General features: G+C 50.3%; 1 protein-coding gene across 1 annotated transcript; it reads left to right on the top strand.

Moving 5' to 3' along the window:
* Window positions 1-17,238: 17,238 nt before the first annotated feature.
* Window positions 17,239-43,790, top strand: midn (midnolin). The gene is made up of 8 exons (XM_076039581.1): window positions 17,239-17,596; window positions 19,512-19,743; window positions 21,463-21,550; window positions 21,665-21,727; window positions 31,457-32,074; window positions 33,207-33,390; window positions 33,637-33,960; window positions 41,689-43,790. Exons 1-8 carry the CDS (start codon window positions 17,521-17,523, stop codon window positions 41,949-41,951), a joined length of 1,848 nt encoding a protein of 615 aa, XP_075895696.1. The 5' UTR covers window positions 17,239-17,520; the 3' UTR covers window positions 41,952-43,790.
* The last annotated feature ends 22,444 nt before the right edge of the window (window positions 43,791-66,234 follow it).

Below are 66,234 nucleotides of genomic sequence, written 5' to 3'. Positions count from 1 at the left end.
AATGATGCTTGGTGTGATTCTGATGAGTTTATGCCATTTCCTTACGGTTGCCTGCTCAGCTCTTCCTGGTCTTCCCTTAAAGCTCTGCCAAAAGTTCCTCTGATTGTTCCACCTCATCACACCGCGATGTTTGTGCGTCTGTGTTGTAGTTATGTACGGACGGACGTTAACGTTTGGAAAACATGCAGCGGTGATAAATCACCGAATGCTGGCGGGCAGCGAGTCCTTCAACACCTGCGTAACACATCATGTCAGAGTCCTGATGCGGACGAGGCGGTCAGCTGAAATCCCTGAAGCAGAGCTGAACTAGAGCAGCTGAGTGCCAGCAGTCCTGGCACCTGGTGCTGAGTCCTGACTTTTCCCCAACTACGGGCCAAGAAAGGCCGGCTTTATGGCAAGTGATGTACGACCGCTCCAGTTTCCAGCCCAGCCATGTGTGTGTGGGAGGGGGCGAGGGGTGTCGTCTCCTTCTTCCTTCTTTTTCCTCGATGCCATTTGAATCTTTCCTGTCTGCCCTTGTCCTTAGATCACTCACTCCACTGTGTGTGTGTGTGTGTGTGTGTGTGTGTGTGTGGTGTGTGTGTATGCTGTGCCTTCCTGAGACTCTCAGGCTATCTTCAGGCTTCTAAACATTGCCTGCTGGACATGTCCTGGCACGCGAGTACGCATTCAGTCAAGAGGACACATGCATATGCACACACACACACACACACACACACACACACACACACACACACACACACACACACAAGCACACATATTTGCTGTATCATGAAAGTGCAGTCAGTTGTGTGTTACTCTTTTAAGTCCATGGTTAACTCAGGTGACTGTCTGGTGTGTGTGTGTGTGTGTGTGTGTGTGTGTGTGTGTGTATGCGTGTGTGTGTGCGCACTTGCATGCTCAGCCACATCATACCAAAAGAGGAATTGAGACGAGTGTAAATAACATCAGACGCGCTGCTCTGAGTTGCCCTTCCTTCCCTTCCGTTCCTTCCTCCTCAGCTGTTGTAATATTCGTGTCATCCTATCACTTCTGCCAGTGGTGCTCTTCTTAAACTTTCCGGCTGATGCCAGCAGACTTTCTTGAAATCTCAGTCGTGACGGTGTCACTTTTGGTCGAAGGATGGACGGGGGGGGGGGGGTCCTGTTGGGACATACGCCGACACTGCTGCACCGTCGGTCATCAGCGAAAGGTCGCCTTAGGATACAGTTCATGATGCTGAAGGAAGTTCCAGGGAAATATCCTCTCTCTATAATCTCTGCTGATAAACATTAAAGGTCACCTATTATACTAATTTTCGGGCTTTTGTTTTTGATATCTGGCCCCTCCAGAGCAGCAACGCACGATTTTCCGCGCTGAAAGCTTTTTAGATTTGCGTATCTCGCGGCTCGTTTCCTCGTATTTACTGCGTCCCGCGAAAACGCTCTGTTTCACTTCACTCCACCCCAGCCTTGCCGGTGCACGCCCCCGCCCGGGGTCACACTCTTCGTCGCTGCTGAGCCTCACTTCCTCAGTTTGCCGATGCGGGAGTTAAGAGTAAACGGCAAACTTTACGAAACAGGCACAATTTAAACACTTACCGTCGTGAAGGCTTCACCCTTTAGCAGCTGTTTAGCGGCTAATCCAGCTTCGTACGGACCCAGCGCGGGCTGAGTTACGGCCGCAAGGCGGACCGAAGGTCCCTGGACGTTTTTTGTGCCTTCCGTGTCCCCGTAAATATATTTTACTTTGTGTACCGACCGTGTTTTTGTTTTGTATTTTTGCGAGACATTTTAATAGGGCTTAGAATGATTTGGTTCCGAGCAGAGAAAATATGTACGCTGAAACGATCACTTCAGTCATAGAGTCGTTTATTATTAGACAACAATATCTGCACAACTTGCGTCCACACCGAGCACAAAGCAGGAAGAGCTCTACACAACCCATGTTGCCATGCTGGCAGCGTGAACATCGCTATAAGGAGTGAAACTTGCGAGTCAAAATCGCTGCCTCTTCAGTTTCACTGCCAGCGAACACAACACACATAACAAGCAGAGCACGGAGTTAGCGGTGGTGGCTAACAGTTCATCGACACGATTCAGCGGTTGTACGTTGCAAGTACTCTTAAAACTAATGTTGCTTGAGGTCACAATACACTCACAGTCCTCATACATGTTTTCAAATATTGCCGTGGCTGACTATTCTCTCGTCGTCCACCGGCCGAGTCGAGCCCGTCTCACTCCCGTTGCCGACCGGACGAGAGGGGTCTGGCTGCAGACTGGCGTTCCATCGCATCCGCATTAGGCTGAACAAACCTCCAACATTTTCTCTGTTCGTTCCACTCCGACGGTTGTGGTCCTTGGTGCTTCGGTAGTCGCTCGGTATTTTTTATTTTATATTTTTTAATTTCCCTGACACCGAAAAAAACATTTTCTTGGAGCAGCGCATTGCGGAATCACTTCCGGGGCAGAGCGGGGGAGGGCGGAACCAGTCCGAGAGGGTGCCGGAGCTTGGCCATGAAAGGAGATCCGGCACACAATTACGTAATTCCGTGCCCAGTGTTGAAAAAATCTCCGTGAACAGAGCGTTTAGAACCATGCCCAACAATTTGCAGGGCTCACGTCCAAACGCATGAACGTCGTTATTTGACGATATCGAGATCGTTTGACGATAGAGTTCAACATTGTAACAGTTTTTAAAGCTCAGAAAAGTGGAAAAGCATCATAGGTGCCCTTTAAGCTCAGCCACTTGTGTGCTTTTCTTTCCATCTTTCTATAGAAAAACAGCACGAAATCACCGGCGGGTCACCCAGTTCACTGCTGCCAGTGAATCAGAGGCCGAACTCAGCAGTCGTGAGTCGCTTCGCGTTCACTCCGGTTCTAAGAAATCAAAACTGCGCATGTTTGGCAAAAGGGGAATTGAAAGAAAAAAAACAAAAAAACGATTAAACGGATTTAAGACTGTCACACGCCTGTCAGTCTTGCCTGCTGGGTTCAGTGTGCCCTTGGCTGGCGCGCAGCTGAGGCACGTTGCCAACTGATTCACACACCTGTTTTCTCTCTGCCATCACTGCTGCATATAAGCCCTGGTCCCACACACACTCGTTACCAGATTGTCCGCTAACCCTGTTATGACCTTCCAGCGGTTCCTGGTCTGCCTGCCTGATCGCAGCCTGTTTCTGCCCCTGACCTGCGTCCTGCGGTCCTGTCCTGGTAACCCGACCTCGCTACTGTTTCCGACCACGAGCCTGTTTCTCCTGCCCTGCTCCTGCCGACCTGGAAAGCCCTGGAAACAAACCCTCGATCTCTGGCCCGGACATCCGACCCGCCTTTCTTCCCCCGACCAGCCTGCTCCGCTGCCGTCCCGGAGAACCGACCCGCCTTTAGTCCCCGACCAGCCTGCTCCGCCGCCGTCCCGGAGGATCGACCCACCTTTCGTCCCTGACCACGAGCCTATGGTTGCTAACTGTCAAATAAATCCTCTTTCCTTCCTCATCTGCTGGTGCATTTGGATCCTTACCTGACATGTTACAAAGACAATAAAACGCAGCGTAACTGCTGCTGACTCTCCGTCTGTGGAGCTGCTCCGTCTCTCTGCAGCTTATTTTGGCTCCAGCGTCACGAGGCCTTTGGACGGCCTGCCGCACAAAAGGAAAACATGACAAACACTCCGGACACCTTCGAGAGGCCCAAATAACTCACCCACCCCCATCGCGTGTGCGTCGACCAGCTGTGGTGGTCCCCATGGACCGCCGCCAGTGCTCGCACACACAACTGTTTCGAAGCACCTATAGCCCTAAAAAAAAAAAAAAGTCCAGGAACATCGAGTGACGATCGCGTTACATACAGTGACATTTGCATTCAGGAGGTAAATGTAACTAAACACGGACGTTGAACTCTTCGATCTTCCAACGGTGGACTTAGCCTCTTGCTACTACTTGGGGTAACTTTATTCTCGTACTTAAATACATTTGAAGACCTATATGGATCTCGCAGCTCTGCCGCTGTAGGGGCGGCGGGGGGGGGTTCTGCTAGATGTGGGCCATGTGTCATCGGCGGAATATGATTTGCTACCAGCGTCAGAATAATAAGGCCGGAAAAACCCAATAGAGGTCAGGAGTCATGTGAGATCAAAGACAACGTCTGATTGTGTTTGCTGTCAGTCGACTCTTCCTTGTCTATAAAGCCGGGTGCACACGTAAGGATTTTATAAAATTTCACTCCTTTTTTTTGATGTTGGTTAGAAACCCAACATAAGAAGATAAAAAGAAAAAAATCAGCCAATGAAAAGTTTGGATTGTGGATCCGAGCTGGAGGACTAGATAGACAATGGTGGGCTTGTGACTATTGCTCAGAAAAAAGAAAAAAAAAAATCCCTGCAACAGCGTGAACGTAGAGTTTTAGTCTAGATAAATCTTAGATAAGCTAACGGCTGGTGTGATTAACCCGGTAACACTGAGGCCTCAATAATTATCCTCACTCCTCAGTCAGCTCACTTCTTGATTGTCTGCATTCCACTCCTGGCCACAATTCATGGCGAGTCGTGACTCGGGAGTTGTTGATCGTAAATAATGAAACGATTGTCGGTTGCGACCCTTTTTCAGAGGGGATTATCAAGACAAATTGGCTCTTGACACACCTCAGACCTCAGGATAATCTGTAGGATCATTTTATAAAACATAAAATAATCTGGCGTTTGCTGTTCTTGGTCAGGAAGAGGGAAAATCAGGAAAAAGAACTCCTTTCCTCACACACCACCTAATTTAAACAGCAACTGCCGTTGGCCTCCCAGGGCAGCTGTGTCGCAACATGTCGTCAGTTCCCATCGTGTGAGTGCGTGTTTCACCAGAGTTCACGTCAGGATGCACCCGGGCTGGATGTAACTAAGTAACCATGTGGCTAAATGTACTGAGCACACGTTGTCACCGCAGAGGCGGCGATGCTGCTCTTTGCGTCTTGAAATAGACGAGCCAACCTGGATTCTGAGCGGCCCTGGAGAGAGAGAGAGTAAGAGAAGGCGAAAAAGGAAAAGGTCAAAGGCGCAGATCCAGGCTTTGGAGGGCCGAGACGTGTCTTTGTGGTTGTGACGCTCAAATAAGCCCATCGGGATTCAATACACAGAGAAAGAACTTCTATCGCTTAGTTTTGCCATTTTTTGAGTAAACCCCATCAAACAAAAATTCTGTGTGAAATTACTCTTTTAGGAAAGTTTCTTCAAATAAAACAATATTTCCACTTGTAATTTTAACTGTGCTGCATAACATGACCTCTGGCGAAGACTGAACCACTTGGGGATCTACAGTGACCTGCAACTAAACCAATTTCAAGCAGATGGATCCCAGGAATTTGGGTTTCAAGACAAGCAGATTCCCAGAAAAAAAGGGCGACTTGAAATAACTGGGGAACACATCAGATAAATGAATGATTCACGCTCATTACTTTTTATCTCATATGAACCTAATTACACAACAGAGTAAATTCCTCGGTCGACGCTGAGAAACCCCACAGCTGCACCCAAAACTGAACAACATGGAAGGTATTTCCTGTTGAAAAAGATCAAAGACTGCGACTTAAGAGTTCACTGTCTGATGCACAGCAGAAAATATGACTGATGATAAATCATTTAGCAGTAAATTAGACTATAAACTTTTTTTTAAGCCTAAACTCTTTGGATGTCTGCAGAGGAAATGGTATTAGGATAGTAAATAGGATTATATAGAAATTTTCACAGTAAACAGAAAAAAGTGGTCTCCACAGCTGGCAGGAGGAAATAATAAACCGTGGCTGATGGTTCAGTTGATTGTCTGTGTCAAGTCAACAGGAGAGAACAGATTGGGTGACTCAGCGGGGAGGAGGTGGAGTCCTGATGAGCCTGTGGATGAAGGTCAGCGACAGACACGAGACACTGGGAGGACTGGGAGCAGCACACATGCCGATCACCGGTCTGAGCCAGGTGACTCGTCTGTCTAGACTGATTTGGAAGCGGGCAGTTATTTTTAAAAGCGCCGTCCACCTCCTGACATGGTGCCGCTGCAGACAGACAGGTGACAAAGACAACCTTGGGACATCAGTGTGGTTTGATGCAATGACGCAATATCAAGGAAGCAGCAGGTAAAAAATAAAGAGGCGACAACAACATTTGTTTTCTTGTGTTTTGTGCTTTTCGTGCTGATGGAATTTGGAATCATCTATCTATCTATCTATCTATCTATCTATAAATCTATCTATCTATCTATGTATCCATTGTATCTGGCTGCAGACCGACCAAAAACACCTCCAGGTTATTTGTTTTGCCGTGACATGGCGTTGAAGCTAGTCACAGCTATTTATTCCTCCCCGATTGGCTGCGCGGCTGCGCTGATGGTTCCTGAAGTTACGCAACGATGACAATGATGACGACGGCAACAACAACACAATAACAGTTTAGGGCGCTCAGGGCGAAAGAACAAACAGTGTCTGGGCTTAGCACAGGCGGAGCGACGCCTCACCTTTGATCAATGCCGACGTAGCTGATAAGACAGGAGGGTCACTCTGCCACGGAGTCCCTGCGTGACTCACTCGTAATTCCCCGTCCGCCGCCCACTTCTGGTAAACACGACCTGGCGGCCGCTAAACGCCGTGGGTCGGTCTCTCTCCGGCGGAGAGCGTTGTTATAAAAGATTGTGAACAAACGGACGAGAGGACGTCTGTCTTTGGTTTAACCTTTCCTTCTAAAATGGGGTTGCAGGCGTGCCAAGGGACGCAACATCTTTGCATACTTAGCATAGCATTATGCTATGTGTCGGTAAGTCAAAAGCATGCTGATTACAAGAGACAGGTAATGTTAAATTATATTATGATGACGAATTGTGATTTAAAATCCTTGTATTTGACGCTCTGTTTAGCTGTCAAAGGGTTGGGACAAGGTGCTCAACAGCTATCTAGAGTTTAAAATGGGATATTATATAAGAAGAATATTTTAATGCATACAAAACAATTGAATATTTATCTATTTATGTTTTGACATAAATTACACAACATTTGAAGGGTGGGGTGCAAAATGACCATGTTTGCAGCTTGGAGTAAGTAGCTTCCTCTTCCTGGTCTTCTTCAACTTGGTGGCAGCTCGCTTCTGTATATGCAGGAAGCTGATTGGCTGACCCCGGATCGAAAATACCATCTACTGAAGGTCGGCAAGCTGGAAGAAGAAATCTCAGCCGAGGCGCCGCCGTGCGAGGCCAACGTCACCATTCCGAAGAAAAACTGCCGTCTGAAAACGCTATCGTGCATTTTTTCCCTCAAGCCCAAGACTTCACAAGTTGAGTGTGAATGTGACGAGGACACAACGACAAGGTCAGGTGATGTTGCCGAGCGAGTGGAGAGGGAGAGAGAGAAAGAAAGAGCGAGAGAACATGAACCATGCATGCTGTAGCATGACCTCTCTTCTACTGCAAAGCTGCTGAGGGGAGAAGAAAAGGGGTGAGGGGGAAAGGAATGGAAAGTCAGAGCAGGAGGGGAAGGAGGAGAGGGGAAGGGGGGTGGGGGGTGAGGGGGGGTTAGCAGGGGGCAGCCAGGGCTGGAGGGAGACGACGGCGCATGACGTCGTCAGCGGGGACGGAAGGCTATTTTGAGAATGTGATAACAGCAGGGAAAAGGGAGGCCTGAGCGCGCTTCTCTGGCCAAGACGTCACAGCTGAGGTTCACACAGCTCCCCGTGCGATCTGCAGTAACCTTTCGCTGCCGCATGATTAGATTAGCGCGGCGAAAGGCAAGCCACAGCGACCAAGACCGGAAGAGAAGCGAAAGGAAAGTTTGAAAGCAAGAAAGTGGCAGAAGAAGTAGTAGTAGTAGTAGTAGTAGTAGAAGTGAGGAGAGGAGCTTTTGTTGGACAAGTAAAGGTGGTGGATTCGGGGGGAGGAGGGGGGGGCGGTAGGCGAATAACAAAAATAAAAACACAAAGCAATAAAATAATAATTATGCAACAGTGTGAACGCGGCGCATAAGTGCAAGGGTGGAGAACAATAATAAAAAAATAAGAGGAGCTTCAGCCAAAAAAAGGAGAAAAAAGAGCTCGCCTGCAGCTCCTGCCCCCCCAAAAAAAACCTCCTGCACGGGGGAGGATAAGTGGGCAGGGATTCTGAAGTGTGTGTGTGTGTGTGTGTGTGCCTGTGTGTGTGTGTGTGGGTGAGTGGGTGGGTGGGTGTATGGAAGTATCAAACCGTGTGGGAGGAGTGCATGGTGATTTGGCAAGTTGTGAACTTGCTTGCACCAACAAAGGAAATGCCTGCATCTGGTATTCATCACTATGTACTGTACACACACGCACGCACGCACACACACACACACACACACACACACACACACACACACGCACACACACACACACACACACACACACACACACACACACACACACACACACACACACACACACAGGGCTATTATCCACTATCTCCTCTCTGCGTCTCCGTGCAGAAATGTTCATCTTCAACTTATTCGGTGCCCCACATCCTCCCTCTTGACCTGTGAGAGTAAGATCTTCCACAACTGATACTTGCTGAATGGGCCGAGCCATCGCAGGGAGGAGAGATAAATAAATAAATAAATAAATAAATAGATGGATAAATAGCTAAAGAAAAAAAACTCTCCACACTATCTTTGTTGCACCAGAAGTAATACGCAAGAAGTCCGTTCAGCTTTGCCAAAAAACCACCTACCCAGCCACCCACACTTCCTGCCCCGAGTCTCTCTCTCTCTCTCTCTCTCTCTCTCTCTCCTCACACACACTCCAAGCTCGCCCTCTCTCTCTCTCTCTCTCTCTCTCTCACTCTCTCTCACTCATTCCACTGCCTTCTATTTTATACACTCTGCGCTAACCTCTGTCGGTCCAGCCAGTCCCTCTGGCGCTGCGCCGCGGGCTGTCAAACAGACAAATAAACAAACTGACAGAGCAGGCACGCACACACACACACGCACATTCGCAGCTTGGCTGAGTTTCGCAGCTATAAAGGTTCTTATCGTGCCCGCCTTGTGTCCTGTGGGCGGATTTCATTAGCTTATTTAGCACGTTCAGCCCAGTTCCAGGCTCCAGTCCTATTGTGGGCCTCTAAAGTGCGAGCAGACCCGTCTCCGTAAAAGAAAGAAAAAAAAAAAAAAAGCCGGAAATTATCAGGTTCATTTTGTGGGGGCGTTGAATTCACACCCTCTTGATGAGTGGCTGGCAGCGGCCTCGTATTCTGGGCCGGTCCCACATAGCATCCCGGGAGCGGTGGCGGTGCCGCCTGCGTCGCGACACCGGAGGCTGTGAAGCGCCGCGGAGAAACATCCCGCGGACAGCGGGGGGGAGGGTTGTGGGGACAGAACACGGTGTGAAGAATCCCGTTACAAACGTGATACAGGCCACAATGGATGACGCGGAGCCTCGAAGTGGGCTAGCATAACAGCGAGCAGACGGGTGTGTAACACCCCACGCTGCCATTGAGCCTTCGGTCCAAAACAAGCGCCGTTACGCAACTGTTACACACTTCAGTATCAATGGAGACATGAGGACAATAGAACCATCCGTCCATCTGTCCGTCCATCCGCCCATCTGTCCGTCCGTCCATCCGTCTTCTGTCACAGCTTCTTCTCATCTCAGTGTTTAGCTAGAGTCAATTCCAGCTGTCTTAGGTGACGCAGTAAGACAGATAAGCATTCACACAATGGCAATCACGGAGAATTTGAGATTAGAACCTGCGACTGAGACTCTAGCTGAGATGCAACGGAGAGCCAGCAGCCCGTGTCGCCCAGAAACAAAACCAGCATACGTATTTAAAAAGTGTATATCTGCCATCTTGAGTTGGGCTGGAGGGCTACAGCAATCTATCTTATTATGATTACAACAATATTAGTCAAAATGGGGGCAAAAGACAGGTATTCACTGGCTGGATCAGGGGCTTTGCCTTCCTGCAACCGATCGTCATGCAAAAGGCCCCAGTTTAAACCAATTTCAAGATCTTGGCAGAAAAAAACAGAAAATGTTTAGCCCCCTGTTTACAGCCTCCTGCAAAAACACTGGATTTTTGTCACTTTGCTGGACCTCGCGCACAAGACATAAACTGGTGAAGTGCCCTTTTCCTAATTTAAAGACAAACCAAAAGAAGTGAAACCAAACTGTGTCATTACCCAACAACCTTCCTTCTGCATTTGTAACAATTGCTACCCGATGTGCCGTTAAACCTCAGCGTGTCGGATCCACGTTGCAAGTGCTCCTCTGTTTGCCGCCCTCGGCACAGAAGAAAAAGTACAGTACATCTCCTCCACGCCCGCGTTTTGAGATGTCAGCTGAGGATAAAGTGACTAAGATGTTTCTTAGAAGAACTCAAGAGACCCAAGAGTGGCACAACGTATCACTCCTCCTCTCTGTGCACTGTACACGCACGCACGCACGCACGCACGCACGCACGCACGCACGCACGCACGCAAACTCAAAACAATAGGAGCGTGTCATCTGAGGCGAGTCAACGCCAGCAGTTTGATTGTGAAACGTGCAGAATGTTTCCAGCGTGCCTCCGAGCGCTTAGTCATCGCGCGCTCTTGCGACCGCAGAGTGTAAACTTTACGACGTATATCCAATTCCACCTTATGATGGATTTATTGGCCGACGCGGACGGTTGATTTTTGTTGGGATGACGTGCATGCAAAAAGTTTGGGTGTTTTTCTTTTCTTGGTGGGGGGGTGGGGGGGGGCCGCATTACTCACCAGGGGTCTGCTGGTGCAGCCCGCTGGGGTGTTACGGAGGCTCTTGTCAGCTGCCACTGTGACTAAATCAAAGTCTGCTCTGACACTTTCTTTTTTCGGACGCTGATCGTTGCAAGTTTGCTTGTTTTTTCTTTTTTCTTTTTTGCACATTTTCTTCCTCTCTCTCTCTCTCCGGCCGACGGCTCCGACACTCTCGCCGGCGCTTTGTCTGCCTCGACGTGTGTCATCGGTCGTCTGTGCTGCGAGCTGCACTTCAGACGGGGCTCCGGCTGCAGGTGTGGGCTCACAGGCCTCTTCCCACTCCCCGTTTCTTTCTTCCCTTCCAGTCTCTGGTAGCTCTTTGTCTCGCGGTACGCTCCCCTGCTCGGATCCTGTTTTTTGTGTCGTCGCAAAATTTGATGCAAACACTGACAGATCCCTTGGAGCTGCGAGGGAGGTAAAATCCCGACCTTTCTGATGAGAATGTGTGCAAAAGAACCTGTTTTAACTGCTCCAAGTTATGCAACGTTCGCTTGATGAGGGGTTTTGCAAAGTGGGTCTCCATCGCGTCAGTGAACTCCCAAGAAATTACAAGTTTAGTTTCAGTTAATTTTTTTTTCCCTTTTGCTCTCTCCACTTTTCAGAAAGTGTGCACTCAAACATATGTCTCATACTCAGCCCCTTGTGACCAAACTCATCTACCAGCTTAGTGACAACACTCCGATCAGGTGACAATGGCCTAATAGTCACCTTGTTTGTTTTTTTTTACCCCATTCCAAAAAACCTTAAAGATCCAACAAAAGGCTCTGCTTTTATTCTGGAAAGACCATTTAAAGTTTGAGATCCTTTGTGACATCACAAAGAGCAGCGCTGAACTAGCGACTTAGCCAGCCAGGTGTTTGTTCTGTCTTCAGGGAGCAGTTTGTTTTTTTTCCCCTCTGCAGAAAAGTGATGGAGGGTCCAACAAAGCTTTGGTTTCAGCAGAAATCTAACAACTGAGTCTTGTTAGTGAATATAGTTGCTGATGGCTGCTTTCAGAGGGCGACTAACCAGTTGCTGTATGGAGATTTCATGATTTCTTTGTATAAATAATCATGAAATACTCTTCCTGTGAGTTTGTAACGAACAGATGAGTCAGCGCAAAACTGCCTGCTTTGAAATCCTATTGCTGCAACAAAAACAGTTAGGCCTTTCAGACGTACGCCTGAATTCAAGAGCGCGTAGTTTGTGATTTTTATCTGTGCGTGTGTATAAACACGTCACATTGCTCACATTCACCGGCCGGCTTGTCGCCTTGTCGCCGACCTCAACCCCCTCCTCTCCCTTTTTCTTTTTTGCCCGAATAGCTGAAATAGCTTCTGGAAGCAGATCTGCCACGTCCCTGAGTCTCACTCTGAAGAATCCCTGGCTGTTCCTCATTCTTCTGATTAGTCAGCCCCGGGCGCAGGTTTGTGCGGATGCACTTGCGACCGTGTCACATGTCACTGGAGGGTTACATATTGTAACGCCGCCCTGTGTGAGGCGAGTCTTAGTCAATCAGCTGTGAGTCACGCAGCCACCGCCGCCTTTGAGGGCCTTCTGCTCCTTCGAGTCACTGCTGATTGATGACCAAGATTTGCCTTACGCAAGGCGGACTTATGACATCCAGACCGGCATGAGGACACACAAACTGGCAATGGAAATGATCAGAGCCACAATCAGCAGTCAAACTTTCGGAGAGGGGATGTTTCCTCTTGAAAATACAAACAAAACATTTCAGTGTTTCCCACAATTGGTTTTAAATTTTTAAACCTTCTTTGCTCTTATTGTGAGTCGCTGGCAGAAAAATGTATTTTCTTAATTCATTTTCCCTCAGTTTTATTCGGCTTGACCGAGGTCAAAATTGCTCGTGAACCTCATGCGGTTCAAACTGAGGCCGACACCTGGGACAGCGTCACTAATCTGCACCATCGGACCTTGACGTTCCCGTCGGAATCTTGACGTGACGGTCACGCGCTGTGGCAACAGATGTGAACCTCCTCTGTCTGTTCAACACGTCAGGCCACCTGTCGACATGACTGAAGATTAAACGCGGGGTTTCCGCCAGCCGTCCTCGTCCGGACAGCAGCTTGACCAAACATGTCGTTTCCGCATACTTTCGTGGAAGTCGGCTTTCTGATGCACACATGCCACATCATCTCAGAGCCACCCTCGCAACTCTGAACAAAAGCGAAACCACACTTTAGCAGAACCCTCTGGCTTCCTCCGGCTGTATCAACAGGCCAGGTATGCAGCCGCCCTTTTTTTAATTTTTTTTTTTTATTCAGCGGAGGTGAGCGCCGCCGCTCGCGGTGAATCAGGAGGAAATGGTGGCAGGAGAACAACGGCGTCGGGGCCGAACGCATCGGGCACGGCTCATTTTTCTCTCAAGGCAAAGGGCGGCCCTGCTTGTGACTTTGATGGATTGGAATGTTGCTCACCCGCGCACTCACTCACACACATACGCACACACACACACACACGCCCACACATGTCCCACACACTCTTCTTGTCTCTCACACAACAACTTGTGCTTTATTGCTTTCGCATGGTCACACGCACGGCAGAAAAACAAAACACTGCGAGACGAGTGACAGGCACAGTCGCACACACAGGCTGCTCTGTCTGTCCCACCAGGTCTGGTATCCAGCGTGAAAATGGTTTACGACCCGCCCACGCCGTTCCTTCCTCCCTCGTCAATAAACTCTTCCCAGAAGTACGTGTGATGCATTATCATCTCGCCCGCTCGCCCGCCCGCTCGCCCGCTTGCTCGCTCGCGCACGAGAGGGCTGCTCTCGCGTCCTCCATCACGGGCCTGCCCATGTGCATCCTGCTGTGCAGTGCCACAGGGCACCCGAGCCCGGGGAAGGAACAATGGGACTCAAGGCCGCATGAAGATAAATCTGTGCATTAGCATTCATGCCTGGGCCCTAATCGCTCTGTGATTCGTCGCATTAGCGGAGACAGAGGGCGGGAACATCATGTGCCGGCTACTTTTGAATGAAAACAGATGAAGTGCCTTAATGAGAGCCCCTTGGCCTATTTTCTTTTTTTTTTTGCAAAAGCATAAACAAGGTTGAGATCAATATTCCTTTTCATAAGAGTTTGTCCCAGAACAACGAATATGAAATTCCGACTGGGCTCTGGAAAGTCAGCACGTCCTGATTGACCCTGAGCTGTGTTGACGAGCACGACGAAGAAGAAAACTCTGGAACGGGAGCCTTCGCAGGGGAACGCCAGAGCCGTGTCAATGTGTTAAGGCTCCTACACACTGAACGCGTCAAGCGCAGGTGGGCGTCAGCGCAGCCATTCATTGTGTATGTGCGACGTCGGCACAAGAGCGCAACGCCGCGCAGAGAGCAGAGCGTCGCGCAAGGGTGGCGTTTGACGCCTTGACGCTCGATTTAAAACATTTTTAAATCGAGCGTCAACGCGCTGTGACGACATCTAGGCGCGGCCAATAGGAGAGCAACTGGCTCCGGGGGAGAAAGTGCCCAGATGCACAGCACGGCACCAGTTGTTAAATGTGTGTTAAAACTTCTCTCCATCGAAATGTGCCTGACAATATATGAACATCCAGTTGTTGTTTTTTCATATATATTCGGGTCGGGACATTATCGCGTTGCTTCGCATTTTATTTTACACTCTAGAGTCTAGACAACACGGAACGTACTTTGCACGGGTTTTCGGCAAAATTGATAGCGAAGCACTGAGTAGCAAGCGGGACGATGTTGTGTGCAAACGGTGGGACAACGAAGATTTCGTTCCACCGCAGTTATTCAAGCCTCCGGTGCCACCTGAATGCAAAACACGTAGCACCTAGTACGAGCACCGGAGGTAACGAGAATGTCAGAGCGCCGAAACCAAGCAGAGTCGCCAACCAGATACATATTTCAAAGCTAGTCTTGAGTCCCAGAACTCGGTGTCATATCAAATGTTACACTCGGGACACTGCGAGACAAGTTTTTTCTTTGTTTTTCCTCACTACTGCTCTATCGCGAACTGGCGCCCTGCTCTGCATCGGGCCACTTTTTTAAGAACCGGCTGCTCTCCTATTGGATGCGCCAAGGTGTCGTCACAGGGCGCTGACGCGAGGTCTGCGCCTGCTTGCGCCTACTTGCGCCATACCGCGTCAAAAACGCGTTCAGTGTGTAAGCACCTTTACCGTCAGCGGGTCGGAGCATCGAAACAAGCTGGCGGTGCAAGCTCATCCACAATGCACACGCAGCATATGACGCCGAGAACGGATTTTCGTTTCAAGACGGCCAGGGAGAGATTCAGTTTTTTTTTTTGTTTGCTTTGTTCCACTAAGTCAGCGTCGAACTGAGAGATTGGAGACGTTTAAAGGAAGCGAGAGGGAGCAGCCGAGCGCAGACGGGCACCTTTTGTCTGTCTGAAGAGTGAGATGTTTCTTTTGAACGTGCACTCTCTCTATCGCAGATGGAGACACACACACACACACACACACACACACACACACACACACACACATACACACACACACACACACACACACTGATGATTCAGTTCTCAGACAGTGTGAAAACGTGCTGGTGGGGCCCAGCGTCCCTTGCACGGTGGGGCAGAGTGTGTTTCTGTGAGAAGACAGTTACTCGTTGGTCCCGAGGCATTGAGGAGGCACAGTTCTGTGTGTGCGTGTGTGTGTGTGTGTGTGTGTGTGTGTGTGTGTGTGTGTGTGTGTGTGTGTGTGTAAGGTGAGGTGAGGTAAGGAGAGGTGAGGTGAGGTAGAACCTATCCTTAAGCAGCAATTTGTGGGACAGTCAGCAATTAAAGCAAATAAAGTTTGAGCAAATATACACACAATGAGGGGAGACGTGTGTTTATAAAGTGTTGCAATAGTGCCAGGGACAAATGAGCATATGTGAGAGTGCATGCGCGTAACCATGTTTGTGCATGAATGTACTTTGAAGCGGATTCATCATTTTCTTTTCTCTGACAAACTGTGCAACACTCACATTGGGCTGAACCTGGCTGTGATGACGATCTCAAATCTGAGCTACGTTGATGTCATAACTGCACCGGCAAATTTTCAATAGCTGGCCCACAGTCAATGGGCGAGTGTATTAAAAATACTAAAGTAGTGCACTTAAGCACCAGTGGTGGGTGGATTTTACAAGAGCACATTGGTTTTATGACATGCAACTCCATTTGTATAGTCTGCAACTTTACACTGGAAAGCAACGCTCATTAAAGCTCCCCCTCCCCAGGGTTATGAAAAGGTCACTTTGCTAATGTTCCATAATGATAATGCACCTTGAGCAAAGCTCCCTGGAAGCATGAAATATCATCCTTCTGCTTCTTTCCGTTCAATCTTTCAGAACGCATGGGCTCAACCAGCCAATGTGACGTCACAAAGAGCATTGATGCCTCTCCTGGTTCAGTTTAGTGTCAACACCTCCAAGCCAAGATCAAGCATGGGCACAACTCCAGTGCATACTAAGGATTACAGAGTGAATTCGCTCGATTATGCTTCAACCTTTACTTCAGTGAACTGAACTGTGCCATTTCTGCAAAGACAAATAGCAAGACAAAAAAGTGATTGCCCCCCCCCACACACACACACACACACACGCATGCTGCTGTATCAGATGTTATTCTGAAGTTGCCAGTGTTCACACTTCATAAATCCAAATCATGCAGTAACACTGAAGTCATAGTATTAAATGTGGATGCACACGTAGGAAATAGAACCACTATAGGATCTGCAAAAGAACACCATGCTGCAAATACTTCAGCTTCAACAACTTTCATATTGATGAAGTGGCAGAAGTGGGCTAACGGTCGTAAGTGGGCTACTTAGCTAGCTAGCTAGCAAACATACAGTACCCCATACATATATAGAAGCACATGTCAACACCAGGCACACTGTGGTGCCTGTTATGTCGTAGCAGTGCATGATAAAATACCACGCAGGCTCTGGTTACCGTCTCTTTAAATTGTTGGTGTTCAAGAAGTTTAAAAAAAATAAAATACCAACATGTCTACCGGGAAGTATTAAAACGAGGACACAGCATTGGTTGGCTTCAACAATATTCCTTATTTGTTTTGGACAAGTCCCTAAAAAAAAGTTCCCAGGAGGAACTCCAGGAAGAACCCTGCCGGTAAGAGTGTTGTTTACCGGTGCGCCTGGCGTGGTTTCCAAGGAGCCTGTTTACCTGCCCTGTTGCCCGGCGACAAGTTTCTCTATGTCGTCAAAAAAAAAGAAAAAGAAAAAAAAGGGCAACACCCCTAATATCGGGAAAGCGTTGCAAGCGACGTTTTGTTAAGGTGGTAAAAATATTAACGCGAAAAAAAAACCTACACATACACACACAACACGCCACTCCGCTTATTAGTTCCTATTTCGGTGTTGTTGTCCCCTCGGCTGAAGTTGGCAGCCGCGGCGTTTGTCACACTCGCGTAACTTTACCCGCCGCCACTTTATTATTATTACGCACACACACGCACATTCCTTCCCTCCGGAGCCACCTTAAATCTGACATAACGAGGCGCGCGCACTCCACCCATAACCCTCAGAGGTGTCCGATAAGAGGTGTCTCACCTTCTCTGCCACGCTTCCATTGCCGAGAGACAGAAAGAGAACAAGCCGGCGAGGGAACAAAGGCCCACCGAACCTTCGTGCGTAAAGTTCGGCTCCTTGTTGTCAGTGCTGAGCTTTTGTCATCGGTGCGTAACGTTGGACGCGGCGGCTGCGGCGGGACACAACACGCACCGCCCCCCCCTCTCACCACCCATCCGACCCTTCTAATCTGAGAACACTGTGGATATTGAACGTGTTTTGGAGCTTTTGTCCTCGGAATATTACATGCCAAAGCTGGGGGAACGCACAGCGACACAGCACAACTCGGAGCGGCGCTTCACGGTTCTCGCCACGGTCATCGGTGAGTAAAGCACGGTCTGTTTCCACACGGTGCGTCACTCGGCGCTGCAGTTTGGACTCGCGTGTTTCTGTTTGACGCCTCGGACTTAATAGTTTGACTTCTTTGACGCCTTTGTTGCGCTGCGTCGGCGTGTCACGCATCGATTCGGGGAGACGAGCGCACCGTCGGCGGCGGATCGATGGCAGCGTGTTGTTGCCAGTAAAGTGGCTGAGACACTTCACTTGAACAGGAACAGTGCAGGGAGCGTGTCACGGTTACCGCATTTGAGAGATGAAGTTGGTGACATGTAGGTATCTACTGATAGTGCGCTGTTGTTGAATCATGATGCGATGACGTGACGACGGAAATAAAGAAAACCCAACCCAAACTGTGACTGCAGACCTTCTCTATATGCTCATTTATTTATTGTTCAATTTATTTGACGAGAATATTGCGCAATGCAAACTCGAGGATATCTTCTCCCATTGTTGAATCCAGCCGATCTGACTCGTGTAAAGTTGTCATCGTTCTCGTCGGTGGCCGCTGGGTGGCGACCGTGCCTCTCCTTTTTTGCCCGTCCAAGCCTGAGCTCGTCGGTGAGGATTTCAGTACACAGGTGAGCAGGTACCTGTGCCGGATTGCCTCATTTATAAAAATCCACTGCCTGTTTTTCTTTTTTTTTTTTAATTAAGTAATTCATCAACATTAGATACCATCATGTGACCTTACACTGCTTACTTAGTAAGCAGTGTACCAAGCCAGTCCTTGGAAGCGTGACGCAGCAGCAGCGGCCTGTCGAATTTAAAATGCATTAAATTGTGTTTGCATTGATAAACATTTTAATCTACTTCTACTCATTGCATAAATAAATGGACGAATTTGGATCGGAGAAAACCCGAGACCGTGGCTGAAAATTAATAAAAACCTGAACAAAACAAAAAAAACAGCTATGATACTAGTAAATTTAACGCTTTATTTTCTTAACAGAAACGCCTCAGCTCGGCTGGAGTTCTTTAGAAAAACCGACACACACACACACACACACACACACACACACACACACCGCTGTATCGCTGTAATTTATTATGAATGGCCTTAACTCGGCTGCCCTCCACGTGGGTGTGAATCTCGGCCCGCCATTGGCCGAGCCGCTGAGCCCTTGCCGTAGGAGCGCTGCCGTGATTGGCCCACGCTCGCCCCGGAGTCTGTGGGCGTATTTTATCGATGGTGGAAGTGGGGATACTTTGTGACTCGGTTTCTCGTCGATATTTCACCGGAGCTGCCGCGACTGCGAGGAGGGCTGCGCCGCGAAGAGCCTATTTCTGCTCCCCCACCTTTACTTCGCCGCGCAACGAGGCTTCGCAGCTCAACCGGACCGTGTTGTTTTATTTTTTTTTTCTATCCCCCTCCCCACACACACACACACGCGAGAAGGAATGTATTTGCGTTTACATTGAATCGCCCGGTTATATACGTTTTTTTGTGTTGTATTTTTTAAGCTAGCCGTTGCGTCAGTGTGCGTCCATGGCGTTTTTCCGCTGACATTCTTGCGTCCCTGCCTTTTTTTCTTTCTTTCTGTGGTCCATGTAGCATTTTAAAAAGAGGAGAGAGAGAGAGAGAAAAGACTCCGAGTGCGGGTGAGACGATAAAAAAAAAAGAGCAAACAAAGAGCGTCGCGAACCGTGCGTTGTTGACTTTCCTGCTGGGGAATATTCTCATGGTATCGACCCAGAGAGGAGACCGACTGGCTTCGATTGTGACTCCCGGAGAGCTCGCTCATTGAAGGCGGAGAGACGAGCCGCTCTCTGAATGCTGCCGTCCGCTCGGCTGCAGAACACGGGACGGTCGCCGTAGCGCACCTTCCTCCTGCTCGCCCTCGTCTCCTCCTCACCACCACATCCTCCTCCTCCTCCTCCTCGCCGCTCTGCGACCACAGGTTATCGGATGGACCAGCATCCCAGCGCCCGGAGCTGCACCAGTCGCGGGGCCGCTTCGTCCTGCGAGGCCGTCCCGACGGAGCCCTCCATGAACCTGTACATCCACTCCACCACCGGCACCCGCTTCGAGCTCTCGCTGCCCCAGGAGGAGACCGTGGAGGGTCTGAAACGGAGGCTGTCGCAGAAACTCCGAGTGCCCAAGGAGAGACTCGCTCTGCTGCACAAAGAAACGTGAGTAGATACGGCAAAGTGCTGCGCAGCAACCCCCCCCCCCCACACACACACACACACTCTCACAACACCACCATCTCTTTCTCCTGCATGTCTGTGCTTTTTGTCCCAATACTATCCCCTCTGGAGCTCTGCTGTGCACCCACACAATTGAACCCAAAGGCTGAAAATTCCAACGCGATTGAATCACATTGACCGGCTGCCCCCCCCAAGCCCTCCAAGTGTTCAAATCCATACTTTGGTTTTTGATGCGTGACTGAGTTCTCGAGAGGAGATGCACATTCAACCTTGGCTGCCTTGTCAATACGGCCAAGGAAGCCACTGACGGTCAGTACGCACGCTATTGGAATTGCGTATTGGGGACGCGCCGGTCACTGGAACAGTATTGATGCGCGGGCTCGCATCGATTTGCGCCTCCTTCATTAGAACAAAAAATAAATAAATAAATTGCGAAGCCTGGGCTGATTTTTACTTGTGCTGCAAGAGTCTAAGCCCGTTGCACATTGATGGGACAAGTCAAAGGGATCCTGCTGTTGCTCTGCGGCCGCCTACTGCCTGTGCATACGTTGCTCACATCTATCATTCAGCTTCATACTTCCTGAAGGCGAGTGTATGTTGCACTACAAAGTGTGTTTTGCAGTTTGACTGTAATAGCTCAGGAGCAGCAGAACAGCCCTTTAAACTGGGAGGCATCTGGCTGCTTTTTTTTTTTCTCGCTCTCTCTCCTCCCCCCTCTTCCTTAGGGCTACATTAGCATTAGATGCATCCGTTGCAGTGCTGCATGGGCGAGGTTGTAATTAGAGAAACCTTTTACTTGGTTAAACACGCAAAAAAAAAAAAAAGAGCCGACAGCGGTCTCCGACTCACGCCCAGGTTGAACGAGCAAACAATGGTGCAGGTAGTGTTGTTATGCAGAGACGAGGGAGGGCGAGAGAAAGAGGGAAGAAAAATAAAAATCAGTAGGGAGTCTTCGTTCAAACAGCATTGTTTTCCAGCCCTGCCCCACCAGCCCACCCCACTCATTGTTAATCGCCCAATAAATCACATTACTCTTTAGAACCCAAAACCCGCCCACCCCACCGCCACCCTTTTCAACCCCTCCCTCCCCTCCTCCTCAAACTGTAGACCCACACAATCTCTGGTTTCCACAGTGAGTGCTCTGGTCAGCTGGACTGGGGTTACACCCGGGTTATTCCACCGCAGCAGGAGTCAAACACTTGCATGCATTATTTTGCTGTTAAATGCAACGGCCATTTCTGCAGCGGCGCGGCGCAGGCACTCCCTCTTTGCACCAAACATCACAGTCAAACCCCAGTCACAAAGTGCCACGGCTCCTCAGAAACTCTTCACTGTTTATCTCTCCTTTTTAATTGTTGCGGTCTCGGGTTTTCGGCGAAGCGCGTCCCATTTCAATTTGTCAAGAACCTGGAATGCTAAAAGAAAATAGTTACCTTCACTTAGGCAAGTGGCAGCCGTGTGCGATATCCACTGCGAGCACTTGTCAGGCTCCACTATACTTGAAATTGAAATTTGACAGCCCAATCAATACTTCTCTTTCATAGCGCTCTTTCACCCACGGCTCTTTTCCAAACTAGTTTTGAAGTCTGTCTGCCTCCTGGCTGAGTTCTGTGTGCGTGTGTTCGTGCACGCGTGCGTGTGTATGAAAGAAGATATTGTCAGCGCGGTCTAATTATCTCGTTCTGCTCTCCGACCCTGCAGGCGACTCAGTTCAGGCAAACTCCAGGATCTAGGAATCTCTGACGGGAGCAAGTTAACGCTTGTACCAACAGTCGAAGCAGGATTAATGGTGAGACTCCGCCGGCTGTGTTGTGGTTTGAGTTTTGAGAATGCAGAAACGGTTGCGGTAACAGTACCTGCTAATCCCCACTCCCTCTCTCTTTTTTTCCCCCTTCATTTGCAGTCTCAAGCATCCAGGCCAGAACAGTCAGTAATGCAAGCTTTGGAGAGTTTAACAGAAACTCAGGTAAGAGGCTTCATCAACTCCTCCTCCTGTCCTCTCCCGACTCTTGGCAGACTTACTCTCCTTCCTGTGACGTGAGCTGAGCTCTGTGCCATTTGTGTGTATGTGCTCGCCTTTTTTTTCTTTTGTTTTGTTTTTTTCACCCCCATCTGCCCATCGGGGGGGGGGGGCCACAAGGTTTTTGAGGAGGCACAGCAGCGGTGAGATGGGGGCCGATACAGGCAGAAAAGGAGATGAGATGAGCAGGCTGCACGAGCGAAAGCCTCTTTACTTGTCTAATCTCAGCCTCTTAAACAAGCCGAGCCGAGCCAGACATCTAGCGTGAGCTGTGGGGATATAATAAGCAGCAACACCCTCCTGTATCCTAGTAACATCTGTGATAGCGTGCATGTGTGTGTGTGTGTGTGTGTGTGTGTGTGTGTGTGTCGCTGTGGGAAGCACAGGGTGAAGAAAGGCTTATTTGCGAGCCTGTGTGAGAAACGGTCCACACACACTCGCACTCTCTCTCACACACACACACACACACACACACACACACACACACACACACACACACACACACACACATATGCAGCACTCTTTGCCGTGCTTCTGTTTCTGCCTCTATCTGCAATCTCTCGCTCTTCTCTGCTCCCCCTGCATTAAATGCGCCAACGCGCACACGCGCCTGCACGAACACGCATGCACGCACAGGCAAGTTTCCAGGAAGTGTGCTGTGTCTGCGTGGAGAGTCACTCTAAGGCTCACTCAGTCATAAATAGAGCGCTGGATCATCAGTAGATGGCCTTCGCACACACACACACACACACACGCGCACTATTAGCATAGAGTTCCTGGAAGTGTCGCTCGGCTCTCTCGCGCACGCACCCAGAATGAGGCCTGACACCCCGTCCGCTTTACAGTGCGAAGAAGGCTCCGCAGGCCTGCAGAAGTACGCTATGCATTTGAGTCACAGAGTCGCATGAGTCACTCCCCAACCAGCTTCCCCCCCGGTCTCCCCACCAAAAAAAAAAAAAGATCAGCAGTGAGAGTAAAGCGAGAAAGAAGAGAGAGAGAGAGAAAAAAAACAAAGCGTGGCAGCGAGCTCCCTCTTGCTCTGTGCCGCTGAGAAGCGAGCGGGCTGGACGCACGCAGACACAGGGCGTGACGTAGGAAGCGGCGCGCAGCTGACTGACTGACTCAGATCCGCTTCCTCCCGTGGCGTTGGGTAACGCCGGCATGTACGCAAGTGCAGCAGCCGTCGCTGCCGCCGAGTGCTGACTGATGTCAAAACAGCGGCGGGGATGGTGAAACCGAACGCTGATGTAAGGAAATGAGCGCGTCAGTCAGTCAGTCAGCTGCTGCTGCTGCTGCTGCGTTCACACAGTAGGATTGCGTTCAAAGGGTCGATGCTGCGTTGTCAGATTTTTTTTAAACCTTAATTCAAATGAAATGACGCGGGGCTGATCGGAGGAGATATTGCGTCCGCGGTTCACCTCGTATTCGCTTCGGTGCTGGAAATCCTGATCGCCGCGTGAACCTTGACAACAGATGACTGCACACGTGTAGGGGTGGGTGGGTGTGTGTGTGTGTGTGCGTGCACGTTAACCTGCGCACGCAGTCTGTTGCTGGATGCACATCATGCCGTTCTGCTCTGGCCGGGCAGCTGCACGCCTGCACGCTGGCCCGTTTCCATCCAGAGGCAGCAGTTGATGATGATGATGATGATGATGCGCTGGCCACGCCAGAGGAGCGCTGCTGCGCCTGGTTTCTTTCCACTCGGATGGTTCTGTTTTTCACCCCGCCCCCCCCCCCCACCCCTCCAAAAAAAAAGTGCTTACACCACAGCACGGCTGCTGCGATGCTCTTATTGTGACGGCATAACAAAGATCTCCCAGAGAGAGCGAGAGAGAGGGGATTAAATTAAAAATGAAAAAAGGCACCGCAGTAGGAACAATCGCTGGGTAAAAAGGTTGAGAAGGAGGCATGAAGCTGTTTTAGTGTGTGTGTTTTTTATATAATAGGGGGGTGGATTGATTCTTCTTTATAATTCATGAAGCGGAAAAGGAACGATATAGATTGCGAAGAGATTAAGCATCCGAGTGAGATTAGAAAATAGAAGCACAAAAGCTTCCCCCTCCTGGTTTCCTCGCGGCCTCCCTGCCTCACTCGGGGGGGCTATCAAAAATCAATCAATGCACTTAGCTCTTAAAAGTGTCTGACATGATAACTGATATGCCTAAGCGCCCCCAAAATAGCCCCGGGGTTTGTGTTGGCGGCGATTGTTGCCCCGGATCCTGCTGCTGCTGCTGCTGCTGCTGTTGCTGCTGCTGCAGAAGCGACTTCCTTCAACGCGCCCCCCCCCCCCCCCCCCCCCCCCCCCCCGAGGTTCCCAGGTGGAGTTTTTCTTTCTTTTTTTTTTTTTTTTTAGCCCCCCCTCCCTGCAGGAAGTGAGTGTGTTCACAGCATTGAAGGGCTTTATGTCAGCCTCTCCTCCTATCTGGCTGACAGACCGGCTGGCCGAGCGGAACGTGACGTCTCCCAGGCCTGGTTCAGGCGTCTCTGCTGCAGAGGATGTTCTACGGTTCTACAGAAACGGAACCTCTGCAATTATCAAAATGAATATTTTTCTTTTGCGTATTTGCGCTTAACAGGCCTGTAATTCCAACGTGCTGCGGTTTGCAAGGCCAGCTCCAGTTCTGACCGATGATGATGATGATGATGATGATGATGATGGCTGGCATTTTTTTGGATGGAGAGGACAATCCTGGCTGCCCTAAATCCTTCTTGCTAGACTTTTTTTTTTTTAAACCCCCCCCCCCCCCCCCCCTTCCGCCTCTCTTTTTTATGCATGACATCTAAGCTGTATTAAGCCACTGCCTCCCTGACAGCCCATCAGAACACAGTTGCCTGCTCTACCCTCTTCTCCATTCTGCCTACTGCATGGAGCCTCTGTTGTACAGCTTACATATGCAGCTGGACGCACACGCACACACACACACACACACACACACACACACACACACACACACACACAGAAAGAACTGAGAGGATATATTTAAGAGGATTTCTGATCCCGCTCGCAGAATGAGAAAATGTCTGATCCCAATAGTAAAAATGAATGAATACTTATGCGGGGAGCAGTTGAAAGGGGGGGAAAACAGCGTTTAGTCTTTCTGGGCCGTGTTGAAGCGGTGACATCAGCTCGTCCCGTATTGATTTTGGTATTTGACAACAACACACAAAAAAATATGGGGGAGGATTATGTGTGGCTCTCAGCACATGGGGGCTATTTGCTCATTGATGCACATTGATGTTGGAAGAGAAGCCGTGCGGCAGGCAGGCAGGCAGGCAGGCAGGCATCAACCCGCCCGACCCCCCCCCCCCCCCATCACCGCCACCCCTCCCCCCACCCCAGCCCCCTCTTTGTTCCTGTCTTCAGCAGCCGACCTGCCCAGCTGACAGTCCCTCAAACACTCAGCGGTGATTGAGGGGTCACCCTTTAAGTCGGCCTCCACCCACCGAACACTCCCCCTCCTTTTGCCCCCCCCCCCCACCCACCCACCGCCTATTCCATCCACTCACTTGTAACCCAAATCGAAGGCGGCGGCAGCGAGCGTACAGGTTTCAGAATCGATGTGCGGCCCAGCTGGAGCGACGCTCGGCAGGCGGCCCGATTGACAAATTCTTTTGCCTTGAACAACTTCACACGCCTAGCACCGGGAAGGAGGAGGAGGCCTTGGCTCGTCGTATTCCTCACACCCCCAGCGGAATATACGCCGCCATGCCTCTGCTCCACTTATTCCACCCCCCCCCCTTTCCTTCTTCCTCCTGATGATGGATGCCTCCTCTTCCTCCACAGGAAAAGGGGGTTGGCACAGTTGTCAGTGCAACTAGAAACAGACACACTGCATGCTAGTGAGTCGACAGAGGGGACATGTAGGGAGTATAGATACATTGATGGATGTTTTTGTGTGCTGAACATGCCAAATCCACCTATGTGAGATAATGTAGCAGCCATGTGTGGCAACCTATGATCCAGGAACACAGCGTTTGGAAAAACGTGAAGCAGAGCTCCTGACTCCACAGAGGTTTTTGTCAAACGGCTCAATGCGCAGGGACGTCGGTTTTTCCATGTACTTTTTTTTTTTTTTTTTTTTTTTTACTGCCACTGTATCTGGCTGCCGCGCAATCGCAAGGATTGGCGCCACTGGAAATCATTGCAGGGTAATAGTATTGAGGATTTGGGAGTGCATGGAATTGCAAAGCGTGTCAGTTTTTTGGGTCAATAAGTGCGGAACCTCTGCTATCCATTTTTTTTCTTCTACGGCTCGTTGTGCCTTCTGTCCTTCCTGCCCGCGGGTCGAAAAACGAAGGCTTTTCAGACGTGCGCGCATTACGAAAGAGGCAATCTTTGCTCTTTAGAATGCTAATTTGCCTTTTTTTTATGTTGTTGTTACCTAAATCAAAGCGGCAGAAATGAATTTGTTTGCCGGACGTGAATGGAGTCGTGCGCCCGATGAGAAACAATGGCCATCTCAAAGGCTCTTTTCTCTCTCGGCTCATGTAAATCCTGGCCTTGAAAATTGCATTAATAAGCTGATCACGCGCAGCCTCTTTTTCTTTCTTTCTTTCTTTCTTTCTTTTTTTCTTGCACCTGTGTAATCCCCTTTGTGATGCCTAAATGCGCGGTGGGGAGGCGGGTGGTGGTGGGGAGGGGGTGTGTGTGCCGGGATAAGTGCAGGCATATCAAGGTGCGTCGCGGGACATTCAAGGTTGAGGTGGATTTCGCCGGGGATTTTCATTGTGCCATTGTGTTTATGCGTCTGCCGGTCGCATTTGATCACATCTGCGTGCGCGTGTGAATGTGGCAACATCCATTTTTAATGCGCCGCCGCTGCCCCCCCAACACACACCCTCTTCCTTTGTTGAGCGGCCAGGCGGGGAGGGTGGTTGTTATTTCTCCTGTGTTTGAGTCGTGACCGTCATTGTTGGCCATTCCCTGGCGGCACTCGGCCTTTGTGGCTGGAGTAGCAGGCGTCGTGAGGCGTTCAGGGGGTGAGGGGTGAGGGGTGGGGACTGCGTGGGAGGACTGGGGCCGAGGAATGTCACGTCTGAGAGCCGCCATCAGGCCCTAATGAAGTAAACTGGGCATATGTTGCTGCCAGATCTCCAAGGAAAAGGAATCGCAGAGAGAATTTATTTATTTATTGATGCAGCCTCCCCCTCTTTTTTTATTCTTTCTTATGGCGTATTTTCTTCTTCCTTCTTTTCTCCATCCAATCCTGCTTCTGCGCGTCTGGTTCCCACCAGCTCCCCTAACAGCTCTACCAGTAGAGCTCTACCTCGGTGGTCGGCTGCTGTACGTGTGGATGTTGCGTCTGTAGACTGGTTCCTCTACGGGGTCGTGTTTAAACCCCAACGACGAGGCGCCGTTAAGAAAAAAAAAAAGCTCCTCATGGGCGCCGGTGGAGGTCCAGGGTTGGCGCGGACGACCAGTTGTTGGCGCCGAGGTCCCCGGCTGCAACATGATCACGGTGAACTTTGCCTCCCTGATCTCTGCCACATAGACGGAGGTGAGCGGCCCCTCCCCCACCACCGCCACCCCCGTTTCTGTTTGCCATCAGGCAGCGCCCGTCTCTCCGCCAGGACCCTTTTGAAGACCACCCCCGGCTGTTTTCTGAGGATTTAGTCCTTGATGGGCGATTGATTTTTCTCTCGCTCTCTCTCCTCGCCTCTCTTTCCTGATAGCCGTCGCTGTTATTTAGCTGATGTGTGTCGACGGCGCCCCGTCGCGATCAAAACATCTCAGTCAATGGGAGGGTTACTGTGCAGGGGTTCCTTTTTTTTTTTTTTTTTCCTCCATGTTTTTGAACTACACCTTTCCAGCCCCAAGGCTGGACAGGTAAGCCGCTGGAGTGGAGACGGCTTCCCTCCTCTTCCTCCTCCTGCTCCTCCTCCCATCCCCCTCCCCTCGGTCCCGCCCTCCAGTCCTCCTCGATCCTCTTTTCTGTGGCACAAAGCTGCTCAGTTGTTCATGAATGTCAGCTCAGTGCTGCCAGCGCTCTCTATCTTCCCCTCCCGCCCTCTCTCTCTCTCGCTCTCCCTCTCGCTCCTTATCTCCCTCCCCCCTTTAGTTCGCTTAGTGTGCAAAGGAAGAGCGACTGCAAATGAGTTCCTTGAACCACAGGGACCCCAATAAATAAAACTGTCAGCCAGAGATGTCGAAAGGAGGAAGAGGGAGAGAGGGGGAGAGAGAGACAGAGAGAGAAAGAAGGGAGGGAAGAAGCCAGAGGCACACTCTCACTGAATATTTCATCACCCACCACCACCACCACCACTTCTGACACCCTACCCCCATTGCCCGCATCTCACTCCCCTGCCTCCCCCCTCCATCTCCCCGCTATCCTTATATCCCCACTCGCTCGCTCGCTCACTCTCTCTCTCCTGGCTGCCCCTTATCTCGCTCCCCCAACCGTGGCTGCGCAGCATCCCCTTCTGTTAAACTGCCAACCTGCTTCCAGACAAAAACAAATCGCCACCCGGCCAGTCAGTCAGTTGGATAAAACACTGGCTGTGGTTTGAGTCCCAGTTTGTAGCATCGACACACGAAGACTTTTGTGCTGAACGCGACACGGAAGGATTTCTTTTTCACTTTTCGCTGGAGAATCGGCCCCACATCGCCAGCTACAGACCAGGCTTGGTTACTGCAGCGTGTTCAATCTTCGCGTCTCTTGGATGGAAGCGCTGCTGGTTTCCACTCGGTCGCTGTGAAAACGCCACCAGGCCACAGAAACACTTTGGTATTTTCAGGTTGACGCGGCGTCGCCGTCTAAAGCGGCAGCGGTGATGGTCTTATACCCCACCCCCACCCCCGCCCCTCGCTGTTTGTGACTCCTAGCCACCGTTGCGCTGTTGTTGTTTTCCCTGTAAACACGTCAGGTTCCTCTGGCCGCAGCTTCTACGCCCCACCTTTTTTTTATTTAGCTTTTTTTGCACCAGGAGGCAAAATGACTGCGAGGCGGTCTAATTTGAAGCCTGCAAATGTGGCACCGGGTGCTCGGTAGGAGTGCATGGATTTCGTCTCGGCGGTTTTGAATAATCCACAGTAGTAATCAGCCCGGCGCTCTGTTTCCCTCGCTGTCACTCACCGCACTCCCCTTTTTCTCACTTTCCCCCTCGCGTGCGTTTACAGAAGAGAAGAAGGAAAGTCCAAACTTGGGTTTTCTTCAAAGAAATTGCATGTAAACTCAGGGCCGGCTGGCCTAAACACAGCCTCAGTGTAACCGTGTGCACTCAAATGTGTCCCAGAGTGTAGTCAGAGTCCATTCCTGCAGTATCGTTGATCTTCTCCAAGCAGCTCTGACAAGGTGAGGGAGGAACAAAGAGAGGCGAGTGGGGGGAGGCGGCGGGGGGGATGGGGGGGGGGGGGGCGCATTTTTGGGACCTGTGGGGTTTTTTGTTTTTGTTTTTTTTATCTTTCTGTGCCAGCAGTCATGTCTGCTGGGAAGCTGAATCCCAGGACAAGTTCACTGGAGGCACTTTGTCATGTGTAACCTGTCCCAACTGGATGTTGACACAGTCTGGGCTGTACTGTAAGACGATATGGGATCAGACTTGCGAGCAGTATCAAAGACACACACACAGTAATGCAAGTCTCGAGAGTTTTCCTCCCCCCCGCCCCCCTTCCTTTAAGCAAACACTGGGCTGATTGTCTCCCCCGGGGGTCTTCCACTCGGCGTGCGCGTCCGTTTCTTTGTCTGCCTGGTTTGTTGTGGGTTGGCAAACTGCCGACTCATTCTCCTGATAGCTGTCAGTCACTCCTCCTCTTCACCCTCACCCTCCTCACCCCTCCACCCACTCCTGTGACGCCGCCCTCCCACCCCTGCAGCCATATACACACACACACACACACACACACGTTGCACACAGAGGCTCCTTGTTTTGGCAGGTGACCTTTTGTACGTGTGGTTTCGTGCAGTCCTGTCAGGTAGCCCCGCCCTGCCCCGCCCCGCCCAGTCAGCCCCGCCCTGCCCCGGCTGTCTTCCCACCCCACCCTGCTGAGTTCACCGTCTTGCGCAACAACAACGTGATCGAGCCAACATCGCTGACAGGGACGAGAACCCGACTCGCTCTTCCGCCACCCTGCTGATTAGTGGCCACCTCAGCTGTTGATTATTTACACGTTGGATCATCCTGAACCCCCACCCACCACCACCACTTCCCTGCCACCCTCCGCCCCGCGTGTCCTTTCACCTGCCACTCCTCTCTCTCTCTCTCTCTCTCTCTCTCTCTCTATCCTCCTTTCCGCACCGTGTCAATACCAATGTGCAAAGGTCACCCTGGCAACAGAGAGGCGGCGGTCGATAGAGAAATAAATAAGCAGCAGAAGAAGAGCAAGAGGAGTGATGGAGGCCAGAGCCCAGTGATCCACAGGGTTAACTGCAGGCCAAAGCCTCACAAGCACACTCCAAAGGCCTCCTGGTCTGAGGGGAGGCCTCTGCTCCCTCCATCCCATCCCATCCCCACGTTTGCCCATCCACCACTTGTATTTCTGCTTTGTCGCTTTAAGCGTCTCCCATCCACCTCCTCCGCCTGTGCACCCTCACCAGGAAGGGGTTGCAGTAGCTCAGCAGAGAGACGTCACTTTGCGTTAGCCAGGGTGTTGCTTTTCTCTGCTTCGCACATGAGGTGTCACCTTTGGCCGGAACCCGAGAAGAAGCCGCCCTGTGACCCCTGAATGCCTCCCGTCGCTACAACATCAGCAAAGCTGCAGCAGGCAACAGAGGGCCTATGTGGCGGAGGGAGATTCCCCGGGCCAAAATCCCGTTTAGTGCGAGTCCATCCGGGCCGTGGACAGGGGTGGTGGGGGACAGCGATCCCCCCCCCCCCTGCCCCCCCCAGCACCCCTCCCACACTTGGCCCCTTGTTATAGGTTGCCAGAGATCCAAAAATGGGCAGCCATTCCAGATCCGCCGTGGACAATCGGCCTCTCTGTGTTTGCGAGGCAGGCGGGGTGTATTTCCTGGACGTGGGACTGATTTTTCAGGCCTGGGGCCAGACAGAAGGGTGGCCTCTGTCCCTTCGAGCTGAATGACACTGCTGACTAAGAATGGACCGAGGGCGCAGTGGGAGGCGAAGGAGTCCTCTGGCCTCTATTTGTGTGCAAGCTTTCCAATGGGTCCCCTCAGCCGCCACCACCGCCACCACCGCCGCTCCCCGGCAGATGTAAATAGGCCAGTGTGTTGCAGAATGGTGATTGATTGTGCGATGGGCTAATGCGGCGTATCTGTCAGAGGGCAGAGCTCAATGCGCTGTTGTTTGCGTTGGTGCGGCCGTGCACGAGGTGGACTGTACGTTTATGGCGGGCCAACATGCACAGGAGGATGTTTTTGCTTTTTAAAGCGGAAAAAAACCCGCTGGTAACCTTTTGGCAGACTTTAGCAAGAATAAAATCAATATCACTTTAGTTCATTCTGGGAAAAAAAAAGCCCAATGCAACCAGTAATATATACAGTAATTTGGCCGACGGCTCCACTCAGCTGTTCTCTGATTTTGACAAGCAGCAGGCATTGTTGCACAAGAGACTGTTAATGAGTTGCTCACTGATTGACAAAACTGGTACAATCAGCTGCTTGTCAGCTGGGACGTCTTGGCATGACATCACGTGGAGCCTCGTGTTATTTTCATGCTTTTATTTTATTGCAATGCAAATGTAAAAAGTTGTGTCTCTTTCTTTTTGTCTGTCTGCAGGTCAGTGACTTCCTGTCCGGCCGCTCCCCCCTCACCCTGGCCCTGCGTGTGGGCGATCACATGATGTTCGTGCAGCTCCAGCTGGCGGCTCAGCAGTCCGGCGGCCACCGCCACCTCATCAGCCGCGGCAGCTCGGAGGCCTCGGCGGGGCAGCCGGCGGCGGCGGCGGCGGCTCACCCGCGGGTGCCCCACCCTCACCCCCAGCAGCACCCCCACCACCCGCACGCTCACCCCGCCCCCCACCTGCCCCAGCCCCACCTGGTGCCGTCGGCGCCCTCGTCGCCTGCGTCCCCACCCGCCTTCCCGCTGCCCCCCACGCACCCCCAGAGCCTCCCGCCCATCTACCACCAGATGCCCTCCTCCAGTCACTGCGGCCCGGCCACGCCCCCTCCGCAGCCCCACTCCCCCCGCCCGTCTCACATCCCGGGGAGCCTTTTCCGTACTCCGGCCCACCACCACCACCACCACCACCACAATCACCACCACCACCACCATAACAACAACAGCCACCACCACAGCCACCACCACCAACACCACCACTTCCAGCAGCCTCCCTCAGGCCAACCCAGCCACGACATCAGCCAGGCGAGCCCTGTAGCCCCGGTCCTCTGCCCTGAGGTGAGCCTCCACCAAAATATTTCTAGTGAATCTAGAGCTCCGGGAAAAAAAAATCAATCTCAAGAATGGCTGAATGTGTTTTTATATTTGAGTAAATGCGAAAGACCTGCAACAAAGCAGATTTTACTGATGTCATAGACTTTTAACCTCCTGGTGAATGAACAACGGCAGGGGTGTGCAGCGACCATGTGACCCCAATGAGACGCACACACAACTAAATCAACCTCAGTCAGGCTTATTAGATTAGTGGGATATTCCAGCAGCACGAGGGCGATCCTGTGGTTTTGGTTTGAATTTGTGTGCGTGCGAGTGTGTGTGTGTGTGCTTGCCTGTGCTCCAAAGTGCATTTAGTCATCACTAAAGTGCAGCCTGTCTCCCCCCCCCCCCCAAAACAAAGTAACAGTCTGACACACACACGCACGCACGCTAACCAGGCTGGCGTGCCATATGACCTCATCCTTCCCATCGAGACTCTTTGGGGGGAAAAATAACGGAAGATATGAGCAGAAGGAGAAAAGAAAATAAAGGCAGATTTAAGGAAGCTGAATCAGATTTTTTTTTAATGCGAGGACCTATCATCAGGAATTCATCACCGGCGCCCGAATTATGACGTGACTTTTAAAAATAACTTTGAGGCGCACGTGCGCAAACGCGTGCGTCCTCGTCCCCGCCAAAGTAATGTTGCAGGCCAGCCTCACCTCGCCTGGTTGTGCCGCAGCCTATGAAAAGTGAATAGGAACCAGATGGCGGCAAACTTTGCAGGGCGAGAGGGGAGAGAGACGGGCCATTTGGGTTCTGAGAAAACCGATACGGCTATTTTCCTCTGCAGGCTCTCAAAAGTCAGAGCCTTTTTACATTTGCGCATGAGAATGGATACCTTCTGCGCCCGTTTCAATTTCACTTTCAAATGTCAGTCGATTGAGCGGCGCTCAGCCTGGGAACGCTGCGACCCTTCGCCGTTTAAATATAATTATAATCTGGTACACAGATGAGTCCTCCATCTAAAAATGAGTCACGTGCGAGGGTCATCTCATGCTCGCGTGTAAGCGCGACAATGCAAACTGTGCGGCTTTGTGTTGTCGTCGTCGTCCCGCTCACGTGGACGTTCCCATGTTGTGTGTCCCCCCCGCAGGCCAACTGCAGCACCAACAGTCCCAACGGCACCGCCACCGCAGCAGCCGCCACCGCCGCCGCCGCCACCGCCACCACCGCCACCACCGCCACCACCGGCCCCTCCACGCGCTCCCGCAAACCCGGCGCCATCATTGAGAGCTTTGTGAACCACGCTCCCGGAGTCTTCTCAGGGACATTTTCAGGTGAGGAGACGCCGAGCTTTTCTTATTGCCGCTCGGAGCAAGAAGACCCCATGCACACAGCGCAGTGAGATCCAGCTGAAAGCCTCTTTTTATGAGAAGCGGCATGCCTGAAAATGAAAGAAAAAAACAAAACAACATCTGCACAGGTTTTGCAGTTCCAAGCTTGGACTTTAAAGGACTTTGCTGCTAAAATTGTGGAAAATTTTAACCATGCCCTTTCCGCCCCTTTTGTTTTCCCTTCTTCAGGCACTTTGCACCCAAACTGCCAGGACAGCAACGGGCGCCCGCGGCGAGACATCAGCACCATCCTGCAGATCCTCAACGACCTCCTGAGCGCCACGCGCCACTACCAGGGCATGCCGCCCTCCCTCACCCAGCTCCGCTACCAGACCCAGTGCGGGCCGCCCGCCTCCTCGTCCCCGTCGCCCCCGCCCTCCCCGCCGGTGGCCGCCGTGCCAGTCCTCTCTGCCAAAGCTACCTCCGTGCCCTCCGGCAGCGCCAGCAGCCCACCGCCGACCCTCCACCCGCTGATGCAGTGCCAGAGCCAGATCCGCATGTGCAAGCCCTCTGGTAAGTGGCCCCGGCGTGGAGCTTCCCGCCGCTCGTGGCGAGCGTGTCGCGTACACGCACACACACACACACACACACACACACAGAAACACGCAAACGAATTAGGGTCGCGCGCGTCCCTCAGAGCAGATGTTCCTGCCGTTGCCCAACGTCTGGGGCGGCGGGCGTGCACCTGCTTCTTGCCACGTGCACGTGTGTGACCTAACTGCGTGTTTTTTTTCGCTCGGCTGGGCTCGTTGCTCTGCCGCGCCGGGTAAATTTTTCATTTCCATCTTCGTCTTCGCACTTCAACCCCCCCACCCCCTGCCGTTTGCTTTTGGTTCTTTTGGGATGATTTTGCAACATTGTCTTGTTCAAGCAAACATTTTTTTTTTCCCACCGTCTTTAAAACGCTGCCAAAGAGGGAACAGAGAAGTCAGATTAAAGAACAAAAACAGCCGTGCACAAAACTCTCTTGGGGTTTTGAGCCAGACGAGGAAAAGAGGAAGAGGTGGGAGACGAAGTGTGTGTGTGTGTGTGTGTGTGTGTGTGTGTGTGTGTGTGTGTGTGTGTGTGTGTGTGTGTGTGTGTGTGTGTGTGTGTGTGTGTGTGTGTGTGTGTGTGTGTGTGTGTGTGTGTGTGTGTGTGTGTGTGTGTGTGGGGGGGTCTCTCCTCGGTAGTGCAATACAAGCGTCTCCAGACCTGTTCAGTCAGGCTTCACTTGTCAAGGCGGTGGAGTCGGCTTTTGTTTTTGTGCGCCAAGGAGATGGGTTTACCCCTTCCAGCTCGGGCTGGGCTATGTTTAGATTAGATTAGGCTTTGGGTGGTTTAACATCCCTCTTAAAGTAGCGCTGCAGCTGGGGGAACATGTATGAGCTGGACAAAGTATAACATCCCCTCATGGCCAGGGGCCGGGCCGGGCTGGGCCGGGCTGCCGACAGGTGCTGGAGGTCAGCTGATACCGTTCAGGGACCAACTGTGCTCAGATTGTTTCAGGACCCCCCTCCCCCCCCCCACAAGAGAGACTCAGGATGTGGAGTCTCGCGCAGATGTTCCAGGACAGATAACACTGAGTCAGTGTGGCGGTGGCGAAGAGTCCGACCCGCTGGCTGCTGCAGAGAAACGCCATTGTCCTCTGTTGCTTCCTTATCGCCTTGGGGAGGAAATCAAGCCCCGTCTTTGTCAGGATGATTGCGACTTGTGTTTGTCTGGTCCCAGTGAGGAGCAGTTAATGTTTACTGTGTTCCTTTGTGTGGAAAGCAACAGAGACGACTCTCACTTAAAGGTCCCCCGTTGGCCGCAACTTACCTAACCAAGGTTTTCTGAGAAAATAATACGCTACCTCCAGGCCGTCGGTCCACTTCCCAGAAACCCATTTTGCTTGTGCCACTGTTTGGAGACGACCCTCCTGGCCTCATTTTTGCCTCCTTCCAAAACAAACAGAAGGTACAAAATAATGATGATGATAATAATAATAATAATGCTAGGAGCTCAAACACAGTGTTTCTGCGGGATGTTGTAAACAGAAGGCTGCATGAGTGCAGTTTTTTTTGTTTTTTTTCCGGATGGACAATCAGGCATCGCTGCAGATCTGAAACCGGATACAATACAGGAACTCCTAATTCCCCGACCTTCTGCTTTGCAGGCGGAATGTTTCTCGTGGCCGTGTCCGCTGTTCCCCTGCGTCACCCCGAGCGCCCTTACAAGTGTTCGGCGAACAGTTGGAATAACACAGGCTGTATTTTCCTAACTCAGGAAAGACCTCTCCTTGGCTGCTCCCCTCACTCCCCCCACCCCTCTTTTCCCCTCTTCTTTCACTATTGTCGTCGCTCTTTGTCGAGCGGCCCACACTGCCCCCCCCCCCACCCGCTCCGCTCCCCATTTGCCGTCCAAAAAAACCAGCCGTGTCTGTTAAATCCATCCGCCCAGCTCGCTCCTCCTTTTGCCTTTTCCACTCCCGAGCTGTGCGTCAATACGTCGTCTGTGTTCATTTGACCTTTAAGTAGATAGACTTTCTTTCTCTCTCTTGCTCTCTCTCTCATGAAGCGGCCCCCTGAAATGATTTGCTTTTTGAGGAGGAGGAGGGAGGGAGGGAGGAGGAGGAGGAGGAGGAGGAGGAGGAGGAGGAGGAGGAGGACCCGGCGTCCATCACCACGAGTGCTCATATCCCGTCCTTCACTCCACCCGCTTCACACTGATTAACGGAGGGCAGAGGAGAAGGAAAAAAGCGAATAATCCTTCTGTTCTCTCTCTCTCTCGCTCTCCGTCACAATAACGTCTTCCAGAAAAAGCAATTTGTCTCAGTGGCTCTCGCCAAGCACGCACACTTGGAATGGCGGAGACAATGAGCGCCCGGGTGTGTGTGTTTTTTGCGTGGACGCGGGTGCTCCCCGGCTCTGTCCGTCTGTCCCTCCATCCATCAGCGCACGGCGTCCTGAGGAGGCCGGTGACTAAGCGCCTCCAGGCAGCCTTATCAGCCGCCACCTGGTGGAAGACTTACCGGACTTAACGCAGCAGCAGCGGCGGCGGCTTAATGCTGTGCCTTCATTCTGCTGCAGGAGTAACCCGCGCATCCAATCTCGCCAGAGTGCCTGTGTTTGTGTGTGTGTGTGTGTGTGCGTGTGCGTGCACTCGGCAGTCCCACTCCATGCTGGAACGGCCTCTCGAAAATGTCACATAGCTGGGCCGTCTCCGGAGAGCCTTTACCCTTTCCTCCGCAAGTTCATGCGCAAGCCTGAGAAGACGGGCGTAAATAAAGAGCCAAAGTGTGAGTGTGCACGTGAGGGCGTGCACGCGCCTGCGATCTGCCACAAAACGCGCCTGGTTAAAGGCTTGGATGTCCGCTCTGGTTTCCAGGCTTTGCTTTGCTGTGCCCGATCATTTTTTTTAAAATTTTTTTTTTTTTTGCTGAGCGAGGCGATTTGTTAGCCCAGGAACTGTGTTTAAAGTGGAAGGAAGACAGTGAGTGAGTGAGTGAGTGGGGGGAGGCTTGGGGAGGGGGTCGGGGGGTCGGCCTGGCAGACTGATTGTTGGCTAAATTCCTCCACAGAGTCGGGCGGACCTCCTCGGCTCTTAGGCCCCCTGTCCTGCTGAAGCCATTGTGCAGGGGCCAAGGACAGGGGCTGCACACAGGGCACCAGGCGGAGCCATTGTGGGCCAGGAGAGGAGGAGGAGGAGGAGGAGAGGTGCGGGGGGGAGGGGGGGTGGGGAGGGTTTGGGAGGGGGCCTGCCTTTTAGTCCCCCCATAACTCCCATAGCAGCTGCCTCACTTCCACATCGACCTGCAGGAAAAGGGGGCAAAGCTGCGGCAAAGTTAGCGCTCAAGGTGTCCGCCTCCGCTCACCCCTCCTCCCCTCCCCTCCCATTTGTTTCTATCATCAATATTTGAGACCTGGCCGTAGTTTCTGGTGACGTTCTGCAACAACGGAACATGCAGCAGTCTTCCCAGGGAGCCAGGAGGCTCCCGACTCCACCAGGTTGGTTTTCATACCTCTGGCTCCTCCCCTGTTCAGACGCCGCCTTGTCACCCGACTCCTGCCGCCTGTAAATAACACACAATTATTCTTTCGTTGTGTGCGTTCTCAAGGTTAAAGTAAACTCACTTTGGCGAGACCTGTTTTTTAATTCTGGACCTGCATAGCTGAAGACACACGTGCACATGCACGCGCACACGTTGTGGTGCGACACACGTGTTCCCGGTAACTGAGGGAACACCCGGGCCACGCCGCTATCTAGCAAAGGCAGCCAAGCACATCAGGTGCCCTTTCATTGTCGACAAGGAGAGCGAGAGGAAGCGGGAGAATGCAAATGAAGTCTAAAAGTCAGTGAAGAGCTCGTGTCCCTGCAGGGCTGCCGCTGCCCTTTTAATGGCTGTCAAAACGCTTCTATTAGCTCCCGTCTGATTGGCTGCTTCAGTTTGCAACGCAGGGGAAGTTTTTTTTTTTTTTTTTTTTTTTTGCACACATTACCCCTCCCCCGTCCTGCCCTTAAACTCAAAGCGCTTACTATTATTTCTCCCCTTTCAATACATTTTTTCTCTGTTGGCGGCTGAACAGACTTGATTACTTGTTGACATTGAGCCCCGAACAAACGTGGAGCGGCAGGTATGGATGTGACGCGGGTGTTAATGTTGCCCGCACCGTTGGAGGTGGCGGGAGGGGAAACGCAGAATGACTTTGCTGCAGTGTGCTTCTCTCCTCCTCCTCCTTGTCTTTCTCCGTCCACTCCTCCCTCCCCCTGCCTGGTTTCCTGGATGCTGAGCAAACACAATGTTCTCTGTGCAAGATCACAAGACTTATCAATGCAAACAAACAAACAACAGCGCTAAGACAACCGCAAATGAAGGCCAATCTTTATGCAATCAATAGAGGGAGAAGCTCCTTTAATCTCCCTGTGCGTCCTGCACGCTGCTGCTGCTGCTGCTGCTGCTGCTGCACTCCTCCTCCTCCTCCCTCCTTCACAGCCTGTCCTCCGCCTCCCCTGCCCCATCCTCCCTACTCCTCCTCCACCCGCCTGCGTGCTCCCTATCTCAGTCCTTGCCGTGTTGCTGGGCCGGGCTCAAAGGCAAGGAAAACTGACTGACGCATCGATTATTCATAGATCACCCCCCCCCCCCTTTTCTCTCTGCCTCTCTCTTGTTTTTTCCCCCTCACCCTCCGCCACTCTTCCTCCCCTCTGCAGTGCTCCGTGTATTCACAGGCCCCGGAGCCTCTTCAGGGAGGAGAGTGGAAGGTTGGGACGAATGTTGCCCCTCTGGAAGGATGGATGGATGGCTTGTATGGATGATGGATGGATTAATGGAGGGATGGATGCAGCGTCGGTGTGATTGGCAGGGAGGGGAAGTAGCGACGGGGAGAGACGGAAGCAAGACTGGCATTCGCATCCTCTCTGTGCCCTTCAGTCGACTTGGGTCAGATTATCTGTGACAGCATGGTCAGCAGCAGCAGCAGCAGCAGCAGCAGCAGCGTTATCATGCTCGTAGGTGAGCATGGGCGCTGCTTTCCCTGCATCTCTCGACCTCCTCCCCCCCCTTTTGAAGGGGTCTGTCTCCCCCCAAGGTTATTGTGTTCATGTCAAGTCCCGGTCCCTGCATTCATGCGATGACTGCGCGCGCGTCCTTCGTAGCCAGCCCTAATAATAACCCTACTGTCGTAAACATAGTCTGGAGATCCTTGTGGCCAGCTGTGTCCGGCCCAGCCGCCCAGGGCTCCGGTAGTGACTCTGACACACGCGCACACACACACACACACACACACACACACACACACACACACACACACACAGTGTTGGTTTACCTCCAAGCACATTCTCAGAGCTCCTGCCAAGCCAAAGGCCAAGCCCTCCGGCACCACTAAATTACCCTTTTAAGCTGTGTGCGCGCATTTTTTCCCATTTATTGTCGACTCGTGCTAATTTCACGTCTCTGGAAATTAGATCATTATTTCAGCGAAGTGCCTTCTAAATAAAAAAAACCCCAATATGAATAATAATGTGCAATGGTAGTGCTGGGGTGAGTGATTCGACTGGACAGTCTTTGTATTTATTTATTTATTTATCTTATTTTTTTGGGGGGGTGGGCGGGCGGGCGGGCATGTGTTTGGCTTTGTGCCGTTCCATTGTGCACGCCCATGTTTCCACTCAAGCCCAGAGGCGGTTGCACTGTCGTCTGGAAGGAGGGCCGTAGGAGGAGGGGCCAAGCCTTGTGGCAGCGTATCTGAATGTCACACGGAGCAGAAGGGAGTGGAACAATGGCTCTAATGTAGGAGACCCCACACCCCCCACCCCCACCGCTCTCTCTTCTTTGCCTTCCCACTCACACTTTGCTGACCCCCCCCCCCCCCTCTCCTCTTTCCATTCTCTGTCGATGACGCACCGCCCTCACGCACAGCATCTGGATGCACACAAGCGTCTGTACAATGGTGGTGGTGAGAGTGGGGGGGCAGTGGGATGGAGAGGAAGTGGAAAAACTCCCGCGCCGCCGTTCAAATCCAATCCGAGGCCGCTTTCCCCACCTCCGCCTTTTTGTTTTTGCAGGGGGGAAAAATAGAGGAAAGAACGGACTCACGATCTTGGATGGGAGAAGCAAATGAGGGCGAGCGTTAAGTGCAGCCCACACAGAGTCGGGAATTCATTCCGATGTGGGGGAAGAACAGCGGAGGGCACAATCGATTGGAGAACTGCCACCTACGGCTGATCCTTAACCCCCACTCTCCCCCACCCTCTCCCCTCCCACCCAGCACCCTGGGGGAGGAATTCCTTAACCTACGCCAGTGCTCCCTTCTCGCCCCCCCACCCCACCCCCCCTCACTTTGCTGTCTGCTACCCCCACTCCCACTCTGCTCTACCTACCTAGCTGGCTGTCTCTAGGGGAGTGAGGAACGGGGGAGGGAAGGGGTAAGAGAGAGAGAGAGAGAAGTGGGGGCTGGAGGGGCTGCTGGGTCAATGAGCTGCGAGTGGGAGGCTGCAGCCATAATAAAAGGTGGTGGTGGGGGGGTGGGGGGGGAAATAGCTGGAAAAACCTGATCTCTCCACATCTCTCTGCCTCCCTCCCCCCCTTCCCTCCTGCCTCCCTCCCTCCCCCTCTTTCCCTCTGCTTACAATTTCCATTCGCTTGCATTTTCTATTGAAAGCCAATAGCGTTGTCCTGGGCCCGAGATGGATGGCTGCACTAGAGCTAAGGTTTAATCAATAGGTCTTTTTAATTTGCCATCGATCCACGTTAAAAGCTACTGCGGCTGTTGCTGTGCACGTGTGTGTGTGCGTGCGCGGTTGAACACGCACACTTCTTCCCTGTGTGTGTGTGTGCAGGGCGCGCGTGCACAAAATCCTTGTGTCTTGTGCTCGATTGCGGATTTGTGCATGTGTGCGCGTGCGTGCGCAGCAGCAGAGATGGCTGCTCTGCTTCGTTTTTATTGACATTCTGGCCCATTATTTAATTATTTAATTCCCAGACAGATACTAATGGAGCTGGCGAATAGATTGTGGTTGCCTTCCTTCCCTTCCCAGCCCCCTGAATATACGCATAAATTGAATTAGGCCGCACTCGACTGCTGTAGGAAAAGCATTCACGACCGCGCCGCGCCGGGGCCTCTCCCCCGAGACGCTATTCTCCTATAGGCACATCAACAGCCAGCGACGCACTTAGCCGCCCGCCCGCCGCCCGACCAGGCGTGTCATCCGCGGTTAGGCGCTCGCGCAGATGTGACGGCCGTCTGTCAAAGAGCCGCCGTCATCCTTCGTCCTTCGGCCTTGGCCGGCCGTCCTCAAGGAGACTCGGGGATAAGAAGGTCTCCCCCGCCCGGCGATAAGGGGATGAAATGGCTCCGAGGGGGCTAATGACGCTCGGCGGTGGAGGTTAAGCTGCAGATTCGTGTGTGTGTGTGTGTGTGTGTGTGTGTGTGTGTGTGTGTGTGTGTGTGTGTGTGTGTGTGTGTGTGTGTGTGTGTGTGTGTGTGTGTGTGTGTGTGTGTGTGTGTGTGTGTGTGTGTGTGTGTGTGTGTGTGTGTGTGCCGACGCATTGATCCGCGCTCTGTCCCAGCGCCATCAACAAGGCCGTTTCTTTATCTGCCTCCTGCTGGACACTCGCACTAAAGCACCCCAGACACGTATTGACGTCTTGCCACAATCCAGACTTGGGTTTTTTGGCCAGTGTAAATTCCGTCCGCCCCAACACATGCAAAAAAAAAAAAAAATGTATATAGCCCCCCCCCCCCCCCCTAGTCTGACCTCGTGCCTCTCGTCCTCTCGCAGGTGACCCAATTCGTCAGACGGAGAACCGCGCGACCCGCTGCAAGGTGGAGCGCCTGCAGCTGCTGATGCAGCAGAAGCGGCTGCGCAGGAAGGCCCGGCGGGACCAGCGGGCCCCCTACCACTGGATGCCCAACCGCAAGGCCGGTCGCACCAACAGCAACAGCAGCATGTCCAGCGAGGGCTCCCTGGACCTGGACTTCGACGACTCGGTGTGGAAGCCCGACGTCAAGGCGGACCTCAAGTCCGAGTTCGTCATGGCCTAAAGCGGGGGAGAGAAGAAAAAAAAAAGAAGCTGCGGGACGGATCGGAGGGGAAAAAAGGATGCGCGAAGCGTCGGGATTTTACCCAGAGATACTTTTTTTTGTGTGTGGAGTGGGTCGGCACCGTCTGTGTGTGTTGGGGGAGGGAAACGAGGTGCAAAAGCGGAAATCGCTTGGCTGCTGGTAAACGTGAAACCGAAAAAAAAAAAGCAAGTTTCCCTCAAGACCTTAATCCCGTTCTGTCAGTCATGGCCGACCTGGTGAGGAGCAGTGGCTAAAAGCAACAGGACTGTCTGTTAACGCTTGAATTTGGACACGAACCAACCGGATTTAACAGTGTACAAGACTTGACGGTATGCTTTGCCAGAGACCATGTGTGAGCATACCTGAGTTCAGTGGGTGGTGGTATTTTGAACTTTTTGTTATCTAAGATCTGTGTTTTTGTGTTTTTTTGTTTTTTTTCTAAGACGTATTCTGGACAGAAATTAAGTGTTTCTTAAACGCAAGAATGGCACGGCTGCCGAAAAAATGGATTATTGCAAATGGGCATTCTTATTGATCTCAAAACTCACCGACCAGACTTTAATTTTTACCTGTACTGGAGTGGTTAAGCTTTTTTTTTTTTTTTTTTTTTCTCCTTTCATCTTGAAACATTATTATATTTTGTAAACAAAAAAAGTATGTAGCATTGTTCACAGAATATTCAGGTTTTCATACAACAGTTCAAAGTAGTTGTTGATTTTGCACATTTTCTTGATTTACAACAGCTGGTCAACTTGTGCAAGAAGGAGGGGCAGGGGGCGTGGCCTGAAGTGGAGTTTGAAACAAAAAAAAAAGAATATGGAAGTATTGATATCAACCTCAGTGACATAGGGTATTGATAGGAATGATACGTAAACAAAATGAATTAATATTAACTGAAAGTGCTTTAGAGGATCTTTTAAAATGTATATGAAAAAAAAAATCTATTTTGTATTTCTCTTCCTATCTGCTGTTTTGAAAAAACAGCAGCCCTCTGTGGCTTTGGTCAAGTTCCTTGACTGCCGCCTAGTGCGTTACATCCGTTTTAATCATCCGTCGTGGGTATTTTTAGTCGCCAAGCCGCATAAATTGGAGTTAAATTTCATCCCAGCCCTTTTGTGTCTTACTGAACTGAATGGACTTGCTGTCGTCGTCGTCGTTGTTGTTAAAGGGGTTTGTATTAGTTTGTGTACATACATGTGACAATTGGCAAGAATTTTTAAGAGGGCGCGCGCGCGTGTGTGTTTGACTTTCGTGTAAATTGTTTTAGTGTCCCGGTGTTTCTTTCGAGGATGTCTTCTACCAAAATGACCCCCAGTGTCCTAAACTCCTGAAGATCAGCTGCACTGAACGCCTAGGTAAAAGAAAAAAAACAAAACGATTTTAATAAAAATAAAGATATATATAGAAAATCCCTATCAAATTCTTAGTTGGTTCCCACCTGGATGCCCGTTTTTTACGCGTACCTTTTAACCACTGATTCTACTTTTTTTTTTTTATGGTCAACACGGGGGGGGGGGGAGTAAAAGGTGGGATCTGCATCCAGCATCAACACCTAGTGCCTCCACTAGTGCATCCGTGGACATCGCAGGTTAGGCTTTTCACAGTTGCGCTGCTAAATAAGGGGACATCATTTTTTTTCCAAGAGGGGCTAGAAAAAGACTTTTTGCATGCAAAAGTGTCAACAACACTGATTTTTTTTTTTTCTATTGATGGAAGACGAATGAAAGCAAAAAAAGAACTAATCTGGTGCTGTGGGAATGAAGGTTACCATCGTGCATGATTTTGTCAAGAAAAATAATAAAACAATGCTGCTTTTAAGTTTTTGTAACTTTTTTTTCTCCTTTGGATGGAACAAAAAAAAGTTGTCTTGAATGAAAAACAAAAAACCAACAAAAAAAGTATTAACGACACAAAACCAAAACAGGTGAAGATGTTTGACAATGAAGATGAGCAAAGAGCAACTGACTCTGTCCGTGTCTCTCTGGCTGACTGTGCACCCCCCTGGGCACCCACCCACCCACCCTGAATGCTGTTTTACCCCCACCCTCCACCGCCCAACCCCCACTGTTAAGGACCAGACAGCCTGCTTAGCAACCCCCCACCTCCCTCCAAAGCCAAGCCAGACTCTTGTGGATGTACTCTGGCAGGGAACCAACAGACCAGACCAGTGGATTTTTTGTTCTCCCCCCACTTCCACGCTGTCTGACAGACCCCTCCCCAACACAAACGCAGACAGAAGCGTCCGGTCGGTGTCCCGATAACTCCACCGCCCACCACCACTATTGCACTCCCAAGAGATTGCAGCGAGAGATTACCTTTTGTTGGGTGAACCTCATTGTTTTGTTTTTTTTTTTATTTTAATTTTTTTTTAAGTGGCCTTAACCTTTCACAAATGGAAAAAAAACAACTCTTAAAGACAATTTATCAGGGCGGGGCTGTTAATTTTTCTTTGTTCCGGCTCTGGGGCGTCATGGTCGGACTCGTACGCCACTTATTGTCATTGTTTGGGTCACTGAGGACACTGGGCATCTGTCGTTTTTAGTGCTTTTTAGCTGGTGGAGTCTCTATTATGTCAAAGGCTTATGTGCCTTAAAATGTTGCCCTTGCTTGTGTCAGTGTCAGTTCTTAGCATTTATTTTTCCTGTTTTTTATTTGGGATGATACACAGGACCACTGTACTTTGCAGCCGTGAATAGGTTTTGGGGATGACGCCTGTTTGAGTCAAATCCAAGTCTAAAAAAAAGTCAGTGCGGTTCCTCAAATGCTGTCTTTGTCCCAGCTCCTCCGTTGTGTCGCCATGCTCGTTGGTCCACTTGTGTCAACCTCACAAACCCCATCCCCGACCCCGGCTCCTCCCACCAACTAGCTGCAAAAAGACTATGAATCTGTGTCAGCTGAGGAAGTTTACTCCACGAGGCAGGAAACGGCCCTGATTTGGAAAAAGTCCTCTGAGGACTATGTACACTTCCTGTTTCCTGGGATAAATGGTTTATTAAAGGACAATTTATTCCCTGCACCTGCCCAGAAAATTGATTTAATTTCTTTTGTATATGTATGAACTATACTCTGTGTGCCTCACTTCTGTGTGAAAACTCAAAAAGATGAAACAAAAACAAGAGACAACAAAAAGCATTACAGAGGATAAAAAAAACAAGCAGTACGTCGGTGGAATTCTGATCACATCATTTGAGTTGCCTGTTCTTTCGTGTAGCCAGCTATTGAAAATAACAGGATTCAAGAAGACAATTTTACAATGTTCTAGCTCTAGACCGGTGTAGCACATGTGTGACTGTATTAATTTATAAAACCAAAATGGTAACTGTGAATTATTTCTTTTTGTGCATTTTTTTTTAATTATTACTTTGAAGCTGGGGAGAAGGTTGTCGGAACACGGCAGCAGCAGAAGCTTGTGTCCGATTAAAACAAATAAAGTTTTTTTTTTGGTGGAATATAATGGAAACAAAAAGCATATTTCTGAAAAGATGAAAAAAAAAAACGGTTAAATGGTCAGAAAAAAGAAAAAAATTGGAAAAATATATATATTTTTTTCTTAAGCAATACATTTCAGTGTGACTTGTGATAGAACATTTTCTTTTTTTAGGTAATAAATAAAAAAAAAATGAGTACGTCAGTTTGTGTGTGCGAGTATTCATTACGATGCCATTCGATAACATTGAATGGAAAAAAAACAGCTTTATGGCTTACATTTCACGTGAGAATCTATTTCCCGAGGTTACATGATATGGGAACCGTATGGACACTGGTAAGGATTGGAACTGCATTGATAAAATATTGCCTTACCCTATAATAACAGCTAATGGAACTGATGATGGAGTAACCCATTCAGATTGGATGGCTCGTGCTGATGAACGGACTGCCGTACTAGACAGAAAGCTGAATGTACCATGACATAAACACAGGGGTGGACAATCAAATCAATTCCTTTAAATTTCACAAGGTAAAAACTTACTGTGAATGAAACCACTTTATCAGGAGTGATCAGGGCCAGAAGAGCATCGTGTCTGTCCATCTATTATCCGTCACAAAGCTGTATCAAGGGGAAGGTGTTTCCACACCCTGGACATGTTCACATCAGAGGGAGATGGAGAGAGACTAACAACCAATCACACTCACATTCTATCCACTTCCCAATTAACTTGACATACATGTCTGGACTGTGTGTGGAAAAACAAGCTATAATCAGAGGATAACATTTAGAAGAGCAATGGTAGCCACGGTGACTATTCTGACGTTCATAAATTATACATCAACGGTTATCCAGTGCGCATCCAATCGTTGTTTTTTTTTTTTTTTTTTTAATTATAAATACACTGCACTCAGGTGTTGCTGGGTACCATCCCAGCTGACTTATGGTGAAGGCAAACCCAGACATGTATTTATTTATTTGTTTGTTTGTTCATTTGTTTATTTAACGCTTGTTGTTGATTGGCTAGTGGCGAGTGTCTGCATCCACCGAGAAGCTGATTCAACGTCTGCGTGCAGGCAAACGTTCACGGCACTTTACGGTCGGAAACTTTTGATTCCCCGGCGAGGGTCGTACGACGGAGAAAAACGGGGGAAGCAGGAGAAAGACGCCATTCTTTTTTATTATTTTTTTCAAAGCGAGAAATAAAGACGAGGAAGACCTCGAGCCAGCTAACGTTAGCTGCGCAACTAACCTCGCAAAGATTTTTTTTTTTTTTTTTTTAAAGGGAAACAAAAGACGTAAACAAGGAACTTCTGAGGGTAAGAGGCTATTGTGCTTATTCGCTAGCTATGGTAGCTGCCTGTGATAATAGTAGTGATGTCATTGAATTGTGTCACCTGACAATGTTTGTAAGATTGTGTCAGAGAGTTGACGCTGTGTTTGATAAAATGCAGCATGTTGGCTTGTTGTTGGCTTGATGTTTTCCACTACCTGTTATAATCTTCTTCTTCTTCTTCTTCAACTATTGTTGTATACCAAACTACTACCACTGGCCTAATGTTGTTTTCAATGATTACTATTTGCCAACTACTGTGTTGAGCCATATTACCTCAGTCATTTTTATTATTATTTTTAATCATTGTCTAATCCTTTGTGAGGGAGATGGCTGTGATTTATTGAACTCTGCATCAGGCAAAGAACGGGCATACATGCTCCGTGCTTGGATGGGAGTTAATGACTTAAAGAATTCAAGAGGCCCTATTATGGCCATTTCCAGATTCAGTGCATTAAGTTTGGTGGTCTGCTTCCAACGATAAACAAGGTTTGTTTGTATGAAGTATAAAATGTATTTATTTTATGATGGTGTTTTTCATTATATCCATTATTAAGCATCTGGACATGTAAATAAGGGTCAGGCGTAGCTCCTGATTAGCAGCAGTGTGTGTGTGTGTGTGTGTGTGTGTGTGTGTGTGTGTGTGTGTGTGTGTGTGAGTGTGTGAGTGTGTGAGTGTGTGAGTGTGTGAGTGTGTGTGTGTGTGTGTGTGTGTGTGTGTTGGCTGAGGGAGGTTGAAAGTGAGGTGGAGGCGTTCCAGTGAGCCAGCCAGCAGAAAACTCTCTCCACATCTGTGAGCGCAGCCCCGGCTCGAGATGAGACGGAATGTGTGAGAGGAGTGACAGATTGGAGAGGGAGGGAGGAGAGGAGGCAGCGTGGCTCACGCGAAAAGCCCGCTTCCTGACACATGTTCTCGCAGCAAAAGGTGTTTTTGATGCGGCACTTGTAGCGGGGATGCAGCGCGAGGGCTGAGAACAGAGCTCCACTCATGGAATCAAGGAGGCGCCGAGAGAGGATTGAACATGAAAGGGCAGCCAGCCTCGACTGTATGTGGAAGCGTGGCTGAGGAAGGGCGGCTGGCAAGGCGCTGCGGCAAAGCTCCTGCACCGGTGGCTCGGCAGCAGCAGCCGACGATTCTGCATTTCAGAGTGAACATATGGAAAGACTTGCGCTTGACATTAACCCTGGCGCACCAGATGGAGTGTTTTCCTTCATCCTTTAGATTTATTTCAGGTGTGCCATCTGTTTTAAAAAAAATACAACCATAGGAGGCGTCTGTAGCTTGGAAAGTGATTGGCCGAATCTTCTGTCGATCGCATTCAAGGGGGCAAGTGGGCCCCCCATGACGAGTCATAGTTCCAGCACAAACTTCCTGCTCAAACTTTTCCGCCAGGTTTTTCTTGACCCCCCCCCCCCTTTGAGCAACTTTCAAAAAGCAACAACCGCCATGTCGAGCAGCAGCTTTTTTTTCTTCCTTTCCCGTAGTTTTGGAGAATGTTGCCGGCAAAATCAATATATTCTAGTAATACGGCTATGTCATGTGAAAACACGCAGCTGCTGTGAGGCCTTCCAGAGCACACACTGCCAGTCAAAGGTCGGCACCGCTCCAAACGGGTGCCACTCCAGGGCCGTGAAGGAGTCATGCATGTGCGAGTTTTTCCACCATATTTTAACATTGTACAATTCAGAGTGTCGGTTGGGATTACTTAACTATTATAGCAGCACGTTTATTTTTGACAAATTAGGCATGACAGTTGAAAACTTCCTCTCTATTTCCTTTCGTCTTTCTAGTTATTTTCCATCAATTTGGAATCAATGATCAGCAGTTTCTCGCTCACTTCCTGTCTCTCATTGACCATGTGGACCCTTTAGTCTACACGGAAAGAAGCTCATCTCATTGCACTTCTTTTTTTTTTGTTGTTGCAATTTTTAGGGCAGATCATAGATTATTTCCTCACTGGCAGCTTTACTTTGCTGGCTTGCTGTTGTCGGAAAGTTTATCATCAAGGGTCACCATCGCCCTGTGGCTACCTGCTATTTGCTGCAGTGTTAAGCTAAACTCTTGTCGTCCGCTGAGAGAAACCCTCTGCTTGCGCCAGTCTTTGTTCTCCTGTTAGCAGCAGCTTCACTTTTAGCACTTCCTGTATGTCTTTGTAGTGTTCTTCTTGGGTTTTAAGGACAGCTTGTGGCAGCGGCTTTTTTTGTTCTTTCCCTTTTCTTTTTCTTTTTGGTGATGAAACCCAGTGCTGCCTCAAGTCGCATATAAAATGCCTTCAGTTAAAGGTTGGCAAAATTGATAAAAGTAGATTCTTAATTGATCCAAACACAAATGGCTTTTTAAACGAGTTGCAACAAGAACCTCCACCCTCCACCGCCCGAACCCTGACATTCAGGTGGATGCAAAAACCATCTGCTCACTTGCGCTTTAAGACCCCGAACAGCCCCAATTTGTTGGAGTGCTTTTGAGCACAGATCATCCACTTGTACAACAGGTTTTTCAGGCTACCAAATTCTCTAGCCGACCTGAATCAGTGTCGTGTAATTCATCTCTTTGGCTTCTAGTATTGGGGATGCAATAGGTTCCCCCTCCCCATATGAGATGTCTGGATCTGCTCTAGGTTTCTTCCCACAGGTGAGTTTTTCCTGGCCACTGTCGCACTTTGCTTGCTCTGTGGGCCGAGTTGTTTTTTTCTCCTATTGTGCAAAGCGCTTCGAGACGTCTTTGGATGTGATTTTGCGCTGTACAGAAAAAAGTTGATTGACTGAATGATCATTAAATTAAAGAACAAAAACAAACTAAAAACTTGCGGTTGGCCGTCAGGACTAGCCTGATTTCCTGTGTTGTTTCGACCTTCGCGGCGACCAAGAGGCCAAGTACAAGAAGTGCAGCTGCCTCTAGGCGCTCTCATGCGCGGGCTGGCCTCCCTTCCTCCCTCTGCAGAGAGGATTCTGGTAATGAAAGCCTCCCACACAGTGGCCTTTCGCTCGTAAGCAAACACACCTCCTCCCCGTCCGCGCACTGCGGTGAACGCGCGGCCGGCAAAGTTTGATAAGGACGGACTGATGAAAGTGAAGTGGGAGAGAGGGAGGGAGGCTGAAAGGGTGGCGAGGGGGGCGGGGGAGGTGAGATATCGACTAGAGCTCACGCATTGATTAGCTATTCTATTTTATCAGCCGCCATGCCCGGACTCTCGCTCAGGTTAATTCCACATCTGTCACTTTGTTATTGAACCTGCTTTTAAAGCCGGCTGGCAGTTTCCGTTTATTCTCTTTTTTCTTTTTTGTGCCTTTCGGCGATGAAGGACACAGAAGTAGAACTGCAGTGGATCCCCGTACAAATGGGAACTGCGAAAAGGAAAAAGTTAAAAGGTCAATGCCCCCATTATATGTCAAGATTCGGAATGGAAAAAAAAAATGGTTTCTACGGTACAAATATTGATGGCTGGGTCACTGTGTGTGCGCTGCCCTCAGCCACAAGCCTCAAACGCAGATAGTTTGAACAGCGCGGTTGGAAAATGATGCAACGAATCCTGCATAGCTATTATGAAAATGTCAACATTTTGACCCGGGAAATTGGAAGATATTTTATTTTATTTTTTAAATGGTTGTCCCAGTTGAACTCTGCTCTTAAATCAGGCATCATGGCCTTCATGAAGCATCCTGCGGATTCTCTGCAGTCAGTCAGTCAGTCAGTTAATTAGTCCCTCTTTTCATTGAACGGCGGTTTTAATCCAAGCAAACAGTCCTTGCTGCACGTCACTCATCGCAGCCGTAACACCCACATGTTGACAGTCCCAAAAACACCTCGGTGTTGACACCTGTTTGTCCTCAAACTTGTTTTGATTTACGTACATTCTTCTAAAGAGCCAAAACATGGCCAAAAATAAAAAAAAATAAGAAAACAGAAGTTGTCCTCTATTTATCCGTTAGGAGAAACTGAAGACAGCACAAAACTACAAGCGAGTTATGTTGACACACATTTGTCAGCCGGTGTGGCAGCAGGTGCAGCCAACACTTCTGCTGACTGTTTCTGGGCTTTCCGACTCTTCTTCTCCGCAACTTTGCATTTGACGGGATGTAGCTCGAGCAAAAAAAACGAAAAAAAATAGCAGCAACACACTGGTTATTAAAAAAAGAAAGTGAGAAAAAAAAGAAAAGAATACGTTCTCAAAGCATCCAGTCATTCTGCAACTATCTGGAGCCTCTTTCTGAGAAGTCGCTGCCTATTTCTGACTGCATCTGACTGTCAGTCTCAGCCTCCACACTTCTCTCCGCTGCTGCTGCTGCTGCGTGTGGATGGAACTGTCTTTAGAGACAGCGAGAGAACACAGTGTGTGTGTGTGTGTGTGTGTGTGTGTGTGTGTGTGTGTGTGTGTGTGTGTGTGTGTGTGTGTGTGTGTGTGTGTGTGTGTGTGTGTGTGTGTGTGTGTGTGAGAAAGAGAGAGACAGAGAGAGAGAAACGGGCTCAGCTGCCACCACAAACTGAAACCCTGTGGCTCCAGGATGGAGAGGAGTTCCGCAGTAGTTGGGGTTTCACACGTAGTCGTGAGATGTGAGATACGGCGGCGGTGACGCTCAGCTGTTGCGTTCTCCCCTCGACTCGAAAAACGCGCCCCAGAGACGAGGAGTGCAACGGAAAATATTCCGGGATGTCGCGCGGCATCGATTGTGAAAGTTCACCGCGAGGAGCAAAAAAAGACCTGCGCTCGTGGGCGGAGCGGCTGCGTGCCTGAACCCAGCAGACCTACGGTTAGAACCTCTCAAAGGCATTTGCTTCTAAATAGATGGCCCAGAAACATTTGTTCCACTTTGTGTTGGTCTGTTTCACTGGTCCTGCGATCCTGCTAAAACTGAACATTTTCACAGCAGGTTGCAGACAGAGGGCACGCCAACAAAGAGACTCAATTTAGAAAAAAAAAAGAAGTAAAATTTAGAAAATGTGCGTAATGCAGGACCTTGTACACTTCTTTTTTTTAAGGGTGTGTAATGTACAAATGGGCAACTGGACAAATGCAATCACCCTTTTCTTCAGTCTTTTTATGGCTGTATGACCCAGCAGTTGCTGGGTGCCGTCACCCCTGTCTGCAGCCCCGAATGACACCAGCCAGCATTCTACAACCGACATCTTCAGTCACTGCAAACTCATGTTGAACAGTGAAGCCGAGTCTCGCGGCAGAGTTTTGGGGGATTTTACATTCTGTAGCTGTGTAAGTGCCGTCACCTCCCGGAGTTCTTTAGGAAGCATTTTACAATACGTTTTTACTCATCTTGTTTTGAAGGCACAATGTGTGTTGTTTTTTTGTTTTTTTTTGCCTACTTTATTTATTTATTTTTTGCCTGAGTAATTTGTCCAACTTGTCAAATTTGGGCTGGAAGTAAAGAAACATCCAGATTGAATTTCACAGCTACAAATGGGTTTTATTCTCCGCTCTATCTTGCCCATATACGTCTCCCTCCCCGTCCTCCCTTTGTGCCGCGCTCATGCATTGCGCTCCCTCATTTTCAAGTGAATCCTTTTATCATTTTTCACGAGGACAACAAAACAACGCTGTCCCCCCCCCCCCCCCCTTGCTATAATGCGAGCCCCATCTGCACAGGAGAGTAATGAAGCAGACGCACTGAAGAAGATGCATGTTTTTTTTTCTTCTTCGTCTCCTTGAGATCGGGGGGGGCAGAAGAAGGGCGGGGGGGGGGGGGGGGGGGGGGTATACACATCAGACCGGGGGCCTTGCGGCTCCTTCCTCTGCGGGACCCAGGGCTGTTTGCACGGTCAGCAGGGACCTTGTTGTCTTTTGTCTATTTTTGTTTGTTCCCTGCACAGTTGAAAGAAAAAGAATGGCTTTCTGTTTGAAACGTTACCTGATGGATATTTATGCAGCTGTGAGGCTCTGAAGAGAGGCTTTGATATCTGTTTTCAGGCTGCTCGCACACACACAAATGCGCGCGCGCGCACACACACACACACACACACACACATGAACACACAATTCCTCTGAAGCCCTAAAAACAGCATCATTGGACACACACACACATGCACACACACACACACACACACACACACACACACACACGCCCTTTGGGCCAAGTGTTCAGCTGTCCATCCCCATCAGTGGACTCGACCTCGGAACTTGACCCCTGTGACCCGCGGGGAAGCGGCACAGAGGTCACGTCTAAGATAAACCCGGCCCTCTGAGTAAACAGGATGCGTACACTCGGCCGGACATGTGGCACACACTCGTCAAGAAGGGGTGGCTGAGCTGCGACAGGGCAAAAAAGGAAAGAAAAAAAAGAGGAGGAAGAAGAAGAAGAAGAAGTCGTTTCACACGGCGAAACGTGCGAAAGCCGGCGCTGGTTACGCAGAGTATAAATAGACGGAGGGTTAATTGAGCCCCGGCGTTTCGGAGAGGGAGCCGTAATTGTGAAGGGGGTTCCGCCGAGTGGGCGGAGTTCCTGTCAGCCACTGCAGACGCGCCACCTTGATAATGGACCACCTCGGGCTGATCTGACAATCATCAGTGCCGACTTACCGACTTGTTTAACCGAGGAAGACTTTTTGTTTTTTTTTCTTTTGAAGAACCGTGAAGAGGTTCAGTGCATAAAAATAGCTGCTTTCTTCAGCAGGGTTCTCTGTGTTGTGGTTACGTCAACATCTGCCGCCCTCTGACATCTAGGACTAAAATTAGAAACCCTGTATACGGCGCAGAGCAACAAAGAGTTTTTATTTTTTTTCTTCTTCTTTTTGCTGCGTTCACCTTGAAAGCAATAATCTAGCGATAAGGTTTGTCTTCGACTTCGAGCCGATCACAGGATCCGGATATAAGCAACACGAACTGAAGGTTGCTTCAGCATTGGAGCTCCTGGGAAAAAAACATTTATCACTGTAGATTCTTGGCCTCGAGCCTCATGGTTTTATTCACTCTTTGAATAATTGGCTTTCGGATGCTCCTTCCTATTACCCGTCACGTTCCATCTGAAAATAGTCGCCGTCGTGATTTATTCGCGTCTCCTCGTCTCCTTCGCGTGTTGCTATTAGTCACAGGCCACTCACGGTTGTGGGCTATGGGCTTTCCTCGACGCTCTTTCTCCGCGCCCTCCGCCCAAAAAAGAAGATCAGACGCCTTTTTCAGCAGTTGCTCCGGTGACCTTTAGCAGCTGTGGGTGTGAAATTGCCTGGGCTTCCTTTACCTCGTTCCTCCCTCCCGCGCTGCTCGCTCGATCCGCCTCGCTCTTCCTCTCCTGTTCTGCTGCGTTTGACCTGTGAGACCAGGATGGACGTTTTTCTAAAAAGCAATTGGATATACATTTGGGATTCAGTGCACCTGGTATGATAAAGAGCCTGTAGAAAGTGCTCGCCAAGTGGAGGTTCTTTAAGCAAATACATGGAAAGTGCTTGAATTAGCCTTCTGTCTATTATATTCAAATCAGGGCCGGTAGGTCGAGGTTTCCCGACTGGTGAAAGGGCAGATCGCCGCCCTGTGGCTGTAGATACACTTTATTGATCACATAGATCCCCCCCACTCGGGGGTCAGGGGGGCCCGCTGCAGCCAATGGCAGCTGTCTCAGGGTCGCACCCTGGACGAGTCGCCAGTTCATCACAGGGTCACACTTGAACTAACCACCACGTGCAATTCAGAGATGTCGGTTGGCTTCACCCAGAAGTCGTGCGCCGAGAGAGAGAGAGATGCCACGCAAGCACAGGGGAGAACATGCAAACTTCGCCTCGCTGCGAGGAGACGGCTGTGAACCACTGCAACACTGTGCCGCCCCCGTATTGCACAGCGAGTTCAGCGAAATCTGTTTTCTTCATTTGACTGTTGTTGTCTTCTGAGGGACGGCTACCGTGCAGCAGCGCCTGGGGGGCTGGATCTGGGTCCGCGGGTTTTTGTCGGAACATCAGGTGGAGAAAGTTTACTGTTAAATGTGTGTCTCTGATGCGTAATCCAGCTCGAGAATTCAACCCAGGACCTTCTTGCCGTCAGTCGCCAGTGGTCACCGCCAGCTAGCCAGTGTAAGCTGCTGCTGCTGCTGCTGCTGCTCCTCCTCCTCCTTAATGAACTCCTGCCAGTGCCTGTTGGGAGTCAAGTGCAAAAAACACCTTTGCCATTTCCATTTCAACGTGACCGCCTGAACACCCAGTTCTGATGAAACGGCCGCCTCCCGCCGTTCTACATCTTCCTCCTCATCGTCGCCACCTCACTTATTCCATCCGCCCTTCGCCGCCCCCCACCCCCTGCAAGCCAGCGTGGCACTCTGTGAGTTATGGAAAGGCTTTACTCGCGGCGCTGAGGTCGTGGATGCAGACGGAAACGTGCGCGTGTGGCCCCGTGCGATGAATGTCAATGAGCGGCGCTCGGCCTCCTAATGAGGTCCTGGTGTGAGGGACGTTAGTCGCTGGTTACCTGATAAAAGGCTCGGAGGTGCTTTCCGAGGAGGTGCTTCCTTCCTGACCCCCCCCCCCGGCCCCCCTCTCCACCGCCCCTCGCCCTCCCTCCCTCCTGCACTCCCTCCCTCCCTCCGCCTTCTTTGCACTCCTTCCTCTACCTGCAGCGAGGAAACACCGGCTGCGCGACTGCGTGTGTGGGCTCACCACCATAGTTTCCACTGTGCAGCGCTGCATTTTTTCAGGGCCCGTGGAGATGCACAGATACGCTCAAAGTTGCAAAGGGAGGGAAGGAAAAAAAACACAAAGTCTCTGATGGCGGCCGGTGTTCTCGTCAAGTCACTTGCTCCAAACCTCGGCTAATCTTCTTCATCTTTCTGGGCCTCGTTGCCCCCGAAACACCAGTCTGACGCGTCCATTCGCGTCCCGTCTTACTGTAGGTGGAGATGATTGTGAGGAAACGTCTTAAAAAAAAAATCAAATCAGCAGAACGTGCAACATGTTGCGCGGGGCTCTCTGTGTTTACACCCGCCGATCACGATAATGGACCTTTTCTTTTTCGGGGAAGCCCTGTTCCCTTTGTTGATAAACCCCCCTCCCCCTTCACCACCACTCCCTCCCTCTCTCCATATACGGCAATGTAAACAGAGCGCTGGAGCGTGTGGGCAAAAATGAATGAACACAGGAAGACGCGCTGGGGCAGGAAGTGGCCGCCGCCGCTGCCATGGCGACGCTCTGAAACCCGAGGCAGGCTCGGCTCGGCTCGCTCGCTCGCTGCGTTGCGCTGACGTCACTTCGAGTACGGCGGTCGAGGCAGCAGCATCAGCGGCAGCGGCAGCAGCTGCGCACAAAACAAAGGCCGAGGGAACTTTTCAACACCTGCTGCAAAACCATGAGAACCTCTCGGTTTTTTTTTTGGACCATAGTGTCAATTCTAGAAAAAAAATTGTTTTCCTCGTGTGTCTGTGTGGAAAATCCCTGCGTCCTTTATCATCAAGGACTGTTTTGAAAGCATTAGTATGAGCTTTAATAGTAATGATGAGAAGCCTGCCGCATTTTCAGTGAAACATCCCCCTTTTTTTTTTTTTTTTACAGCTTACTGGCACGTGAAACAAGAGCATTTTCGATAATTACCCCGGCGCCGATGTAACAAAACCTCTACTGCTTATCACTTTTGGCTGAGCACGCCGGCCAGCGTGACGCCGGCAGGACCGGACCGTGGAGAAAATCTGATCATTTTATGAAACGATGTCCCGTGGCTTCGCTGGATGATGGAACAAAGCAATTATCGCCAACCAGCTGGACGAGTGTTGACGATCGTGCAAACTGGCAACGGGACACCGTGGGCTCGCACGCACGCACGCACGCACGCACGCACGCACGCACGCACGCGTGGAGGGAAATAAAAGTTGCCAGTAGCGTGTCACGCTGTCAAAATTTTTAGGTCACGGCTCAAATGGACTGTGTCACGTCGCACGACGCCCCCCGGGGAGCTGGAGGAGTTGATGTATTCCTCCAAGTCTCCCCCGCCCAAAGCTTCTCCTTTTGGAAAGAGGATAGCAGCTTAGCCTCTAGGAGCTAACAGCAGCGCTACAATAAACTATGGCCCTGTTTGCACTTGGTCACTTGTAACTGTTTTGGGGGATTGGATCACGAGAACGGATCTCGCAGCATCTGTTCGCACGTAGCATTAACATGCGTCTCGAGCGTGCCATTTGTGATCGCATCACACCCCCCCCCCCTACCCCCCTCCCTCCCCGCTGAACTTATGCAAATGCAACATGCGTCATTTCCGTTTTTAACGACTGGGGGCAGTAAAGCGCAAAACCACGGCGAGTTTTACATGACAGTGGCTGGCAAATCTTTGGATGCAACATCGCACATTTAATCACATATGTGGGAAACTGCGACCGCTGCTCCACTGACAAAATACGCTAATGCGGAATGAAATTTATTAGCATCCTAATAAACGAGTCTAACAAAAATGATTTGTTTTTGCTTCTTGTTTGTAACTTTATAATGACGACGCCGGGAGGTGGGACGCCGACCAAGTACGTACACGGGAGAGGTGAGCGGAGTAGGCGGTCGTTAATGTGGACTGAGCTCGCATTCTGTTCGCATGTCCGTGACTAATGCGTTTTTATGCGATGCGAATACTAAAACCACCTCCCCAAGGTGGTTTTGGTATTCGAATGACAAAACGGATTCGGACTGTTTGCACTCAGTTACTTTGTGTGTTTTTGGCCGATCGGAATACGAAAAACGCATGAAATGACCAAGTGCAAACAGGGCCTGAGACAAACAAGAAACTGGATGGTCCCGCCATCGTCACACCGCTCCCAGGTGTGTGTGTGTGTGTGTGTGTGTGTGTGTGTGTGTGTGTGTGTGTGTGTGTGTGTGTGTGTGTGTGTGTGTGTGTGTGTGTGTGTGTGTGTGTGTGTGTGTGTGTGATCAGTCCTGGTCCCTTTCTTGCACTTGAGGCGGAGGCGTTGACTCATGAGGGCTGTTCCGTGTTTTCACACAAAGAGGCTACAGCTAGTAGCGACTTCCTGTGTTTGCCTGGTAGCTAACGTTGTTGAAACGCTAAACGCTGTGCTTAGACCTTGTCCTGACAGAGTTCTTAGTCATATCTTAAGTTGTTTCAGTAGCCTCTCGAGTTAACGGTGGCTCTTTAGCTAGCAACAATGCCGACTTAATTGTAAAATTTTCATTGAGAGATCATTTTTAGGCAGGACAGTGTATTTTTTCTTTGCTGTTTTTGCAACCCCATACATGGTCACGTGACAGAAAGGATGCCCGTAGCCCACGTAAGCTCCGTAGCAACACCAGGGGGCTAGCATGTCGAATCTCCTTTGAAGACGCCCTGTCCTGTGCGGGAGTGCTCGCTGTTCCTCCTAATGTTCCACACGGGTACCGCACCGTACAAACCACCCCCGGGGCGACTACAAGGTGGAACAAACTGGAACGCTGTGTGCAGAAATAAATGAAAAGAAGCCCAGCACTCGTTTCTCCCCTCCTCTTCCTCGTCGTACTAAACTCCTACCAAACCTTGACCCCGTACACAAAGTGTGCACCGTACGCCATGTTTTTTTTTTTTTCATTTTATTGAGCCACCTAAGAAAAAAGAACAACAATACAAAAAAAATAAATAAATAAATAAAAATACTGCAGGCTTTGTAACAAGTTCAGAAGCGTCTCTTTTCAAAACATTTTATTTTCCGCTCTCTCTGTGGGGAAACTGAACTGATAAGCATTCCACAAGGCTAATAGCAATAGACAGTTATTAGTTGTCGGTCAGAGTGGAAAAGGTTCCCCTTCTCTTTCTTCTTCTTATTTTCTTACTTCCTTCCTCCCATGACCTAATTTAAAACAGAAAATAAACATAAACCCCACTGCAGACACACACACACACACACACACACACACACACACACACACACACACGTTATCTTCCTGCATCTCCTCAGCAGCCCCTCACTCATTAAGCTGCCTCCTGATCCCTCGTAATGAGCTGTTTTGCCTTTTAATGCTCCTGCCGCATGTCGGAGCGGAGCTTTAAAAGAAAAGGGGGTCAGATTTTTGTGTCGGCCCTCGAGCTTAAAATCCGCGGACGGCAAAACCTCTTTTGTTGTATAATGAGCGCGGCACGTGCAACAGCATCGGGGGGAGCTTAAGGAGAGGTGTGTGCGCATGCAAGATTGGGAAACGGGCGGGATTAAGACAAACGCATTTAACACCCCTACGCCCCTCGTTACATGCGCACACACACACACACACACACACACACAAGAAGACCCCCACACAATAGGGAAACATCTGATGTTACTGCTCCCACCTTCCACTGTGCAGCCTGCGCTCCCTCCCCAGCGGTGAGGAGCAGGCGCCTGCGCTCTTCTCTGCAGGCTTTAAACCTTCTCAGAAAAAAGTCTAATCCGCCCATCAGGTCAGTTTGAGTAAAATCAGAAGGAACAAATGACAAAATTGGTCAAGCTGGCCTGCAAGGACACCCACACTCGCAAGCAGAAGTGGTGCAACTGACGCCCGCTGTGTGTCAGCGGCATTATCTGCCACAGAATGTGACTGCGCGCACATCTTTTCCGTCCAAAGTGCATTCTTGAGAGGAAATGTCACAAGGGTACGTTCAGTCTTTCCGCGACTCTGTGCGCGTGTGAAGCCTCAGAAGTGTGCGGAAGGCCCAGATTTAATCCTGATATCTTGCAGAGGACTAACAAAGTGTCGAGCCACGTCAATGACTTTCCTTGAAATGCGCTCAAAACGCTCTTTTCCTCTCTGTAACCGAGAGGTTTGATACCTGATCCCAAACTGTTTGTAGTTTTACAGGCCCCACACCGCACCATACCATACCTGCCTCCAGAGCCTTATAATCTCTTCCAGACTCCAGCGCAGCGGCCGTGGACGACTCATTACCCTGGAAACAGCAGATTTTAGCCCTCTGTTTACAGCCTCCTGCTATAAGGCTTTCGATTGGTGCCTTGCTGGACCTTTGGAAGGGAGTGAAACTATGTGGGAGCGTTGCCACCAACCTGGGAAAAGCGGCAGGGAGGCATCGGGAGGATTTGTGACATCACAAAGGGCAGACTTTGAGACCCTCGCGTGTATTTCTCATGCTTCTCAGCTGCTGTTTTCCATTTCTCTCCGGCACTTCCTGACGTTGATTACACTTGACAAAGGGACCCTGAGTGACACATCACCAGGTCTGCCACTAGATACCGCTGGGTGTGATCCAATTGTCCATGGCGGGATCAGTGGATGATCCGGGACCCTCCTGCCAGGCCGCCCTCCCTCCCGCCTCCCCTAAAACAGTGAGGGGCCTCTGGTAGAGCCCCGGGAGGAGGCTGCTAATCAATAGGGATTTTGTGTGTTTGATTGTCTGTGTGTTGATGTGAATCTGTGGTGGCTCCCCCGTGTGTGTGTGTGTGTGTGGGGGGGGGGCAGGATGGTGGGGGTGAGAAGGTCTCTTAGTTCACTGCAATGGCTGCGAGTGATCTGGCGGTGGGGCCCCTGTGTGTGTGTGTCTGTGTGTGAGTGAGCGCGCTGACCCAGGGGACCGGCCCCGTATCGGCAGACTGCGCCGCGAGGCTTTCTGTTGCCCCCCCCCCCATCGATCCCAACATGTCAATTAGATAGATTCAAATAAATGTGGCCTCAACTTCTTGCCGGCCGGCCCGGAGGAAAGACGAGACTCCCCGTGTAAACGACACCCACACAACCCCCCCCCCCCCTTCTCCTCCTCCGCCCCGCCGTGTCAAGGCCAGACCGAAAGGACCTCCTCCAGGGTTGAGAATTGACCAGGAGTTTTCCTTCTCCCGCTGCAAAGATTGTTTTTCCCCTCCGTGACCCCCGGAGCGTCGCGGGCTTTCAGGAAATGTGACGCTGCAGATATCGAGAATGCAGTTTCCTCCCTGAAAATCAAAAGGCCACAAGTCGCTAGTCTTTGTTTTGAGCGTTAATCTAAATGGCTGTTCCTTAAAGGTCCCGTGTCCCACCCATCATCCTCGTAGATCTTGATTTGCTTCCGGTGGAACTGCCCTTACGTGACTGATTTTGGAGGAACGAGGCGGATCCACAGAAAACAGGACGTTTCCTCCGCAAAGCAATTAAGCCTATTTATCCATGTTTGTTTGTTTGTTCTGTGTTCTTTTATTCTTTATTTGCTAGCTTTTTTTTTCTTTTTTTTTTACATACAAGCACACCAGACAAACAAACACACATGCGCGCGCTCGCAAGCACGCACAGCAGCCAGCAGGTATTTGAAGAGCCTGGAGGCGACTATAGAATTGACTGTGTCCAAACAAGGCCTACCATTATGGAGACAGATTGAGGGTAAAGCCTCTTGAAGATAATGACAGGGAGAAGAGAGTGCCACCCTCCCCACCCCACCCCACCCCCGCCCCGACCACCACATCCCCACCCTCCCCCTCCCCACTTGTCTCCCCCCCCCCCCCCCCCGACTGGAGGTGATAAAGCCACTCTACCTCTGTCTGTCTCTGCATCTCCCATCCAAACCCGCCTCTACACCGCCCCCCCCCCCCACACCCCGCACCCCTCCCTCTCCCTCTGATGGGGAGGTGGGGAAGGTAGGGGTCCCTCCGCCCCCTCAGCCCCCTCGGCCCACTCCCCCGCCCCACCCCACACCCCCTCCACGCTGATCAGTAGGATTTACCGCGCGCCCGTCCGCACTTCTCAGCCGGTCACACACGCCCTCTGGGTCGATCCAGGTCGAATTCAATTTGTAAGATATTATGTATTGATCCCTGTGGTCTGTGCCCCACTGTGCCCCCCACACCCACCCACCCCCGCCCACCCCAACCATCCCATCCCCACACACACACACACACACACACCTCTGTTCTCGCCACTATTCCTGAGATCATCATCACACCGGTCTGAGCCGCTACTGGGGGTCGTCAGCCTGAGGCCTCTTTTCTTTCTTCTGTTGAACCTCTGATACATCTGCCACCTCGGAGTTGCCGCCGCCACGCCGCTCACATATAGGTGTAGCCCTGTGATTAAAGCGTTGCTCGGTTTGAAAACGCACCAGCTGAAATGTGTTGTGACAGCTTCGTCAATGCTGCAGAGGCCTCCTTTATGGAAATTTGTCAGCGTGAAATGTTTGGTTGAATCGCTCTATGTTCTTGTTTTTTTCCCCTCCCCTGGCCTGTTTAAAGTGTATTCCGGGAGATGAGTGATGGATTTAACCTTTGTTTTACCCGTTTTGTGCATATATATATATCTTTTTTTTTTTTGTAAACCCCTCTGCTGAAGCTAGCACTAATATTGCGCGCCTTCATTTAGCTTAGCCAACAGGATCTAAATCTTTCCAATCAATAGCTGCTCCTGGTCTCACCATCAAACCCTCCATCAAATAATTCAAATGAGATAGTCCAGCCCTGTGGTATATAAATCTTGGAGTTGGCAGTGGGGTTTAAATAATAATGATAATAAAAAAAAAAGAATCCCAATTGTGATTTAGACTTCCCATTTATAGGAGGGGGGCCCGTCTGACAGGCATAAATTTGCAGGTCAAATCAATCGCTGCTCGGACCGGATGGATTCGGATCAGAAATTTAAAAAAAAAATAAATGAAGGACTAAATCTTCCCCCACAACGTCTTCATCGAGTATTCGCATTTAGGATTTGCAAATAGATTGTGGCGTTACGTCGCCGTCAAAACACAAACAACAACACACCGCGTGCTCAAACCACACACACACACACACGCGGCAGTGCAGAGTCACACCAGACCAACACTCTGGTAACGCTGCGACTTGAGTGACACATAAACAGGAGCCGCATGGTTGACACAGATAAGGCGGGGATAAGGTCACGCGCTAACAGGGGAGCGAGCGCGCCGCCAAGGTGAGCAATGGCTATGACATTTCACAAACTGGGCTAATTCCCCTGAAAATTTGGAGAGAAAAGGGCACGTTGCACCTTGTTGCATCACGGCGGTGATCATGTTCCAAGCTCATCCCGGCCGCTCTTGTCTGTGCATGTTTCTTTATTTATTTGTTTCTCCCGGAGACCCCGCAGCGCCTTTTTCCTTCGACGCACGGCAATTTTTCTCGTGAAAGAGGCGCGAAGCGGCTTTCTCGCGCGCGCGCCACGCACACATTTCCACGCTTCACGCCGCGCGTTCTGCGACAAAAGGCCCCAGAAAGTGGATATTCAGCCGAAGTTACAGAAGAGAACAAAGCAAAGCAAAATCCGAAAAGGACAAACGTGATTTTTGTTTTTTCAACGTCTGCCAGACAAACCGTCTCAGACGGAGGATGTGCGTAATTGCAGGGTTGATGCTGTGAGTGTGTGGCGTGTGGGGGAGACGATGGGGGTGAGTGTAGGAGGGAGCGGGGCGGGGGGGTGGGTTTCACCGTCAGCGCGAGGGATTCCCTCCGCCCAGGCCTCCGCTTCCTGCCCCAGCAAGGAAGAGCGACGGGCTCCTCGGCTCCTCGCCCCCCCTCTGGGCAGGAAACACGAGCCGGCCGCGCTTTGTGACTCACGTAACGACCTTCGCTCAAAAGCCTCGACACGCTCGACGGGTTCCAGGGGGCCCCGCGGGGAACGTTAACCGCTCTGGAAACACCCACGCCGACGGTGGAGCCGTGTGTCTTCTGTGTCCTCTACCCACCGAGGACCTTCAGCCAGAACTACACAACATTCATGACTGTTTGGAAAAAAAACCCAACATCGGCGACTAGAAGAGGCCTCAGAATCACCTGACACAGCCACAGGAAGTGCGGTGCGGCGCAGCCACGCAGGAGCTCGAGTAAAAGTTTCCACTCAGTTTGTCGCGAGTGTGTTTTTGTCGCTGCTTTTTGATGTCTTCCGATGAATTCCGAAAATGAAACAAAAAATAAGAACTTTAGGATTCCTCCACAACCTTTGCTTCCATTCCACTCAAGCAAACAGCGTCTGCATGGTGCCACTTTAAAGGGGCCTTATCAGGGCCATTTCCAGATTTAGTAAATTCATTTTGGTGGTCTACTTCCATCTACTTAAATACAAAAAAAGTCTGCAGAGGCGTTACTATGATAATCAGCTCTTCTTGAGACCTAGTAAGTGGAGCAAAAAAACAGAATAGCTTGTTTAAGCACAGTAACGCGGGAAGACTCATGTCAAAGATCTGAAAATGCCAGTTTTTAAAAATCGTACCTCTTTTAAACAACACTGTGCACAAACACAGCTGCGGTTAAATGACAAACCTTCGGTTTTTCCTTCTCCCTCCGAAAAATTGTATTCTTTAACTTCTGTCAGACTCGTCCCTCTCCTGTCAACGGCTTGATGCATCATGATCACAACACAACAGTATTTATACAACAGGGATGCCACATCAGAAGGCGTCGGCAGGAGTGGAGCTCCTTCTCCTGAACCGTCGCAGCCACCATCAGGGAAAAACTGGACAGTGGTTGAAGTGAATCACACATCCTGTATGCAACTCTGTTTTTGGTACGTATTTATACATCCATGTTTTAGTCTGCGACGGACTCATCTGGTCAAAAATAGAGAGCGCTCCGTAAGAAGCAGGACGTAGGATGAGTGCGGCTCACCGGACTGTGGATTGACTTTGGTTGGCTGTGTTTGGGATGATATGTTTGTTTTCTTTAGATCTCATTGATCCACGGCTGGATCCTTGAACGAGAGGCATCATTTCTCTTTAGCAGGAAGTGTTCAACTTCAGTCTTCTTCTTTGGTCTGAAAAGTCTTTGGTCTGGTAGAAAATACCCCAAAAAATCTTGAGAAATATTTAGACAGCGGACGTTGGACATCAGAAGAGTGATATATAGCGCAGACACAGAGGAAACTTGGCCGAGGCTTTTGTCATTTTTTCCTCCCAGCTGAGCTCAAACCATCGAACTGTGTCAGAGCTCCTAACTGAGTGACAACGGGCTCTTGTTTATCTATTTATCTGCTCCGTCTTGCCCGTGTCCTTCCTTCCTACCTGAGTGCTCTATCTGACTCTGGGCCCAGCAGACGGTGCAGGAGCCCTGGACAACATCAAAACCCTAAAACCAGACGCAGCGGCCCGGAAGACGGCGAGGAACTGCGGAGCGTCGCAGGTGCGCAGACAAAACGTTGGGTCTGCTTTTCGTCAGAGCGTTCCTCCCTTCAGCCCGGCCTGAACTTCTTGTTCAGAAGACGAGAATATCAGTGTCCATGTCAAACAGCAGATCTGCCCTCGTTCATCTGCACTCCTCTCTTGCCATCGATAAATAAAAGTCTACCACATTTTTTTCTTTTCTTCTCCCTTTTTTTCCAAGGGAAAAGGTTATTTTCATAGGATGGAGATAGACTTTCCACTTGACCTGCGTATAATCAAAGAGCATAACAATGAAACTGGGTTCACTCCGTGGTTTCCCCCTGCAGCTTTTTGACATTTAGCAGAGCTGTCTTCTGACTTAATGACTTGTGAGCGGAGAAATGAGAAGAGGCAGCGTGTGTGTGTGCGTGAGTGCGAGAGTTGCTGCGCTCGTTCGCACGCAGGCAGCCGTCAGTTATTGTCTCGGGCTCCTTGTGGATTAGTGGTGTTGGTGGAGGAACTTTTAAAGGTTCCCTTCTTGTGCAAAGTTCACGTTGCCAATACGAGTCTCTGGCCCGTCAGTGAAAGCTCCTGACTTTGCACTGTTCACGGACCACTTCTCAGTAAGTGTGTGCTGAAAACATGCCACTGTGGAAACAATCCCTCTGTGATGTCACAAAGGGCACCAATGCCTCCTCCTGGATAGGGACCAGACCTTAGTTAGTTAGTTTGTTGTTGTTTTTGCACCTTTTTAAATGCGCGGAAGATCCAACAAAGCTTCAGTATTAGGGTGAAGCTTAAGTTAAGAATCTTTGCTGGAGGCTGCAAACAGAGTGCTAAGTGTGACCTAAACTTACTTATTAAGGCGACTCCACTTAGGTCCAAGAAAATCCATAAATAAAAAGATTTGTCAATGTTTATAGGAGGAAGTATCAACTTAAACACTGTTGGAAACGTGTCCTGACACTTGTCCAAGAATGGAAAATGATGTTTTGTCTCATATTTAAATGACTATATATTTTGAAGAGAAGAAGCCTTGGTTCTATCATTCTCTTTTGGGGAAAATTAACTGTGCAGGGCTGCTACTCTGGAATCTGAAAGGAAAAATAAACTCGGGGAAAATGTGGATAATACCGGACCTTCAAACGGAAATGTGAAGGTGTTGAGAGCGAGTTCTGGAGTGTAAACGGATGAATTGGAAACTGCGTTTGCTTATAAAAGCACTGAACCAAAAATCCAAACATGTCAGGACCTGAACGAGACCAGACAGAGACCTTATCCGAGAAAACCAGGCTAAACTCAGCACCCGTCCACCGCGGGGCTCGGACGCCGACGCGGCTTGGGGTTTCCAGCTGTCAGATGTCCGTCAGCTTCTCAGCCAGTCTGGGATTTATTGATCCCGGCCATTGATCCGAGGCTCCGTCCATCTGCCTGATCCGGAGCCTGATGCCACGGAAGTGCACGGCGGCCTCGGGAGCAAGAGGACGGCGAGGCCCGGAAGAGGGGAGCCAGATAAACAGATAAAGGACGCGCACACACACACACACACACACACACACAGTGGATAGCGCGTCAGGAATTGTG

The sequence above is a fragment of the Nelusetta ayraudi genome, unplaced genomic scaffold (assembly GCF_046127955.1).
Source record: "Nelusetta ayraudi isolate G7.1 ecotype Tasmania unplaced genomic scaffold, CSIRO-AGI_Nayr_v1 ptg000059l, whole genome shotgun sequence".
Classification (NCBI taxonomy): Eukaryota; Metazoa; Chordata; class Actinopteri; order Tetraodontiformes; family Monacanthidae; genus Nelusetta; species Nelusetta ayraudi.
This window is presented reverse-complemented; position numbering and strand designations above follow the sequence as displayed.

What these genes read in the sequence shown, in the direction of transcription:
- midn (XM_076039581.1), top strand. Translation starts at nt 17,521, where the DNA reads ATGCCAAAGCTGGGGGAACGCACAGCGACACAGCACAACTCGGAGCGG. An exon ending in GCTCTGCTGCACAAAGAAAC is followed by an intron (nt 19,744 to 21,462) that starts GTGAGTAGATAC and finishes CCGACCCTGCAG; the next exon opens with GCGACTCAGTTCAGGCAAAC. An exon ending in AGAGTTTAACAGAAACTCAG is followed by an intron (nt 21,728 to 31,456) that starts GTAAGAGGCTTC and finishes GTCTGTCTGCAG; the next exon opens with GTCAGTGACTTCCTGTCCGG.